Source organism: Rutidosis leptorrhynchoides, chromosome 9, assembly GCF_046630445.1.
Source record: "Rutidosis leptorrhynchoides isolate AG116_Rl617_1_P2 chromosome 9, CSIRO_AGI_Rlap_v1, whole genome shotgun sequence".
Classification (NCBI taxonomy): domain Eukaryota; kingdom Viridiplantae; phylum Streptophyta; class Magnoliopsida; order Asterales; family Asteraceae; genus Rutidosis; species Rutidosis leptorrhynchoides.
In genome coordinates this window covers 29,085,385-29,157,473 of record NC_092341.1, presented here as the reverse complement: position 1 = coordinate 29,157,473, position 72,089 = coordinate 29,085,385, and the positions used below count along the sequence as shown (strand labels likewise).

The window sequence follows — 72,089 nt, the reverse complement described above, 5'->3', positions numbered from 1 at the left end:
TGTGTTGTGAATATAGCGTTCATATTATGGCTCATTCCATTGTTTTGTTCATTGTCAAATTTTAGTTCCCTATTAGAGATAACGTTAGAAAAGAAACCCGTCACCAATCAAAATTGTTGTTGAAGGAGGAGTGTAAAAATTAATGAATCAAACCCACATATTCTTCCAATTAACGATTAGAGTTGAAGAACTTGGCACTTGCCAAGATTATTATTATCACAGTGACACAAGAGAGAGTCTCTCAAGCAGAGATCAATTACAATTGAAAGAGAAAATAATAGATTAAAAAATGAATGATGATGATCATAATTATTACACACGATAGGTAGCACCCATGATAAATAAACAACCATAAAGAGAAAAAGAGAAATCATGCTGTATGCATCTTTGTATCTTTCCAGCTGTAGGCTGCAAATCAGCCAAAAAAGGGAATAATGCAACGGATAAGAGGGGATGAGCTGTACAGCACACAGGAGGCCCAATAACAAAAGAAACGGTCCAATGCTCTTGAACCAACAACAGGCCCACGAGCAAGATCACAAGCCCAACAGCAACCAACATGGACCAACCTACAAACAACCTGATCACACAATAAGAGAAAGAAGGGAAGAACATCAGGCTAACGATTGAATAATTTTAACATCCCCTCAATCTTAGCCTGAAATAAATCAATGAGCCCAAGCTTATCACAAAGATAAGAGTGTTGACCAATGCCCAACCCTTTAGTGAAAATATCAGCAATTTGTTCTTCAGACTTAATGTTAACAATTTTAATAACCCCAGAGTTACACTTATCTCTCACAATGTGCAAGTCAATTTCAAAGTGTTTTGTTATTTCATGAAATACAGGGTTGGCTGCTATTTGAATAGCAGACCTATTGTCACAATGAAGGTCAACAGGTAAAATGTTTTTTATTTTAAGATCATTTAAAATTTTCAAAATCCACATGAGTTCACATGTAACAGAGGCCATAGCCCTGTATTCAGATTCTGTGGAGGATCTGGATACAGTGGCTTGTTTCTTGCTTTTCCAAGAAACCAAAGAGCCATGTAAAAAAATGGAGTAACCAGTAATAGATTTTCTAGTGCTTAAACACTTACCCCAATCAGCATCAACATAGGCAGAGAGAGAAGTCTTGCCAGATTTTGAGATGACAATACCTTTACCTGGAGAGCCTTTTAAGTATCTTAGAAGCCTCATAGCAATCTTTAGATGAGATTGTAAGGGTTTGTGCATGAACTGACTAAGACACTAGACAGTAAAAGAGATATCTGGCCTTGTCATGGTGAGATATATTAATTTCCCAATCAGTTGTTGATATTTAGTAACATCAGTGAGTTCTTTGTCATGGACAGATGGGTCAGGATTAATAACAAGGTTTGATTCAAGAGGAGCACCAACAGGTTTACTACCAAGCCAAACTCATCAAGAAGTTCAACACAGTATTTTCTTTGAGACAAACATATACCAGTTTCAGTTTTTAAAACTTCAATTCCAAGAAAATACTTTAATTCACCTAGATCCTTAATATGAAATTTAGTTTTTAAAATTTTTTTAAACTTACAAACCTCATTATCATCATTTCCAGTAACAATCATATCATCAACATAGACCAAAACAGCCAAGAAGACAAATCCAGACTCCTTAACATATAAAGAGTAGTCGCTCATACTTTGTACGAAGCCATGTTCTTTTAGGGTCATGGACAATTTTTCATTCCATTTTCTAGGAGCTTGTTTTAATCCATAGAGGGATTTAACAAGTTTACACACCCTAGTTTCTTTTTCAGAAAAATAGCCTTGGGGTAATTCCATATAAACATCTTCAACAAGATCACCATACAAGAAAGTATTGTTAACATCAAGTTGATACAATTTCCAGTTATTTTGAACAGCTAAAGTTAACAAGCATCTAACAGTAACCATTTTAACAACAGGAGAAAAAGTCTCATCATAATCTAGACCTTCCCTTTGACTATACCCTTTAGCAACTAGTCTAGCTTTATACCTGTCAATTTCACCTGTGGACCTATATTTAATTTTATATATCCATTTGCATCCAATAGTTTTTCTTCCAACAGGTAAATCAGTAAGCACCCAAGTATTATTTTCAAGAAGAACAGTCATTTCATCGTTCATAGCATTGACCCAATTGAGATCTTTAATGGCCTGATCATATGTGGTAGGTTCAATGCTTTTGTTTAAATTAGACACAAAACAATAGTTATCTTTACTAAGTGCAGAGTAATTGACAACTTTTTCTAACCCATATTTGACTTTACCCTCAACAACATAATCACTAAATTTCCTAGGAAACACAGTTTGTCTATTCGACCTTCTAAGGACAGCAGGCTCATCATTAGAATAGTCAGAATTGTTTTCTTTTAAACTAGAAGTACCTTCAGGGAGGTCATTGATACGACCATTATCCTCATGGGAGTTACTGTGACTACCTCCACTTCCTGTATAATCACAAGAAGTGTCTGCCATCACAGTTGGCTCTTCAGGATGAACTCTCCCTTCATCATAGGGATTTTCAGAAACATTGGTATCGTTTTGAACAGAAAACAAATCAAAGAAACTAAGTTGATCAGTTTGACCAACAACAGAGTCATACTTACAATTTTTTGTTTTTGAGTTTTTAAAAGGAAAGATATTTTCAAAAAACTTGACATCTCTAGAAAATAAAATATTTTTGTTTTCAAGACTCCATAACTTATAACCCTTTTTGTTAGTAGAAAAACCAATTAGAACACACTTCTCAGACCTTGGTTTAAATTTATCAGTTTCATCTAAAATTTTTGAAAATACAAGACAACCAAAGTTTCTGATGTGGGAGAGAGATGGTTCATAACCATAAATCTTTTGGAAAGGGGACAAGCCTGCTAGAACCTTGGATGGAATCCTGTTGATCAGATAAGTGGCAGTTAGAATACATTCAGACCAGAGATACAAGGGAATTCCCCCTGAAACATAAGAGACCTGGCCACATTTAAAAGGTGTCTATGTTTCCTTTCAACAAGGCCATTTTGTTGAGGTGTGTGGGCTATGGTGGTTTGATGTAAAATACCCTTTTCATTTATAAATTTTTTCATTTGATTATTTACAAACTCAGTTCCATTATCAGTTCTAATCATTTTAACCCTTTTTTCAAACTGATTAAGCAATAAGTTCACATAATTGTAGAAGTTATCAAACACTTCGTCTTTTGTCTTTAACAAATAAACCCACACATCCCTTGTATGATCATCTACAATGGTCAGGAAGTATTTATATCCTTCTCTACTAGCCACCCTATAAGGACCCCACAAATCCATATGAATAAGTTCACCTAGTTCTTTAGTGACATGATCACTTAAAGGAAAGGGGTCTCTAACATGTTTAGCTTTTAAGCAAGTTTCACAAGGTATATCTTCAACAATTTTATCAAGATTTAGTTTATGTTTAAGAACGTTAAGGACAGGACTAGAGGGGTGTCCTAGCCTGTTATGCCATAACAGGACAGATTCAAAATTACAAGTATACACAGAGTTGCACATTAGAGGTTCACCTTTATAACAGTCAAAGATATACAGACCACCATTCACACTACCAGTCCCCAGGGTAGTTCTTGTTTTCAAATACTGAATGTAACAGTTAAACGCATCAAAACCAACAAACATTTTATTTTCTTTGACCATCTTATTAACAGACATTAGACTCACACAATATCCAGGGATAATTAACACATCAGTTAGAACAATGTCCTTATTTAGTCTTAGGTTTCCAATTTCTTTAACCCTAGCTTTAGTACCATTAGGATGTGAGACTTGTAGGTTTAATTCAGACACATCAACAACATTATCAAGACCTTGTTCAGAGACAGTCATATGTTGACTAGCACCAGAGTCTATAATCCAACCTTGACACTTATTTTCACTAGAATTGAAGTTAAAAAATCTTTGAAAGTTATTATTAAAAAACACATTATTATTCATTATGTTACCTGACATATTAGGGACAGATTCAGAGGTTTGAGGGCCCTTGTCATTAAGCATGCTTAAAAGCTTCATCATTTGTTCATTACTCAAGGACATAGGAACAGAATTAGAAGAGTTAGTAGAACCAATATTGTGATGACCCGGAGATTTTCGACCAAATTTAAACTTAATCTTTATATAGTTTTGACACAATAAGCAAAGTCTGTAATGTTGAAGTCTCAAAAACTTTTGAACTGTATTCATATATTCATTACCCTTTAATTATTTCCGACGATTCACGAACAACTGTTTGTAAATAAATATGAATATATAAATGTATGTATATATATATAATTTGAAATTTATAAAATATAATTTAAACATTTAAAATTAAATATGTGAATTAAGATATAAAATAATTAAGTTATAATTAAAATGAATATATATAAATATTCAAGATATGTAATTTTAGAATATATTATATAGTTAGTAAATATAACATAAATAAAATATAAATATAATAAATGTAGGTACAAGTTTAATTTTAACTGTTATATTAATACTATTATTACTACTTATATTATTATTATTATTATTAACGTCAATGTTAATATTAAATATATATATATATATATATATATATATATATATATATATATATATATATATATATATATATATATATATATATATATATGTATTATTACTACTTATATTATTATTATTATTAATGTCAATGTTAATATTAAAATATATATATATATATATATATATATATATATATATATATATATATATATATATATATATATATATATATATATATGGATATGAAATTGGACACATATAACTTGTTATATCTTAATTATTATTTGTTTTATTATTAGATATTAGTATCATCTTTATAATTAAAAATCATCATTAGTATTATCAATAATAATATTATTGTTATCAGTTTTATATTATTATTATAGTTATCATTAATATTAGTATTATTATTAATATTAGTATTACTATTAATATAATTATTATTATTATTAGTATTTTATAGGTAACAGCATTATCTGATTGTTAACCTATTTTATTTATATATATTAATTGTGCTATCAGATTATTAAAACAGATAATAGGAATGGAATCTGTTAAAGTCTCCATCATTTTTTTTTATCTTTTTCTTCCTGGTTCGTTTTCTTTTGACTTTAGTTACCTGTCGACACCAACTTTCCATTCCAGACAAACCCGTGAATAATTCGTGTCTACTTCAATGATTCAATTCACACAATGAATAAACTACTGCAATCTGAGAAAATAACACAGAAAAGATAGGAAGATAGTCAATACCCCTGTTCTTGAGCTTGAAAATTAAAAAGCTCAAATTCAAAGTATATTTCAAAAACTAATAACATAGGTTTGTTAGGAATCGTTTAAACAAACTAACTGCAAAGTCTGAGCCTTTTATTCCTTCGTTTGATCTCGAATTTGGAAGTCAAAGTTCTAAAGAAAAAAAGTCAAACGATGTTCTACAATCAAATTCAAGTTGTAAGTATTGTTTCTGTTAAAATTAAGGATTCATAAAGTTTTTATGAATCAACTGAAACATAATTCGTATATTAATTATTGTCCAAAACGTTCTATAATTTGAAATCAATAATTTTTTTTTTAAGCTTACGAACAGCAGCAATATTACTTTTATATTTTTTTTTTCAAACACATAAATAATAATTATGATTCTATTGAAGAAACTAAATCCATGTTTGTTACAACTGAGTTGGTTTTGATTTCTGGATCAATTCGATTTTTGGATTTCACGAGGAAGGAGATGAAACAGATTGGATAGATATTGCTGATATATAAAAATGAGTGGGAGGTTTAAATCAGAGAATACGCAGATGGCTGAGTGGTGTAGTGTAATTCGGTTAATCGAGTGGTCTTGGGTTCGATTCTTGGCATGGACAGTCTTTTTTTTTAAAAGCTTAATGATAATGCTAAAAACGAACATATATTTCATAGCATTATTCCTCAAGAAAGACAAGCTTTTAGTTGCAATTGTTCTATTTACAAGTGATATTCGTTTAAATAATAAAAGGTGAAGACAAAAGACAGATTCGACGAATTGAAGACGCAAACGACCAAAAAGCTCAAAAGTACAAAAGACAATCAAAAAGGTTCCAATTATTGATAAGAAACGTCTCGAAATTACAAGAGTACAAGATTCAAAACGCAAAGTACAAAATATAAAATTGTACGCAAGGACGTTCGAAAATCTGGAACCGGGACCAGAGTCAACTCTTAACGCTCGACGCAACGGACTAAAAATTACAAGTCTACTATGCACAAGAATATAATATAATATATAAATAATTATATTAATTATTTATATTTTATATTTATATATAAAATCCGTCGGCAAGAAAGACTCCAAAAGATGTGAGCTGTAATTGCAATCTCCGCGACTCGCGGGGTTTGAAGGCAAAATTCACCGCGAGTCGCGGAGCCCCAAATTTCAACTCTGCCTATAAAGCAAACCGAATTCTGATCAAAATTTCATATCTTTTTCTTCCTCATTCATACGTAAAATTTATATTTATATTTATAATTTATATTTTAATTTTAATTATAATTCTAATAATAAGGGTATGTTAGCGAATGTTGTAAGGGTGTAAGTCGAAATTCTGTCCGTGTAACGCTACGCTATTTTTAATCATTGTAAGTTATGCTCAACCTTTTTACATTAATGTCTCGTAGCTAAGTTATTATTATGCTTATTTAAAACGAAGTAATCATGATGTTGGGCTAATTACTAAAATTGGGTAATTGGGCTTTGTACCATAATTGGGGTTTGGACAAAAGAACGACACTTGTGGAAATTAGACTATGGGTTATTAATGGGCTTTATATTTGTTTAACTAAATGATAGTTTGTTAATGTTAATATAAAGATTTACAATTGGGCGTCCCTATAAATTACCATATACACTCAATCGGACACGATGGGCGGGGTATTTATATGTACGAATAATCGTTCATTTAACCGGACACGGAAATGGATTAATAGCCACTAGAATAATTAAAACAGGGGTGAAATTACATTCAAGGGTAATTGGTGTAATTGTTAACAAAGTAGTAAAACCTTGGTTTACACGCAGTCGATAACCTGGTGTATTCATTAAACAAAGTATTAAAACCTTGTTACAATTCGAATCCCCAATTAGTTGGAATATTTAACTTCGGGTATAAGAATAATTTGATGAGGACACTCGCACTTTATATTTATGACTGATGGACTGTTATGGACAAAAACCAGACGGACATATTAAATAATCCAGGATAAAGGACAATTAACCCATGGGCATAAAACTAAAATCAACACGTCAAACATCATGATTACGGAAGTTTAAATAAGCATAATTCTTTTATTTCATATTTAATTTCCTTTATTTTATATTTAATTGCACTTCTAATTATCGCACTTTTATTTATTGTTATTTAATCGCACTTTTAATTATCGTACTTTTTAATTATCGTAAGTTTATTTTATCGCACTTTTATTATTCGCAATTTCATTATCGTTATTTACTTTACGCTTTAATTTAAGTCTTGTATTTATTTTATATTTTACATTAGGTTTTAACTGCGACTAAAGTCTTAAAATCGACAAACCGGTCATTAAACGGTAAAAACCCCCCTTTATAATAATAATATTACTTATATATATATTTGTATTTTTAATAAAAGTAAACTAATATAGCGTTGAGCTTTGTTTAAAGATTTCCCTGTGGAACGAACCGGACTTACTAAAAACTACACTACTGTACGATTAGGTACACTGCCTATAAGTGTTGTAGCAAGGTTTAAGTATATCCATTCTATAAATAAATAAATATCTTGTGTAAAATTGTATCGTATTTAATAGTTTTTCCTAGTAAAATATAAACTATTTTGTATACACCTCGCATAACATCAAGTATTTTTGGCGCCGCTGCCGGGGACTATCTTAAAAGCCGGAAGCGCAACGCTAATATAAAAAAAAAAAAAGATTTTTTGTTTACTTTTATTAAAATTCGTTTTGTAAAAATACGTTTTAATTATTCAAAAATATAAAAAGAAAAACAAAAATATAAGTATTTTTTAAGATTTTGTTAAATATTTAAGTTTTATAAGTTTCTTTATTTTTATTTTAATTTATAAAAATAGTAGTTTTATTAAATATCTTTTATTTATAGAAAAAAACAGAAAACAGAAAATAAAAAAAAAAATAAAGAAAAAACGCGTCGAATATTCAAACCTGTCAGCTGAATTCTGGAACCCCGCGACTCGCGGGGTTTGATGCTTTAATTACCGCGACTCGCGGAGACTTTCTGACACCACCGACAGAACCCTAAATCTGTATTAATTACGGAGTATTTATTAATTAATTATTATTAAACCCTAATTATGTATTATTATTATTATTAGTTTTATTTTTACTTTTACTTTTTATTTATATATTTTAGTTAAATTAGTTTTATTAAATTGTAAAATTAATAGTTTTATAAAATAAATAATATAAAAATAATATTTTTATAAAAATTGTACTTTTTACAACTTTTTATATATTTTTATATTTTGTCCCTTTTTAATCGTTGTAGCGTAATATTTGTATTTTTAGCTCATATTTAATTTTAAACTTAGTTTTTGCTATAGTTATTTTTACTCCTAGATTTTTAGGCTTTGCCGTAGAATTCCTTAAGTGCTTTTTCTTTAGACTAAGATTTAGGTGCTTTAGAATTTTGCGACGCCTTTTTAAGTTTTAGTTTCTTTTTAAGTTATTTCCATTTGGGATTTAGTTTTTCCTGTAAGCTTTAATATTTTTAGACCTTTTACTATGTATCAATTATCATTCCAATTAGTAATTTCAATATGCGATTATAATTTTAAGTTAGTTGTAGTAATAAGGTTAGGTTAGTTAAGTATTTTTAAGTTTTGATAAGTTTCTTTTATTTTTCCGTCACCTTTTATTTTTCAACCATTTTTCGTTTTTCGACCTTTTTCGACGAACTCTTTTTCTCTCTTATTTCTCGCTATTCTAGTTTTTAGGACTTAGAATTTTTTTTCTACTTCTTATCTAAATTTCTTAAAATTACGAAAATTTATTTTGAGTGGTTGAATTGATAGACATCAAAATTTTCTGGTTCGTAGTAATAGTTGGATTTGTACGTGGACCGGGTTATTGGAGCCAAACAGTCCTCAATTATATTGAGACCAAACGAATCCTGCCCCTCTGCTGCATCTTTTGGCTATTCGAAACGTGGGCAAAATCAGAAAAGTCTATTGATTGGATAACTTATTATAATTTTTCTTTTCTTTTAAAAAACTAATAGGATATTCAGTGAATGCACCGAGCAAGACGTTCATCACCTTTTGTACGTTCACCACCTGTAACTAGATCAAGACATTTAGCAAATATAACCGCCGTTGATTTTTCTTTAGAATCGTCATCCAGTCGACCAAGTACTTCAGTTCAAATTTCCGATAATCCATTTTTTGAACCCAACATCACAATTGAGAATCCAGAGAATATTCAGGAACGGTTCGTAGATCCTGAACCATTAAACTTTCCTCCGGAGCCACCAATCATTCAAACAGAGATTGTTGAGGAACGAACTATTAAATCAGAATCATCTAGTGATACCGATTCAACAAATTCAATTATGGAGAATCTGGAACCTTTAAGTATGGAAGACCGAATGAGAGCTAAACGCACTGGCCAAGGTCACGCAATTACTCATCCAGACATTAATGCGCCAGATTATGAAATCAAAGGACAAATTCTACACATGGTGACTAATCAATGCCAATTTAGTGGTGCGCCGAAGGAAGATCCAAATAAACATCTACGTACCTTTAATAGGATCTGCACACTATTCAAAATCCGAGAAGTGGAGGATGAACAGATATATCTCATGTTATTTCCCTGGACTTTAAAGGGAGAAGCCAAAGATTGGTTGGAATCGTTACCTGAAGGGGCGATTGATACATGGGATGTTTTAATTGACAAATTTCTTAAACAATTCTTTCCTGCATCTAAAGCCGTAAGACTTCAAGCAGAAATTGTTACGTTCACACAGAAACCAAATGAAACTCTATATGAGGCGTGGACAAGATATGGAAAGTTGTTAAGAGGATGTCCGCAACATGGTTTAGACACCTGTCAAATAGTACAAATATTCTACCAAGGATGCGACATCACTACAAGAAAAGACATAGATATAGCAGCTGGTGGTTCTATTATGAAGAAAACCGAAACTGATGCTTACAAAATTATTGATAACACTGCTTCCCACTCACATGAGTGGCACCAAGAAAAAGACATCATTAGATCATCTAAAGCAGCTAGAGCCGATTCTAGCCATGACTTAGATTCCATTTCCGCAAAGACAGATGCTGTAGAGAGACGAATGGAAAAGATGACTAAGGATATTCACTCAATACGAATTAGTTGTGAGCAGTGTGGAGGACCACATTTGACAAAAGATTGTCTCAGTATTGAATTAACAATGGAACAAAGAGAGAATATTTCATACATAAACCAAAGGCCTGAAAATAATTATCAGAATAATTATCAACCGCCAAGACCGATTTACAATCAAAACCAGAATTATAACCGAAATATTCCATACAACAACCAACAAGGTCCTAGCAATCAACAAGTATCCAATAATACTTACAATCAGCAAAGACCTAATTTTCAAAACAAACCACCACAACAAACCGATGATAAAAAGCCGAATTTAGAAGATATGATGACGAAGCTAGTTGAAACTCAAACGCAGTTTTTCACATCTCAAAAACAAACCAATGAACAAAATGCTCAAGCATTTAGAAATCAACAAGCTTCTATTCAAAATCTGGAACAAGAAGTGAGTAACCTAGCAAGGTTAATAGGTGAAAGAAAACCGGGAAGTCTACCTAGTGATACAAATGCTAACCCCCGGAATGAAACAGCTAAAGCCATTACCACAAGAAGTGGTACAACACTTAAACCACCTGAAATACCTGTAACTTCTGATGAAGCTATTCCTACTCCACAAGAACCACAACCTGATCAAGATAAGGAAAAAGAACCGGTAGTTGAAAAGGTTAATGAAAATAACACAGTTAAGGATAAACCTTATGTTAAACCATACCAACCACCACTTCCTTATCCGAGTAAAATGAAGAAAGAGAAACTTGAAGCCGAGCAATCCAAATTCTTGGATATGTTTAAACAGATAAATGTAAATCTCCCTTTCATTGATGTGATTTCAGGAATGCCAAGATATGCTAAATTCTTGAAAGATCTAATCTCAAATAGAAAGAAAATGGAAGAACTCTCGGCTGTTACTATGAATGCTAATTGTTCAGCAGTGCTGTTGAATAAGATACCAGAAAAACTATCTGATCCAGGAAGTTTCACAATTCCATGTTTTCTGGGTAGTCTTAGTTCAATAGAAGCATTGGCAGACTTAGGTGCTAGTATAAATCTAATGCCGTATTCACTATACGCTAAACTAGACCTTGGAGAATTGAAACCAACCAGAATAAGCATACAACTAGCCGATAGATCAATAAAATATCCTAGAGGGATAATGGAGAACATGCTAGTTAAAGTTGGTACTTTAGTATTTCCAGTAGATTTTGTTGTTTTGGACATGGAAGAAGATTCTCAAGTTCCTCTCATATTAGGAAGACCATTCTTAAACACGGCTAAAGCAATGATAGACGTGTTCGGTAAGAAACTGACCCTAAGTATAGAGGATGAGAGTGTTACCTTTTCAGTTGATAGAGCAATGCAACAACCACAATCTGCAGATGATACATGTTATTATATTCAAACTATAGATGCACATGCAGAATTATTAGAAGAATTTCCAGAATTACAAGGAACAGGAGAATGTTCTTTAGGAGAAGGTAATGAACCAATTGATGAAGCTGAAATGTTAGCTACACTTATAGCTAATGGATATGAACCAACAACAGAAGAAATTCAAATGCTAAAAGAAGAAGACAGATATCGATATAAATCATCGATAGAAGAACCTCCGAAATTAGAGTTAAAGTCACTTCCAAACCATTTGGAATACGCTTATTTACATGGTGAATCTGAATTACCTGTAATAATATCGTCTTCTCTTACTGAAAATGAGAAATCACAACTCATTTCTGTGTTGAAAGCTCATAAACCAGCCATTGCATGGAAGATTCATGATATTAAAGGAATAAGTCCTTCGTATTGCACACATAAAATCCTTATGGAAGAAGGTCATAAAACGTATGTGCAACGCCAACGAAGACTAAATCCTAATATGCAAGATGTAGTTAAGAAAGAGATTATTAAACTGCTAGATGCAGGTTTGATATATCCAATCTCTGATAGTCCATGGGTAAGCCCAGTTCAATGCGTACCTAAGAAGGGTGGCATGACTGTCATTACAAATGAGAAAAATGAGCTTATTCCTACTAGGACTGTAACAGGATGGCGTGTATGTATTGATTATAGAAAATTAAATGACGCCACCAGAAAAGATCACTTTCCCTTACCTTTCATAGATCAAATGTTGGAAAGATTAGCCGGAAATAGTTACTATTGTTTTCTAGATGGATTTTCCGGATATTTTCAAATTCCAATAGCACCCGAAGATCAAGAGAAAACCACATTCACGTGCCCTTATGGTACTTTTGCTTACAAACGCATGCCATTTGGACTTTGTAACGCCCCTGCAACCTTTCAAAGGTGTATGATGGCGATTTTTCACGATATGATAGAAGAATGCATGGAAGTTTTCATGGATGACTTTTCAGTCTTCGGTGATACATTTAAATCATGTCTAGTTAATCTGGAACGAATGCTAATTAGATGCGAAAAATCAAATCTAGTACTTAATTGGGAGAAATGCCATTTCATGGTTAAAGAAGGCATCGTTCTTGGACATAAAATTTCAAAAGAAGGAATTGAAGTGGATAGAGCTAAAGTAGATGTAATTGCTAAACTTCCACATCCCACCAATGTTAGAGGAGTTAGGAGTTTTCTAGGGCATGCCGGTTTTTACCGACGTTTCATAAAAGATTTTTCTAAAATTGCCACTCCTATGAATAAACTCCTAGAAAAGGATGCGCCATTCATCTTTTCAGATGAGTGTATCAAATCTTTTAATATTCTTAAAGAGAAACTCACTAATGCACCGATCATGATAACACCAAATTGGAATCTACCATTTGAACTAATGTGCGATGCAAGTGATTTTGCAATGGGAGCCGTTTTAGGACAAAGGATTGAAAAACGATTTCAACCTATATATTATGCTAGTAAGACATTACAAGGAGCACAAACAAACTATACAACTACTGAAAAAGAACTCCTTGCTATTGTCTTTGCTTTTGACAAATTTCGATCATATCTCGTTCTAGCAAAAACGGTGGTCTATACCGACCATTCTGCTCTTAGATACCTATTTTCAAAACAAGATGCTAAACCAAGATTAATCCGTTGGATCTTACTCTTACAAGAGTTTGATATTGAAATCCGAGATAAAAGAGGAGCAGAAAATCTCGCCGCTGATCATCTTTCTCGTCTTGAAAATCCCGAATTAGAAGTTCTGAATGAATCGGCCATACAAGACAACTTTCCTGATGAATATCTATTGAAGATAGATTATAAAGAAATCCCATGGTTTGCAGACTATGCAAACTACTTAGTTTGTGGATTCCTTGAAAAAGGATTATCGTACCAAAGACGAAAGAAATTCTTCAGTGATATAAAACACTATTTCTGGGAAGATCCACATCTGTTTAAAAGTTGTCCCGATGGAATAATACGCCGATGTGTATTTGGAGATGAAGCTAGTAAAATTTTAAACCATTGTCACACAGGACCAACAGGAGGGCATTATGGGCCTCAACTAACAGCAAGAAAAGTTTATGAAGCTGGATTCTATTGGCCTACAATTTACAAAGACGCACACCTTCTTTGCAAATCTTGTGATGCATGTCAAAGGGCCGGAAAAATAAGTCAACGTGATGAAATGCCACAAAATGTCATCCAAGTATGTGAAGTATTTGACATTTGGGGTATTGACTTTATGGGTCCATTTCCAAAATCTAATAATAATCTATATATACTCGTAGCCATTGATTATGTATCTAAATGGGCGGAAGCACAAGCTCTCCCAACTAACGATGCACGAGTTGTAGTCAACTTTTTAAAACGTCTTTTTGCAAGGTTTGGAACACCGAAAGCTTTAATAAGTGATCGGGGTACACATTTCTGTAATAATCAACTTGAGAAAGTTCTTAAAAGATATGGAGTAACTCATAAAATCTCCACCGCATATCATCCACAAACAAGTGGACAAGTTGAAAATACCAACCGAGCTTTAAAACGTATTCTAGAGAAAACCGTAGGATCAAATCCGAAGGAATGGTCCATTAAATTGGAGGATGCACTCTGGGCTTTTAGAACAGCCTACAAAACTCCAATTGGAACCACACCTTTTAGACTTGTTTATGGAAAAGCATGTCATCTTCCAGTAGAAATTGAACACAAAGCATTTTGGGCTTTGAAGACATGTAATCTTGATTTACATGAAGCCGGACGTCTACGATTAAGTCAACTAAACGAATTAGAAGAATTAAGACATGAAGCATACGAAAATTCGTTAATCTATAAAGAAAGAACGAAGAAATGGCATTATAAAAGAATCAGAAGTTCAAAAGAATTCAAAGAAGGAGACAGAGTTCTTCTTTTCAATTCACGATTCAAGCTATTTCCTGGAAAATTGAAATCAAGATGGTCTGGACCATTCATAGTCAAAAGAGTTTTCCCATACGGAACGATAGAATTAATAAATTCAAATGGGTTTGAATTTAAAGTTAATGGTCACAGAGTTAAACATTACATACATGGTCCGATGGAAGTCGACAACGAAGTTAATCACAATTTCGACACCACAGCTAACTAAGTGTGGGGAGAATCAAATCTTTAAAGGATAATATGTATTTCTGTTAGAGTTAGATTGTCTATTTTCGTGTAGTTCTCGAAAATGGAACCCGAATGGTCTTTCCCTAGCAGACCCTAAAGAACTAGTCTTCTCCCCCCATTCTGAATTTTTATTTTTTTTAGGTTTTTACAAAATGAAGACTGCCTGTGAACTAAACCATGGTCTAATGCTACACGCTTTGATCACTAAACGTAATAATAACATACTCCCGAGTGAAATAGTATCAGTAATCAGAGAAAGAATGGACGGAGTTAGAAAAGAATCCAGATGCGAAGATAATAAGTTACAATTTGGTAAAGGAAAATCAAAATCCGCAGCAAAAAGAAGAGCACGACACCTAGAAAGATGTCACAAATGCGGAAAATGGTCACATGGAGGTAAATGTTCAAATAATCAAACCTATTCAAATACCGAATTTGTTACTTTATGCAGAGACGGACCGTTCATATGTTTAGAAGAAAAGACACTGAATGCTCGAGGTTACGCCTATGTAGCCATGGAAAACCAATTAAACCGACTATCTTATGAATGGGATAGATCATATAACTAAGAAATCTATTTCACAGGTATGTCTGTACAGTTTTTATTTTTATTTTTATTTTTAACCTTTTGATAATAAACGCTAATTTGTTCGCTAAAAAGTATTAAATTGGTATTGAATAAAATTAGGTTTGGCGACCGAAATTATTGATATCATTCAAAAATTTATTACATCACTGCGAAATTTAACGTTTATTCTTAAGGTATAAATATCTTTAATCAATCAACCCAAAATATTTCAAAAATTCGTCATGAGTTAAATTAGGTCTTGGAACCGAAATTACTTTACCGAAAAGAGGGGCGCATATTTTTGATAATATTTGATTGATTAAAGTGGGATAAAAAGACAAAAAGATTTTTAATTTTATTTTTACCATGTTTTTAAAATTAATATATAAATCTTAAATTAATATTGTAAACTTTGTAAAAACAATATATTTAAAATTGTAAATATTTGAAAAATTAATATAAATTTGGTGTGAATTTTTAAAATATAAATTCTTAATTTTATGCATTTTAAATTCTAAGTTTGGTGTGAATTTTTAATATTAATTTTGAATTTTATATTTAAGTTGTGTGAATTTAAAAACAAAAATTTACTTTATCTCATTAAGTTAAGAATATGATTTTTAAAATTCGTCGTAAGTTGAAGACTAGGTCTTTGAACCGAAATTGCTTTACCCGAGGGAGGGACGAGAACTTTTATTATCATTATTTTTAATCTTATTGATTTAAAGTATGCCAAAAACATTAAAAAACCCAAAAATCTTAGCTTTTAAAACAATCGCTACAAAAAGACAAATTTTAAAATTTTGTCGAAGGACGGACTAGGACATCGATCCGAAACGACCTCATCCTAAATAATAAGGGAAACAAAATTTTAAAATTAATTACTTAATTGTTTTAATAAGTTAATGATTAAAAAAAAAAAATATATATATATATATATATATATATACCAAACTCCGCGAGTCGCGGAGTTTGAAGTGTATTTTGCCGCGACTCGCGGAGGGACCGAAAATCAGAAAAAAAAAATAAAAAGAGCTGAACGATCAGTTCACTCCCCCACCCAAAAACACTGCAAAAATACAGCTCGAAATAACCCCGAAAAACCACCCAAAAACACCCCAAAAATCCCAATTTTTAACCGTTAATCACCAAATTTTTTGCTAAAATCATGTTGAGAAGGATGCTATCTAAGAATTACTCAAGAAAAACGGTAAATTTCTACACCTAAACACCATTTAATCCGAAATTTGGTGTTCTTGAGCTATTTTTTCCCCAATTTGATTTTGATGCTTTTTAGTGTAATTAGGCTTAAATTGTTTATGTATTATGCTTGTATAACCTAAATTGATGCTGTTTAACATGATTAGAAGCCTTAAACTTCAAATTTTGAGTAATCTAGGGTTTGTGTTCTTGAGCAAATTTGGGGCTTTTTGATATAAACAGGTTATGGCCGATTTTTGTCATGAATTGTTGCTAAATTGAGTAGTGTAACATGTCTAGGTAGTTAAATGATTCAAACTTTGAGCCTAAACATGATTTTGAGAATTAAAGTGGACTTTTTCAAGTCTAAAATTCATGAACTTGATTTTTGAAAGATAATGCCATTTGAGACTTGTTTAATTGCTAGTAATGATTATTTTGACATGTTATTTGAGTTGAATGCTTATGAACTTGGCGAACATTTTCGTATATGCTTATTTGAAAAAGTGTAGATTTGATGAAAATATGAAAATGAGCTTAAGTTTGATATAAATTGATAATGTCATTGTAATTATTTTGATTGATGATTTTGCTGACACTAATGCATATTTGGATGCACAAAATTTGTGTTTGATGTGTTTTGCAGAATGAAAGGGGTGAATCTTCATCCCAAGCCCGCAATGCTCCTGCTGAGAATTTGGAACAACAGGAGGTGGATAACTACTACAAGCAGGATGTACCTCATCCAGTCATGACCTTTTCCGATATGCATTTGGAAGAGTTGCACCCGAACCTGAGATTTGACAGACTTTGGATAGATTATCCAAAATATCAACGGGGTTTGCATACTCTTCATTCTAAGGTTGTTGAGGTACCAAGGGTCATAGAATGGGGACCCTTAGAAGCTGTAGAATTGGCCGGGCCAATTAGGGAATTACTTGTACAGAGGTATGGTAATTCTTCTTTTAATGACTGGATATGTTTATTCACCATACGTAGACCTGTATATAAAGTATGGTGTGAAGAATTGTTATGTAGTATAGAGTTGAATGATCGGGTAGCTAGTTTAACCGATCGTTCTTTTATTAGATTTTTGTTAGGCGGTTCGATGCGCCACATGTCTTTACTGGACATGGCTCAGGTTTTACGTATATATACGCCTGAGGAGTTAGCGTCTGCCGATTGTAGAGGATTGATACTAAACGGTAGAAAGATAGATGAGAATTTTGATACACACGGTGTGTGGAGTCAAATGACAAGCCATCACCGTTTCAAAGGGGGAAATTACTCTTATTTGGATATAGATAGAGCCGAATTAAGAGTGATACATAGGTTTTTAGCTAATTCGATTACACAAAGGGGTAAGAACAAAGAAAAAGTAAATGAACAGAATTTGTTTTACCATATGTGTATTCGAGACCCACAAAGCGCTGTAAGTATACCATATTGTGTGGGTTATTATTTATCAGCTATGGTTCGGGGGATGCGACCACATAGCATAATAGGAGGTGGTATTTTTATTACTTTGATTGGTGAATATCTCGATGTGGATATAAGTCGGGGGGGATTATTACTAGAAGAGCCGGAACCCCGCGATACTATAGGTTTAAATGTATACCATGGTGCGAAAGTTTTGAAGAGGCGAAATAACGCCGCAGTACGATACCATGGTAGACATCCACAGGTGGAGAGAAACCAGCAGCAAGGTAATGTAGGAGGGGGGAATGAGATGCAAGAAATGCATAGGTTTATAGCTTCTCAGGAATACGAAAATGCTAGACAGAGAGCATTTGAAGATTGGCAAGTTCATCAGAACCAAATCATAGCTCATTGCCAACATATAGGTAGAAACTATATTCCTACACCGAAACCCATCTTCCCTCCTTGGTCTATAGAGATGCAGCCACCATATCCTACGTATGACCCTGCCGAAGCATTCTATAGCACTTATGGTTATGCCTGGAACCCCTATTGGTACCAATATCATCCTTAGTTTACTTATTATTTTTTATTATTTTGTAATTTGTAATTATTGATACGTTTAATACTTTTGTTAATATTGTAATCATTTTTATAATTATCTAACTTTTATTCTTAGATTTTAATAATTTTTGAATGTGGGGTAATATACCAAACTTCAAAAATATGTATATATGTTTGCAGTTTATCTTATGTACACAACAGGGTAAAACAACGCATTTTCAAAGACTGGCATTAAGTTCAGCAAAAGCAACTAATTTTGACGACAAGATGCAAAATATATGTGAAATAACAACAAGACGGAATGAACAAATGATGTGCACCATTTATCATTCAGCAAACAAACGCCAATATATTTGGAAACTTTGGTAAAATTTAATCATTTTCACACTAATCACCCTCAATAATTTAAATTGTTACTGATTTCTTGCAAATGAGGGCATTGCAAGATCTTAAGTGTGGGAAGGGGTTAAATTCTTTCGGATTTTAAAATTTTTATCTTAAACACTTGGTTACCATTAAAAATACTAGTAAAGCAGTAGTTGTATTAGAATCTAGTTGAAATGTCCCGTTCTTATTGATTAAAAACGTTCCATATTAATTGATTTCGTTGCGAGGTTTTGACCTCTATATGAGACATTTTTCAAAGACTGCATTCATTTTAAAACAAACCATAACCTTTATTTCATCAATAAAGGTTTAAAAAGCTTTACGTAGATTATCAAATAATGATAATCTAAAATATCCTGTTTACACACGACCATTACATAATGGTTTACAATACAAATATGTTACAACAAAATAAGTTTCTTGAATGCAGTTTTTACACAATATCATACAAGCATGGACTCCAAATCTCGTCCTTATTTAAGTATGCGACAGCGGAAGCTCTTAATAATCACCTGAGAATAAACATGATTAAAACGTCAACAAAAATGTTGGTGAGTTATAGGTTTAACCTATATATATCAAATCATAATAATAGACAACAAGATTTCATATTTCAATACACATCCCATACATAGAGATAAAAATCATTCATACGGTGAACACCTGGTAACCGACAATAACAAGATGCATATATAAGAATATCCCCATCATTCCGGGACACCCTTCGGATATGATATAAATTTCGAAGTACTAAAGCATCCGGTACTTTGGATGGGGTTTGTTAGGCCCAATAGATCTATCTTTAGGATTCGCGTCAATTAGGGTGTCTGTTCCCTAATTCTTAGATTACCAGACTTAATAAAAAGGGGCATATTCGATTTCGATAATTCAACCATAGAATGTAGTTTCACGTACTTGTGTCTATTTTGTAAATCATTTATAAAACCTGCATGTATTCTCATCCCAAAAATATTAGATTTTAAAAATGGGACTATAACTCACTTTCACAGATTTTTACTTTGTCGGGAAGTAAGACTTGGCCACTGGTTGATTCACGAACCTATAACAATATATACATATATATCAAAGTATTTTCAAAATATATTTATAACACTTTTAATATATTTTGATGTTTTAAGTTTATTAAGTCAGCTGTCCTCGTTAGTAACCTACAACTAGTTGTCCACAGTTAGATGTACAGAAATAAATCGATAAATATTATCTTGAATCAATCCACGACCCAGTGTATACGTATCTCAGTATTGATCACAACTCAAACTATATATATTTTGGAATCAACCTCAACCCTGTATAGCTAACTCCAACATTCACATATAGAGTGTCTATGGTTGTTCCGAAATATATACAGATGTGTCGACATGATAGGTCGAAACATTGTATACGTGTCTATGGTATCTCAAGATTACATAATATACAATACAAGTTGATTAAGTTATGGTTGGAATAGATTTGTTACCAATTTTCACGTAGCTAAAATGAGAAAAATTATCCAATCTTGTTTTACCCATAACTTCTTCATTTTAAATCCGTTTTGAGTAAATCAAATTGCTATGGTTTCATATTGAACTCTATTTTATGAATCTAAACAGAAAAAGTATAGGTTTATAGTCGGAAAAATAAGTTACAAGTCGTTTTTGTAAAGGTAGTCATTTCAGTCGAAAGAACGACATCTAGATGACCATTTTAGAAAACATACTTCCACTTTGAGTTTAACCATAATTTTTGGATATAGTTTCATGTTCATAATAAAAATCATTTTCTCAAAATAACAACTTTTAAATCAAAGTTTATCATAGTTTTTAATTAACTAACCCAAAACAGCCCGCGGTGTTACTACGACGGCGTAAATCCGGTTTTACGGTGTTTTTCGTGTTTCCAGGTTTTAAATCATTAAGTTAGCATATCATATAGATATATAACATGTGTTTAGTTGATTTTAAAATTCAAGTTAGAAGGATTAACTTTTATTTGCGAACAAGTTTAGAATTAACTAAACTATGTTCTAGTGATTACAAGTTTAAACCTTCGAATAAGATAGCTTTATATGTATGAATCGAATGATGTTATGAACATCATTACTACCTTAAGTTCCTTGGATAAACCTACTGGAAAAGAGAAAAATGGATCTAGCTTCAACGGATCCTTGGATGGCTCGAAGTTCTTGAAGCAGAATCATGACACGAAAACAAGTTCAAGTAAGATCATCACTTGAAATAAGATTGTTATAGTTATAGAAATTGAACCAAAGTTTGAATATGATTATTACCTTGTATTAGAATGATAACCTACTGTAAGAAACAAAGATTTCTTGAGGTTGGATGATCACCTTACAAGATTGGAAGTGAGCTAGCAAACTTGAAAGTATTCTTGACTTTATGTAACTAGAACTTGTAGAATTTATGAAGAACACTTAGAACTTGAAGATAGAACTTGAGAGAGATCAATTAGATGAAGAAAATTGAAGAATGAAAGTGTTTGTAGGTGTTTTTGGTCGTTGGTATATGGATTAGATATAAAGGATATGTAATTTTGTTTTCATGTAAATAAGTCATGAATGATTACTCATATTTTTGTAATTTTATGAGATATTTAATGCTAGTTGCCAAATGATGGTTCCCACATGTGTTAGGTGACTCACATGGGCTGCTAAGAGCTGATCATTGGAGTGTATATACCAATAGTACATACATCTAAAAGCTGTGTATTGTACGACGAATACGGGTGCATACGAGTAGAATTGTTGATGAAACTGAACGAGGATGTAATTGTAAGCATTTTTGTTAAGTAGAAGTATTTTGATAAGTTTATTGAAGTCTTTCAAAAGTGTATAAATACATATTAAAACACTACATGTATATACATTTTAACTGAGTCGTTAAGTCATCGTTAGTCGTTACATGTAAGTGTTGTTTTGAAACATTTAGGTTAACGATCTTGTTAAATGTTGTTAACCCAATGTTTATAATATCAAATGAGATTTTAAATTATTATATTATCATGATATTATCATGTATGAATATCTCTTAATATGATATATATACATTAAATGTCTTTACAACGATAATCGTTACATATATGTCTCGTTTAAAAATCATTAAGTTAGTAGTCTTGTTTTTACATATGTAGTTCATTGTTAATATACTTAATGATATGTTTACTTATCATAGTATCATGTTAACTATATATATATCCATATATATGTCATCATATAGTTTTTACAAGTTTTAACGTTCGTGAATCACCGGTCAACTTGGGTGGTCAATTGTCTATATGAAACATATTTCAATTAATCAAGTCTTAAAAAGTTTGATTGCTTAACATGTTGGAAACATTTAATCATGTAAATATCAATCTCAATTAATATATATAAACATGGAAAAGTTTGGGTCACTACAGTACCTACCCGTTAAATAAATTTCGTCCCGAAATTTTAAGCTGTTGAAGGTGTTGACGAATCTTCTGGAAATAGATGCGGGTATTTCTTCTTCATCTGATCTTCACGCTCCCAGGTGAACTCGGGTCCTCTACGAGCATTCCATCTAACCTTAACAATTGGTATCTTATTTTGCTTAAGTCTTTTAACCTCACGATCCATTATTTCGACGGGTTCTTCGATGAATTGGAGTTTTTCGTTGATTTGGATTTCATCTAACGGAATAGTGAGATCTTCTTTAGCAAAACATTTCTTCAAATTCGAGACGTGGAAAGTGTTATGTACAGCCGCGAGTTGTTGAGGTAACTCAAGTCGGTAAGCTACTGGTCCGACACGATCAATAATCTTGAATGGTCCAATATACCTTGGATTTAATTTCCCTCGTTTACCAAATCGAACAACGCCTTTCCAAGGTGCAACTTTAAGCATGATCATCTCTCCAATTTCAAATTCTATATCTTTTCTTTTAATGTCAGCGTAGCTCTTTTGTCGACTTTGGGCGGTTTTCAACCGTTGTTGAATTTGGATGATCTTCTCGGTAGTTTCTTGTATAATCTCCGGACCCGTAATCTGTCTATCCCCCACTTCACTCCAACAAATTGGAGACCTGCACTTTCTACCATAAAGTGCTTCAAACGGTGCCATCTCAATGCTTGAATGGTAGCTGTTGTTGTAGGAAAATTCTGCTAACGGTAGATGTCGATCCCAACTGTTTCCGAAATCAATAACACATGCTCGTAGCATGTCTTCAAGCGTTTGTATCGTCCTTTCGCTCTGCCCATCAGTTTGTGGATGATAGGCAGTACTCATGTCTAGACGAGTTCCTAATGCTTGCTGTAATGTCTGCCAGAATCTTGAAATAAATCTGCCATCCCTATCAGAGATAATAGAGATTGGTATTCCATGTCTGGAGACGACTTCCTTCAAATACAGTCGTGCTAACTTCTCCATCTTGTCATCTTCTCTTATTGGTAGGAAGTGTGCTGATTTGGTGAGACGATCAACTATTACCCAAATAGTATCAAAACCACTTGCAGTCCTTGGCAATTTAGTGATGAAATCCATGGTAATGTTTTCCCATTTCCATTCCGGGATTTCGGGTTGTTGAAGTAGACCTGATGGTTTCTGATGCTCAGCTTTGACCTTAGAACACGTCAAACATTCTCCTACGTATTTAGCAACATCGGCTTTCATACCCGGCCACCAAAAATGTTTCTTGAGATCCTTGTACATCTTCCCCGTTCCAGGATGTATTGAGTATCTGGTTTTATGAGCTTCTCTAAGTACCATTTCTCTCATATCTCTAAATTTTGGTACCCAAATCCTTTCAGCCCTATACCGGGTTCCGTCTTCCCGAATATTAAGATGCTTCTCCGATCCTTTGGGTATTTCATCCTTTAAATTTCCCTCTTTTAAAACTCCTTGTTGCGCCTCCTTTATTTGAGTAGTAAGGTTATTATGAATCATTATATTCATAGATTTTACTCGAATGGGTTCTCTGTCCTTTCTGCTCAAGGCATCAGCTACCACATTTGCCTTCCCCGGGTGGTAACGAATCTCAAAGTCGTAATCATTCAACAATTCAATCCACCTACGCTGCCTCATATTCAGTTGTTTCTGATTAAATATGTGTTGAAGACTTTTGTGGTCGGTATATATAATACTTTTGACCCCATATAAGTAGTGCCTCCAAGTCTTTAATGCAAAAACAACCGCGCCTAATTCCAAATCATGCGTCGTATAATTTTGTTCGTGAATCTTCAATTGTCTAGACGCATAAGCAATCACCTTCGTTCGTTGCATTAATACACAACCGAGACCTTGCTTTGATGCATCACAATAAATCACAAAATCATCATTCCCTTCAGGCAATGACAATATAGGTGCCGTAGTTAGCTTTTTCTTCAATAACTGAAACGCTTTCTCTTGTTCATCATTCCATTCAAATTTCTTCCCTTTATGCGTTAATGCAGTCAAGGGTTTTGCTATTCTGGAAAAGTCTTGGATGAACCTTCTGTAGTAACCAGCTAGTCCTAAAAACTGGCGTATGTGTTTCGAAGTTTTCGGGGTTTCCCACTTTTCAACAGTTTCTATCTTTGCCGGATCCACCTTAATACCTTTTTTGTTCACTATGTGACCGAGGAATTGAACTTCTTCCAACCAAAATGCACACTTTGAAAACTTAGCGTACAATTCTTCCTTCCTCAATACTTCTAACACCTTTCTCAAATGTTCACCGTGTTCTTGGTCATTCTTTGAGTAAATAAGTATGTCATCAATGAAAACAATGACAAACTTGTCAAGGTATGGTCCACACACTCGGTTCATAAGGTCCATGAACACAGCTGGTGCATTAGTTAAACCAAATGGCATGACCATAAACTCGTAATGACCGTAACGTGTTCTGAAAGCAGTCTTTGGAATATCATCTTCTTTCACCCGCATTTGATGATACCCGGAACGTAAGTCAATCTTTGAATAAACAGACGAGCCTTGTAGTTGATCAAATAAGTCGTCGATTCTCGGTAGTGGGTAGCGGTTCTTGATGGTAAGTTTGTTCAACTCTCGGTAGTCGATACACAACCTGAATGTACCATCTTTCTTCTTGACAAACAAAACAGGAGCTCCCCACGGTGATGTGCTTGGTCGAATGAAACCACGCTCTAAAAGTTCTTGTAATTGGCTTTGCAGTTCTTTCATCTCGCTGGGTGCGAGTCTGTAAGGAGCACGAGCTATTGGTGCAGCTCCTGGTACAAGATCTATTTGAAATTCAACGGATCGATGTGGGGGTAATCCCGGTAATTCTTTCGGAAATACATCGGGAAATTCTTTTGCAATGGGAACATCATTGATGCTCTTTTCTTCAGTTTGTACTTTCTCGACGTGTGCTAGAACAGCATAGCAACCTTTTCTTATTAGTTTTTGTGCCTTCAAATTACTAATAAGATGTAGCTTCGTGTTGCCCTTTTCTCCGTACACCATTAAGGGTTTTCCTTTTTCTCGTATAATGCGAATTGCATTTTTGTAACAAACGATCTCCGCTTTCACTTCTTTCAACCAGTCCATACCGATTATCACATCAAAACTCCCTAACTCTACTGGTATCAAATCAATCTTAAATGTTTCGCTAACCAGTTTAATTTCTCGATTCCGACATATATTATCTGCTGAAATTAATTTACCATTTGCTAATTCGAGTAAAAATTTACTATCCAAAGGCATCAATGGACAACTTAATTTAGCACAAAAATCTCTACTCATATAGCTTCTATCCGCACCCGAATCAAATAAAACGTAAGCAGATTTATTGTCAATAAGAAACGTACCCGTAACAAGCTCCGGGTCTTCCTGTGCCTCTACCGCATTAATATTGAAAACTCTTCCACGGCCTTGTCCATTCGTGTTCTCCTGGTTCGGGCAATTTCTAATAATGTGGCCTGGTTTTCCACATTTATAACAAACTACATTGGCATAACTTGCTCCGACACTACTTGCTCCGCCATTACTCGTTCCGACACCATTTGTTCCTTTCGTTCTATTAACCCCTGGTCCGTAGACCTCACACTTCGCCGCGCTATGACCATTTCTTTTACACTTGTTGCAAAATTTGGTGCAGAACCCCGAGTGATTCTTTTCACACCTTTGGCATAGCTGCTTCTGATTGTTGTTGTTGTTGCGGTTATTATTGTTGTTGGGATGATTGTTGTAGTTGCTGTTGTTGTTGTTGTTGTTGTTGTTGTTGTTGGGCCGTTTGTTGTAGTTGCGATTGATGTTGCGATTGTTGGGATAATTGTTGCGATTATTGTTGTAATTGCTGTTGTTGTTGTATTGGTGATTCTTATCACCGTTTTCCTCCCACTTTCTTTTGACTTGCTTCACATTGGCCTCTTCAGCAGTCTGTTCTTTAATTCTTTCTTCAATCTGGTTCACTAGTTTGTGAGCCATTCTACATGCCTGTTGTATGGAGGCGGGCTCGTGTGAACTTATATCTTCTTGGATTCTTTCTGGTAATCCTTTCACAAACGCGTCGATCTTCTCTTCCTCATCTTCGAATGCTCCCGGACACAATAGGCACAATTCTGTGAATCGTCTTTCGTACGTGGTAATATCAAATCCTTGGGTTCGTAACCCTCTAAGTTCTGTCTTGAGCTTATTGACCTCGGTTCTGGGACGGTACTTCTCGTTCATCAAGTGCTTGAATGCTGACCACGGTAGTGCGTACGCATCATCTTGTCCCACTTGCTCTAGATAGGTATTCCACCATGTTAACGCAGAACCTGTGAAGGTATGCGTAGCGTACTTCACTTTATCCTCTTCAGTACACTTACTTATGGCAAACACCGATTCAACCTTCTCGGTCCACCGTTTCAATCCGATTGGTCCTTCGGTTCCATCAAATTCCAAAGGTTTGCAGGCAGTGAATTCTTTGTAGGTGCATCCTACACGATTTCCTGTACTGCTAGATCCAAGGTTATTGTTGGTATGTAGCGCAGCCTGTACTGCGGCTATGTTTGAAGCTAGAAAAGTACGGAATTCCTCTTCATTCATATTCACGGTGTGTCGAGTAGTCGGTGCCATTTCCTTCAAAATAGTCAAATGGAACAAGTTAATCATACAGAATATTAAGAGTAGTTAATAGTATTTCGTAGCATAATATGAACTCATTTATAAAAGCTTTTTCTTCATATTAGCATTTTATAAGTTTAAATTCGGGTAGTACCTACCCGTTAAGTTCATACTTAGTAGCTAATATACAATTCAACTACTACAATTCTATATGAAAAACTGATTGTAATAATATTTTGCGTTCAAACTTTTATACAATATTTTACAAACTTACAATACCGCTTATTTTACATAAAGCATGAAATATAGCACACAATAACTTTGATACAAGATAGTTGTGAAGACAATTCTAGCTAGTACACAAGTCGTTCAGCAAAGGCAATAAAGACACGTAATTCATACGTCCAGAAACAAGTCATGCATTCTGGTTTTACTAGGACTACTTCCCATCCTTGGTCTTGTGCAACATAACCGTTATGGCCGTTGATAAGACAGCGTGTTGTAACGTCATCAAAGGGACGAGGGTTACGTAATGTCCAACAGTCCCGTAATAATCTAAAAACCTCATTTCTTACCCCAATTACCGACTCCGTCACTTGTGGAAACGTTTTGTTTAATAGTTGTAGCCCGATGTTCTTGTTCTCACTTTGGTGAGAAGCGAACATTACTAATCCGTAAGCATAACATGCTTCTTTATGTTGCATGTTAGCCGCTTTTTCTAAATCACGAAGTCCAATATTCGGATATATTGAGTCAAAATAATTTCTTAACCCGTTGCGTAAAATAGCATTTGGGTTCCCCGCAATATATGCGTCAAAGTAAACACATCGTAACTTATGGGTTTCCCAATGTGATATCCCCCATCTTTCAAACGAAAGTCTCTTATAAACCAAGACATTCTTGGAACGTTCTTCGAATGTCTTACAAACTGATCTCGCCTTAAATAGTTGTGCCGAAGAATTCTGGCCGACTCTAGACAAGATTTCATCAATCATGTCTCCGGGTAGGTCTCTTAAAATATTGGGTTGTCTATCCATTTTGTGTTTTTAAACTGTAAAATAGACAAGAGTTAGTTTCATAAAAAAAATACTTATTAATACAAGCAATTTTTACATATATCATAAAGCATAATAACACTATATTACATATATTACACCACACGAATACAACTATCTTATTCCGACTCGATCGTTTCTTCTTCTTCGGTTTTGGTTCGTTTTGCCAAGTTTCTAGGGATATATGATGTTCCCCTAATACGAGCCGTCGTTGTCCACATTGGTTTATAAAAACCTGGTGGTTTAGAGGTTCCCGGGTCATTGTTACAACTTAAGGACTTCGGGGGTTGACGATACATATAAAGTTCATCGGGGTTGGAATTAGATTTCTCTATTTTTATGCCCTTTCCCTTATTATTTTCTTTTGCCTTTTTAAATTCAGTTGGGGTAATTTCTATAACATCATCGGTATTCTCGTCGGAATCCGATTCATCGGAGAATTGGTAATCCTCCCAATATTTTGCTTCCTTGGCGGAAACAGCATTGACCATAATTAACTTTGGTCGGTTGGTTGAGGATTTTCTTTTACTTAACCGTTTTATTATTTCCCCCACCGGTTCTATTTCTTCATCCGGTTCTGATTCTTCTTCCGGTTCCGATTCTTCTTCCGGTTCCGACTCTTCTTCCGGTTCCTCTTCGGGAACTTGTGAATCAGTCCACAAATCATTCCAATTTACATTTGACTCTTCATTATTATTAGGTGAGTCAATGGGACTTGTTCTAGAGGTAGACATCTATCACATAATATCAAACACGTTAAGAGATTAATATATCACATAATATTCATATGTTAAAAATATATAGTTTCTAACAAAAATGTTAAGCAATCATTTTTAAAGAAAACACGGTCGAAGTCCAGACTCACTAATGCATCCTAACAAACTCGATAAGACACACTAATGCAAATTTTCTGGTTCTCTAAGACCAACGCTCGGATACCAACTGAAATGTCCCGTTCTTATTGATTAAAAACGTTCCATATTAATTGATTTCGTTGCGAGGTTTTGACCTCTATATGAGACATTTTTCAAAGACTGCATTCATTTTAAAACAAACCATAACCTTTATTTCATCAATAAAGGTTTAAAAAGCTTTACGTAGATTATCAAATAATGATAATCTAAAATATCCTGTTTACACACGACCATTACATAATGGTTTACAATACAAATATGTTACAACAAAATAAGTTTCTTGAATGCAGTTTTTACACAATATCATACAAGCATGGACTCCAAATCTCGTCCTTATTTAAGTATGCGACAGCGGAAGCTCTTAATAATCACCTGAGAATAAACATGATTAAAACGTCAACAAAAATGTTGGTGAGTTATAGGTTTAACCTATATATATCAAATCATAATAATAGACAACAAGATTTCATATTTCAATACACATCCCATACATAGAGATAAAAATCATTCATACGGTGAACACCTGGTAACCGACAATAACAAGATGCATATATAAGAATATCCCCATCATTCCGGGACACCCTTCGGATATGATATAAATTTCGAAGTACTAAAGCATCCGGTACTTTGGATGGGGTTTGTTAGGCCCAATAGATCTATCTTTAGGATTCGCGTCAATTAGGGTGTCTGTTCCCTAATTCTTAGATTACCAGACTTAATAAAAAGGGGCATATTCGATTTCGATAATTCAACCATAGAATGTAGTTTCACGTACTTGTGTCTATTTTGTAAATCATTTATAAAACCTGCATGTATTCTCATCCCAAAAATATTAGATTTTAAAAATGGGACTATAACTCACTTTCACAGATTTTTACTTCGTCGGGAAGTTAGACTTGGCCACTGGTTGATTCACGAACCTATAACAATATATACATATATATCAAAGTATTTTCAAAATATATTTATAACACTTTTAATATATTTTGATGTTTTAAGTTTATTAAGTCAGCTGTCCTCGTTAGTAACCTACAACTAGTTGTCCACAGTTAGATGTACAGAAATAAATCGATAAATATTATCTTGAATCAATCCACGACCCAGTGTATACGTATCTCAGTATTGATCACAACTCAAACTATATATATTTTGGAATCAACCTCAACCCTGTATAGCTAACTCCAACATTCACATATAGAGTGTCTATGGTTGTTCCGAAATATATACAGATGTGTCGACATGATAGGTCGAAACATTGTATACGTGTCTATGGTATCTCAAGATTACATAATATACAATACAAGTTGATTAAGTTATGGTTGGAATAGATTTGTTACCAATTTTCACGTAGCTAAAATGAGAAAAATTATCCAATCTTGTTTTACCCATAACTTCTTCATTTTAAATCCGTTTTGAGTAAATCAAATTGCTATGGTTTCATATTGAACTCTATTTTATGAATCTAAACAGAAAAAGTATAGGTTTATAGTCGGAAAAATAAGTTACAAGTCGTTTTTGTAAAGGTAGTCATTTCAGTCGAAAGAACGACATCTAGATGACCATTTTAGAAAACATACTTCCACTTTGAGTTTAACCATAATTTTTGGATATAGTTTCATGTTCATAATAAAAATCATTTTCTCAAAATAACAACTTTTAAATCAAAGTTTATCATAGTTTTTAATTAACTAACCCAAAACAGCCCGCGGTGTTACTACGACGGCGTAAATCCGGTTTTACGGTGTTTTTCGTGTTTCCAGGTTTTAAATCATTAAGTTAGCATATCATATAGATATATAACATGTGTTTAGTTGATTTTAAAATTCAAGTTAGAAGGATTAACTTTTATTTGCGAACAAGTTTAGAATTAACTAAACTATGTTCTAGTGATTACAAGTTTAAACCTTCGAATAAGATAGCTTTATATGTATGAATCGAATGATGTTATGAACATCATTACTACCTTAAGTTCCTTGGATAAACCTACTGGAAAAGAGAAAAATGGATCTAGCTTCAACGGATCCTTGGATGGCTCGAAGTTCTTGAAGCAGAATCATGACACGAAAACAAGTTCAAGTAAGATCATCACTTGAAATAAGATTGTTATAGTTATAGAAATTGAACCAAAGTTTGAATATGATTATTACCTTGTATTAGAATGATAACCTACTGTAAGAAACAAAGATTTCTTGAGGTTGGATGATCACCTTACAAGATTGGAAGTGAGCTAGCAAACTTGAAAGTATTCTTGACTTTATGTAACTAGAACTTGTAGAATTTATGAAGAACACTTAGAACTTGAAGATAGAACTTGAGAGAGATCAATTAGATGAAGAAAATTGAAGAATGAAAGTGTTTGTAGGTGTTTTTGGTCGTTGGTATATGGATTAGATATAAAGGATATGTAATTTTGTTTTCATGTAAATAAGTCATGAATGATTACTCATATTTTTGTAATTTTATGAGATATTTAATGCTAGTTGCCAAATGATGGTTCCCACATGTGTTAGGTGACTCACATGGGCTGCTAAGAGCTGATCATTGGAGTGTATATACCAATAGTACATACATCTAAAAGCTGTGTATTGTACGACGAATACGGGTGCATACGAGTAGAATTGTTGATGAAACTGAACGAGGATGTAATTGTAAGCATTTTTGTTAAGTAGAAGTATTTTGATAAGTTTATTGAAGTCTTTCAAAAGTGTATAAATACATATTAAAACACTACATGTATATACATTTTAACTGAGTCGTTAAGTCATCGTTAGTCGTTACATGTAAGTGTTGTTTTGAAACATTTAGGTTAACGATCTTGTTAAATGTTGTTAACCCAATGTTTATAATATCAAATGAGATTTTAAATTATTATATTATCATGATATTATCATGTATGAATATCTCTTAATATGATATATATACATTAAATGTCTTTACAACGATAATCGTTACATATATGTCTCGTTTAAAAATCATTAAGTTAGTAGTCTTGTTTTTACATATGTAGTTCATTGTTAATATACTTAATGATATGTTTACTTATCATAGTATCATGTTAACTATATATATATCCATATATATGTCATCATATAGTTTTTACAAGTTTTAACGTTCGTGAATCACCGGTCAACTTGGGTGGTCAATTGTCTATATGAAACATATTTCAATTAATCAAGTCTTAAAAAGTTTGATTGCTTAACATGTTGGAAACATTTAATCATGTAAATATCAATCTCAATTAATATATATAAACATGGAAAAGTTTGGGTCACTACACTAGTGCTCTCTGATAAAAAAGAACAGCCCTAGTCTTATATACTGACTACCCAATTCTAGTAAAATTTTTCAAAATTTTCAATTAAATGAATTCAAATTATGTTTATACATATTTATGAACGATAAAACTAGGTTTTAACACCGAAATTATTGTTACCTCGGAAAGGACATAAATTGAGAAACAAACTAAAATGTTAAAATTCATTTAAAATGAAATAGAGGACGATAAAAAGGAAAATAAAAGCCAAGTGTGGGAAAATTTACCAAGTTATTTTAAACATATGCCACATATATCTGTAACAAATAACTGAAAATACTTTTGCTTTGAACTAAACTAAACTGTTTTACCCAATGAAAGAAAAGAAGAGATGGATCTACACGATGAATCAATTCCATCATTAAAAGGAAGTAAAGTCTTCCGAAAAAGAAACGCGCTTCTTGATTTAGGTCATGAAGTTGTCGTTCAGACCAGCTGTAGGTTGACGAAAAATCTAGAAAAGTCATCACTAAAATCAGCAGGAAATCCACGGACCTCAGCATTAAACAGGGTCGCCATGTGGTCAGATTTATCCTAACCATGAGAAGGATTTATCTCGTACAATGGGGGGCACCGTGCAAATTAGCTGGATAAGACTAATGAATCAGATCCCCAGAAAGGATAATCTCCTTAAAGATTAAAAATCAGCTTTTAAGACTGATATTACTCAATCCTAGAGATTGACCTTAAAGATTGAGAATTACAAACTCATGGAATTCGATGATATCTAAACTCGAGCTTAAACGAGAAAATATTTTGATCAAAATTACAAACCGATTTGTTTTCTGAAAACCCTATTTTCAATGCGTTCATTACCATTGAACGTAAAATCCTAGGAATTCACCTGGAATTCATTAGGTCACCTGAACTAAATCGGGTGTCAACCGTAAGAACGGTGGTTGCATAGTGGTCAAAGACAGGACCTTGTGCCAGACCGAAAAATTATAAGGGTGAGCTTTACTATTGCTCCTACCAAGGATAGTAATTGCGTCCGACACGTTATAGACCATAATTAAAAGCATGTCACGGGACATTGCCTTAACAGTTGCTTGTTCAACGCTTTCCTTTACAACCGGACGGTAGTTTACCGAAAGGTAATATACGGGACAAGTAAACTGGACGTGTTGCTTTCCAAATACAAGGTTAGCAAGTGGGTGACACAAAACCGCAAGTTTTGAGCTAAAATTTTCAAATCTGAAACCCACCAAACCCACAAAAATATTTTGCAAACACCGGTAAAGGGTTATTCCGGAAAACTTATCTAGGGTAAAAACTAGATTTCAAAAGATCAAATGTTTTCATAAAGATCCAATTTCCTTAATGGATCTAAATTTTTATAGTCATGTGGGACTGTAAACCATATCGTTACTACCATTGTTTATACCGCCGTATAGAAATCACTGATGTACAAAGTGTGAAGAATAAAGAAGTGATTCTAGTATTTCAAGACGATATTGCTTGAGGACAAGCAACGCTCAAGTGTGGGAATATTTGATAATGCTAAAAACGAACATATATTTCATAGCATTATTCCTCAAGAAAGACAAGCTTTTAGTTGCAATTGTTCTATTTACAAGTGATATTCGTTTAAATAATAAAAGGTGAAGACAAAAGACAGATTCGACGAATTGAAGACGCAAACGACCAAAAAGCTCAAAAGTACAAAAGACAATCAAAAAGGTTCCAATTATTGATAAGAAACGTCTCGAAATTACAAGAGTACAAGATTCAAAACGCAAAGTACAAAATATAAAATTGTACGCAAGGACGTTCGAAAATCCGGAACCGGGACCAGAGTCAACTCTTAACGCTCGACGCAACGGACTAAAAATTACAAGTCTACTATGCACAAGAATATAATATAATATATAAATAATTATATTAATTATTTATATTTTATATTTATATATAAAATCCGTCGGCAAGAAAGACTCCAAAAGATGTGAGCTGTAATTGCAATCTCCGCGACTCGCGGGGTTTGAAGGCAAAATTCACCGCGAGTCGCGGAGCCCCAAATTTCAACTCTGCCTATAAAGCAAACCGAATTCTGATCAAAATTTCATATCTTTTTCTTCCTCATTCATACGTAAAATTTATATTTATATTTATAATTTATATTTTAATTTTAATTATAATTCTAATAATAAGGGTATGTTAGCGAATGTTGTAAGGGTGTAAGTCGAAATTCTGTCCGTGTAACGCTACGCTATTTTTAATCATTGTAAGTTATGTTCAACCTTTTTACATTAATGTCTCGTAGCTAAGTTATTATTATGCTTATTTAAAACGAAGTAATCATGATGTTGAGCTAATTACTAAAATTGGGTAATTGGGCTTTGTACCATAATTGGGGTTTGGACAAAAGAACGACACTTGTGGAAATTAGACTATGGGCTATTAATGGGCTTTATATTTGTTTAACTAAATGATAGTTTGTTAATGTTAATATAAAGATTTACAATTGGGCGTCCCTATAAATTACCATATACACTCAATCGGACACGATGGGCGGGGTATTTATATGTACGAATAATCGTTCATTTAACCGGACACGGGAATGGATTAATAGCCACTAGAATAATTAAAACAGGGGTGAAATTACATTCAAGGGTAATTGGTGTAATTGTTAACAAAGTAGTAAAACCTTGGTTTACACGCAGTCGATAACCTGGTGTATTCATTAAACAAAGTATTAAAACCTTGTTACAATTCGAATCCCCAATTAGTTGGAATATTTAACTTCGGGTATAAGAATAATTTGATGAGGACACTCGCACTTTATATTTATGACTGATGGACTGTTATGGACAAAAACCAGACGGACATATTAAATAATCCAGGACAAAGGACAATTAACCCATGGGCATAAAACTAAAATCAACACGTCAAACATCATGATTACGGAAGTTTAAATAAGCATAATTCTTTTATTTCATATTTAATTTCCTTTATTTTATATTTAATTGCACTTCTAATTATCGCACTTTTATTTATTGTTATTTAATCGCACTTTTAATTATCGTACTTTTTAATTATCGTAAGTTTATTTTATCGCACTTTTATTATTCGCAATTTCATTATCGTTATTTACTTTACGCTTTAATTTAAGTCTTGTATTTTTTTATATTTTACATTAGGTTTTAACTGCGACTAAAGTCTTAAAATCGACAAACCGGTCATTAAACGGTAAAAACCCCCCTTTATAATAATATTATTACTTATATATATATTTGTATTTTTAATAAAAGTAAACTAATATAGCGTTGAGCTTTGTTTAAAGATTTCCCTGTGGAACGAACCGGACTTACTAAAAACTACACTACTGTACGATTAGGTACACTGCCTATAAGTGTTGTAGCAAGGTTTAAGTATATCCATTCTATAAATAAATAAATATCTTGTGTAAAATTGTATCGTATTTAATAGTTTTTCCTAGTAAAATATAAACTATTTTGTATACACCTCGCATAACATCACTTAATTAAAGAGGTAGCCTATTTTTCTTTCATTTATTATTATTATTATTATTATTATTATTATTATTATTATTATTATTATTATTATTATTATTGTTATTGTTCTATTATTATTAGTACTAATAATATTATTATTGTTATTATTATGATTAATGTTATTATTATTAGAAATATAGTTATTAGTATTATGATCATTATTATTATTTTTACTAATAATAGAACATATTTAGTATTATGATTATTGATATGATCCCTAAGTATTAATATTAAGTATTATTAGTTTTAATATTACTATTATAATGAAATATAATATATCTCTCATTAATATTAGTAGTATCATCACAATTGTAATTATTATTATTATCATTATTACTATAAATATGATAGGTATTACTGATGTTATTATTATTAATGATTGTTATTGTTATTAGTACAAATACTATACTTATTATTATTATTATTATTATTATTATTATTATTATTATTATCACTAATAGTTGTATTATTATTATATTCTTTATGATTAGGATTACTAATATGAAAATAGTACAAGTTATCATTATTTTAGTATTAGTATCACTAATACTAACTATTAGTATAATTAGCATTATTATTAAACAAAAGTATCGTTGTTAACAATATCATTAGTATTATTAATATTATCATTTTAATAAAGTTATTATTAATATTAGTAGTAAATCTGTAATATCAAAACTATCATTTTTTAGACAAATAAATGTTTTGTACATAAAACATATTATTTACATATATATTAATATTCTATATATAAATCATATTAACATTATATATATAAAAACTTACATACAACAAATTATATATTTTCAATATAATGCTAAATATATATAGATATCAAAATAACTATATTAATCACTTTAATTACATATACAACATAAATATATACAACATATAATTTAAGATATAAAATAAAGTATATTTTTAAAAAAAAATGAAATCTAGTATAAATCTATTATAACTACAAAAGTTGTTTAAATAATATATATTAATAAATGAAATTTTGAGATTTCAATTACATGTTTTAATATATATAATTGATATAGGTTCGTGAATTCGAGGCCAACCCTGCATTGTTCAGTTGTTCAATATCGTCATATGTATTTTTACTACAAAATACAATAGGGTGAGTTTCATTTGCCCTTTTTCTCTCTTTACATTTTTGGGCTGAGAATACATGCAAATGCTTTATTAACTGTTTTACCATATTTACATGTGTGAGTTTCATTTACCTTTTTACCCTTTATATTTTTGGGCTGAGAATACATGCGCAACTTTTATAACTGTTTTACGAAATAGACACAAGTAATCGAAATTACGTTCTATGGTTGAATGATCGAAACTGAATATGCCCCTTTTTATTAAGTCTGGTAATCTAAGAATTAGGGAACAGACACCCTAATTGACGCGAACTCTAAAGATAGATCTATCGGGCCCAACAAGCCCCATCCAAAGTACCGGATGCTTTAGTATTTCGAAATTTATATCATGTCCGAAGGAGGATCCCGGAATGATGGGGATATTCTTATATGCATATTGTGAATGTCGGTTACCAGGTGTTCATTCCATATGAATGATATTTTTGTCTCTATGCATGGGACGTATGATTATGAGAAATGGAAGTATGAAATCTTGTGGTCTATTAAAATTATGAAATGATTCTTTATGATAAACTAATGAACTCACCAACCTTTTGGTTGACACTTTAAAGCATGTTTATTCTCAGGTATAAAAGAAATCTTCCGCTGTGCATTTGCTCATATTAGAGATATTACTTGGAGTCATTCATGACATATTTCAAAAGATGTTGCATTCGAGTCGTTGAGTTCATCAAGATTATTATTAAGTCAATTATATTTGGATATATTATGAAATGCTTTACATGCCTTTCAACTGTCGATGTAACGAAAGTTTGTCAATGTTTGTAAAATTTATCATATAGAGGTCAATTACCTCGCGATGTAATCAACTGTTGTGAATCGTTCGTAATCGATATGGACTTCGTCTGGATGGATTAGGACGGGTATCTACAGTTGGTATCAGAGCGGTGGTCTTAGCGAACCATGTCTGCATTTGTGTGTCTAACTGATAAGTCGTTAGGCTGCATTATTGAGTCTGGACTTCGACCGTGTCTGCATATCAAAAGTTTTGCTTATCATTTTGTGTCAAAAATTATCTGCTTATCATTCTTAGAGAATCACTTGTTTATCATTCTTAGTCTAGACACGTTTTACTGCATTGACTGCATGAATAGTGTATAGACAAAATTCATATCTTAGCGTATCTGCTACTTCATATCTTAGCGTATCTGTTACTGTAACTTTGCCTGATAACTTCCGTAGATTCCTCCGTAACTTATGGGATTTTAGTAGTATATATGCATATGTAAATTATGTATTGCAGGGTACTAATCTACATCCTATAATATATTTCTTATCAAAAATCCTTCATCTAATCGTACGAGATGAATTCTGCAACCAGTTCGCGTCCCTCTGATTCCGATAGCTATTCCGATAGTTATTCCGACAGCTATTCCGACATAGATGTTCACCTAAGCTCCGAAAACAGCGTCATCGACATGAATCAACCGATCAGCTATTATCAATTCATCTGATGGGTTCGTAGTCGACTTAATTAATAGAAACGCACAGAAGGCAATCCCTTCCACCAACCGAATTCACCTCTTGACAATGAACCTGAAGCGTTTACCAGCGAACCTGTTCGAGACACCATTTTCAGTCTCATTCCAGGGTAACTCGACAAGATTATATTCTATCCACAATTCTGAACCTTATTCAACCGCTCGTTCCGATCGACAATCATTCTGAAGTAATAAGTCAACGAACTTCGCGTTCGAATAATCAATTCGGAGAATATGGTGCAAAATGTACCAGCTTCAGCAACATCACTGACACCAACAGTACAATTAATAACAGCACTAGTACCATCAACAATCCATGCCTCAACATCTCATTATGTACCTCGAGTATAATCATCGTTCTACGTATCGTTCTACATCGATTATCTTCGTTCTTCATGACGATTAAGTAATCTCTAAATGTTTTAGAGATTATGTATTCTAGTTCTAATGCTAAACCAAATGAGTTTAATATCATATTAACTCATTAAATCAATGATTATATCTGAAGAAAATATATATGTATATATATCTTCATAAAGATTGTAATTAAAAATTCTTTTGTACAAACTTTTAATGATGAAAATATTTTAACGGGTAGGTAATACCCGAGGAATATTTTGATTTCACATTAATAAGTTACACTGTACATTCTTCGAATCTAATTCAACAGTCGTTTACTATCCTACTTACGTCCACCGATATACAAATCCGTTCACCACGGAATAATCGTATTCATACAATTTCATATTTGGATTTTTATTTATCAAGAAAAATCAAGTGGCATAATGAAGGAAACATTTGACAAAATAAAATTTGTTAGAAACAAACAAATTAACTATAAAATTTTTTATTAAGAATCCACGCTAACTGTTCCTAACTAATTGTTCCCAGCTAACTGATTACACTTTATTAATCGCAATTTAATTATCGCAATTTACATTCTCCCAACTTTATTTATCCTCATTTAATTTATGTTATTTACTTTACGCACTTTATTTATCGTCATTAAATTTCTGTTATTTATTTTACGCATTTTAAATATCGGGACACGTATACAAGGTTTTGACATATCATATCGACCCATCTATATATATATATATATATATATAGTTTGAGTTGTGATCGAGTCTGAGACGTATATGGGTCACGACACGTATTAATTAATTCGAATATTATATATTAAACTATATATGAATTATTAGACTGTCAACTGTGGACTATCGACTGTGGACTAATAAAGTTGGACAATTAAAAAATGAATTAAAATATTGATTATAACATATGAAACTAAACAATTCTTCAAGTTGCCACTTGATTTCATCTTAAACCTCATTTGTATCTTGATGATTACAATCTACGTTCAAACCTTTCATAATTCTTGAAAACACCTCAAACGAGAGGATAAACCAACCGCACTTCATCTATGGGAAGGAAAGATTGATGCATATAGTTATGCACCTAAAAACTCTCAGAAACTGAGTAAACATTTAATGTGCAACTGTGCTAATTCCTTTAATGTTAATATTACCGAAAGTAAGTTTTCAAATCTCTTTCCAAATTAGCCAACTTTGTCACAACTCCAGCAAGTCAACTTCGACTTTTCGTTCGAAACAACCTTATTATAACCTTAATATATATGCGTGCTCTTTTATTGTTACCGGGAAACCTTTTATATTCCATCATATTACCAGCAGACGTACCAGCAACCTCGTTACTCCTTGGTTTAAATCTCCCCGACAAATCACTATATTTATCTATTGAAGTCTCATCATGTACACATCCGCATCTTGTAACGAGAACTAACATATCAATTACCGGGAATCAGCAATCAGTACTTTGAAAACTCACAGCATATCTACATCAACAGTTATATGTATAACATTCATCTCTTAGAATTATGATCTTTCATCTGAAATCCTGAAAAGCACTCAGTCTACAAATCAATACTCTGAATGTTAAAAAAGCTGAATGAAGCAGCAGAAACCGTAGACAACTGTAAACGACCTTAATCATCGGAAGTTGATAATAAAGAATAGTATGTTGAAAAAGCTCAGAAAAGTTGGAACTGGAAAACAGATTGAGCTAACCATGAAGGAGACTCTTAACAAATCACAAGGACTAAACTTATACATAAAGAATCCTGATAATTCTGTATCTGATGAAATCTTTAGCGAACGCCTTACTTCTGAATCTAAACCCTTACGGATAAATCTTCTCTATCATCCTTCGATATTAGAAATTCTAAGATATTATCGTATCTTTCATTATATATATCCTCAATATTTCTGAAGATATCTTCATAAATATCCTCGTCCGATATTAATTATCTCTTCGTGCTATCAGTGTTACATCGTATAGAAACTATTAGTTTCTATATTCTGTAAACGTTCGAGCTTAAAATATGAATGTTATTGAAGTAATGTTGGGAACTGATGCATGAGTTAGTATAATAAAATGACACTTGATCAACGTGATTATATTACAGTAAGTCATGCTGAGTTTTTAATGGAACGTGATGATTCACAGATCATAACGTCACCATGTGCCATGTTACATAACTCTTTCATTCTGCTTAATTTCTGAACATATCAAGAAAATATATTCTTGATAGTTCTATTATCAGCGATTCTGATAATTTGACAAAACAAATTGTGCTATAACGTTCTTTCTTGTTTAGAACATTAAGTTCATTCGAAATTCCATACCTAGGAATTTTGGACCATTATTCGCTTGATTTAAAGTCGGGAAGAGAAAACAAGAGCATGAAGCTCCGATATATATATGGGAAAATATAAAGCCCAACAACAACACCGAAATTACAAATGGTGGATATCAGTGCGTATAGCAATATAAAGACACGAGAGGATTATAAATACAACAATCCCTAGAGCGTAGTAGAAATAAACAGATTCTTCCGGTGGGAGTTGAAAAAAAAAAAAGAGAACGATCATTGCGATAGTCAGAATAAGAACAAGGATTAGAACCGGATTAAGCATTATGATAATCTTTTGGATATATGAATTGAGAAAGAAGGTATAGAAGTGGTGAAAACTAATGGAACGGAAAAGGTAAATTTATAGTGAAAATATCAGACAAAGCAATCGAGGCAGATGATCGCATTTAATTAAAGAGATCTTAATTTTCTTATTCACCGAAGAATCAAACCTTATAGATTTCGAAGATTTTCTTTTAAATTCCGGAATTCAACCCTGACTCTGCCAAAAGTTAAGACGAATCTTCACTTTTCCTATTTCAATCTTTTGCGATAGCTTCACTCATCGCTTCAAGTAGCTGAATCGTTTAATCTATATTACTCGATAATGATAAAACTCTATTTAAAGCCCATATTCGCCAGGAAAACATTTTTATTGTTAGCCATGACGACCTCACTCAAATTTCGGGACGAAATTTCTTTAACGGGTAGGTACTGTGATGACCCGGAGATTTTCGACCAAATTTAAACTTAATCTTTATATGGTTTTGACACAATAAGCAAAGTCTGTAATGTTGAAGTCTCAAAAACTTTTGAACTGTATTCATATATTCATTACCCTTTAATTATTTCCGACGATTCACGAACAACTGTTTGTAAATAAATATGTATATATAAATGTATGTATATATATATAATTTGAAATTTATAAAATATAATTTAAACATTTAAAATTAAATATGTGAATTAAGATATAAAATAATTAAGTTATAATTAAAATGAATATATATAAATATTCAAGATATGTAATTTTAGAATATATTATATAGTTAGTAAATATAACATAAATAAAATATAAATATAATAAATGTAGGTACAAGTTTAATTTTAACTGTTATATTAATACTATTATTACTACTTATATTATTATTATTATTAATGTCAATGTTAATATTAAAATCTATAATATTAATATTATTTCTAATAAATATATATATATATATATATATATATATATATATATATATATATATATATATATATATATATATATATATATATATATATATGGATATGAAATTGGACACATATAACTTGTTATATCTTAATTATTATTTGTTTTATTATTAGATATTAGTATCATCTTTATAATTAAAAATCATCATTAGTATTATCAATAATAATATTATTGTTATCAGTTTTATATTATTATTATAGTTATCATTAATATTAGTATTATTATTAATATTAGTATTACTATTAATATAATTATTAGTATTATTAGTATTTTATAGGTAACAGCATTATCTGATTGTTAACCTATTTTATTTATATATATTAATTGTGCTATCAGATTATTAAAACATATAATAGGAATGGAATCTGTTAAAGTCTCCATCATTTTTTTTTATCTTTTTCTTCCTGGTTCGTTTTCTTTTGACTTCAGTTACCTGTCGACACCAACTTTCCATTCCAGACAAACCCGTGAATAATTCGTGTCTACTTCAATGATTCAATTCACACAATGAATAAACTACTGCAATCTGAGAAAATAACACAGAAAAGATAGGAAGATAGTCAATACCCCTGTTCTTGAGCTTGAAAATTAAAAAGCTCAAATTCAAAGTATATTTCAAAAACTAATAACATAGGTTTGTTAGGAATCGTTTACACAAACTAACTGCAAAGTCTGAGCCTTTAATTCCTTCGTTTGATCTCGAATTTGGAAGTCAAAGTTCTAAAGAAAAAAAGTCAAACGATGTTTTACAATCAAATTCAAGTTGTAAGTATTGTTTCTGTTAAAATTAAGGATTCATAAAGTTTTTATGAATCAATTGAAACATAATTCGTATATTAATTATTGTCCAAAAAATTCTATAATTTGAAATCAATAATTTTTTTTTTAAGCTTACGAACAGCAGCAGTATTACTTTTATATTTTTTTTTTCAAACACATAAATAATAATTATGATTCTATTGAAGAAACTAAATCCATGTTTGTTACAACTGAGTTGGTTTTGATTTCTGGATCAATTCGATTTTTGGATTTCACGAGGAAGGAGATGAAACAGATTGGATAGATATTGCTGATATATAAAAATGAGTGGGAGGTTTAAATCAGAGAATACGCAGATGGCTGAGTGGTGTAGTGTAATTCGGTTAATCGAGTGGTCTTGGGTTCGATTCTTGGCATGGACAGTCTTTTTTTTTAAAAGCTTAATTAAAGAGGTAGCCTATTTTTCTTTCATTTATTATTATTATTATTATTATTATTATTATTGTTATTGTTATTGTTATTGTTCTATTATTATTAGTACTAATAATATTATTATTGTTATTATTATGATTAATGTTATTATTATTAGAAATATAGTTATTAGTATTATGATCATTATTATTATTTTTACTAATAATAGAACATATTTAGTATTATGATTATTGATATGATCCCTAAGTATTAATATTAAGTATTATTAGTTTTAATATTACTATTATAATGAAATATAATATATCTCTCATTAATATTAGTAGTATCATCACAATTGTAATTATTATTATTATCATTGTTACTATAAATATGATAGGTATTACTGATGTTATTATTATTAATGATTGTTATTGTTATTAGTACAAATACTATACTTATTATTATTATTATTATTATTATTATTATTATTATTATTATTATTATTATTATTATCACTAATAGTTGTATTATTATTATATTCTTTATGATTAGGATTACTAATATGAAAATAGTACAAGTTATCATTATTTTAGTATTAGTATCACTAATACTAACTATTAGTATAATTAGCATTATTATTAAACAAAAGTATCGTTGTTAACAATATCATTAGTATTATTAATATTATCATTTTAATAAAGTTATTATTAATATTAGTAGTAAATCTGTAATATCAAAACTATCATTTTTTAGACAAATAAATGTTTTGTACATAAAACATATTATTTACATATATATTAATATTCTATATATAAATCATATTAACATTATATATATAAAAACTTACATACAACAAATTATATATTTTCAATATAATGCTAAATATATATAGATATCAAAATAACTATATTAATCACTTTAATTACATATACAACATAAATATATATAACATATAATTTAAGATATAAAATAAAGTATATTTTTTTTTAAAAATGAAATCTAGTATAAATCTATTATAACTACAAAAGTTGTTTAAATAATATATATTAATAAATGAAATTTTGAGATTTCAATTACATGTTTTAATATATATATAATTGATATAGGTTCGTGAATTCGAGGCCAACCCTGCATTGTTCAGTTGTTCAATATCGTCATATGTATTTTTACTACAAAATACAGTAGGGTGAGTTTCATTTGCCCTTTTTCTCTCTTTACATTTTTGGGCTGAGAATACATGCAAATGCTTTATTAACTGTTTTACCATATTTACATGCGTGAGTTTCATTTACCTTTTTACCCTTTATATTTTTGGGCTGAGAATACATGCGCAACTTTTATAACTGTTTTACGAAATAGACACAAGTAATCGAAATTACGTTCTATGGTTGAATGATCGAAACTGAATATGCCCCTTTTTATTAAGTCTGGTAATCTAAGAATTAGGGAACAGACACCCTAATTGACGCGAACTCTAAAGATAGATCTATCGGGCCCAACAAGCCCCATCCAAAGTACCGGATGCTTTAGTAGTTCGAAATTTATATCATGTCCGAAGGAGGATCCCGGAATGATGGGGATATTCTTATATGCATATTGTGAATGTCGGTTACCAGGTGTTCAATCTATATGAATGATATTTTTGTCTCTATGCATGGGACGTATGATTATGAGAAATGGAAGTATGAAATCTTGTGGTCTATTAAAATTATGAAATGATTCTTTATGATAAACTAATGAACTCACCAACCTTTTGGTTGATACTTTAAAGCATGTTTATTCTCAGGTACGAAAGAAATCTTCCGCTGTGCATTTGCTCATATTAGAGATATTACTTGGAGTCATTCATGACATATTTCAAAAGATGTTGCATTCGAGTCGTTAAGTTCATCAAGATTATTATTAAGTCAATTATATTTGGATATATTATGAAATGCTTTACATGCCTGTCAACTGTCGATGTAACGAAAGTTTGTCTTTTAAAAACGAATGCAATGTTTGTAAAATTTATCATATAGAGGTCAATTACCTCCCGATGTAATCAACTGTTGTGAATCGTTCGTAATCGATATGGACTTCGTCCGGATGGATTAGGACGGGTCTCTACAAATATTAGAAGAGGATGTAATTGAACCAGACAAAGAATCAGATGCAGCACAGCTAGACACATACGTATTTGATTTATTAGCATTTCCATTAAAAGGTTTCTTATAATTATTAGGATATCCAACAATTTCAAAGCACCTATCAATGGTGTGTCCAATTTTATTGCACTTAGTACACTTAAGATTAGGATTAGGACCTCTATTAAAACCACTTCCTCTTCCAGAACTACCAGTATTATTATTTCTGTTTAGCCAAGAATTATTATTAGTTTGAGCAACAAAAGCAGAGTTTTGAGACTTAGATGTTCCAACCCCAGAAACCCCCCTGTGTGATTCTTCTCTGGATAAAATAGCAAATGCAGACTTAACATCAGGTAAGGGGTCTCTAAGTAACAAATTACTTCTAGTAGACATGTAAACATCATCCAATCCCATAAGAAATTGCATCAATTTTAAGACTTTGTTATGTTGTTGAAGCTCAGGAGCAGCAGCACAAACACAAGCAGGTAATTTAACCATTTCATCATATTGTTTCCATAAAGTGTTAAGTTTATGATAATATTCAGATAAGCTACTACCACTTTGTTTCACAGAGCTAATTTTATGATGCAAATTGAAAATTATAGATCCATCAACTTTATCATATGTTTCTTTTAATTCAGTCCAAACAACAGAAGCAGTAGAAGAAAAAATCTGTCCAGAATATAAATCCTCAGAAATAGAATTTAACAACCAGGACAACACAATAGAATTACACCTATCCCATTGAGCAGCAAGAACATCATTATCGTTGTTTTTCAAATAAGTTCCATTTACAAACCCTACTTTGTTTTTAGTAGATAATGCTAATAACATAGCTCTGCTCCAGACATTATAATTTTCAGTTCCTTTCAGTTTAATGGATATTAAAGGTGTATTGGTTGTATCACTAGCATGCAGATAAAGAGGATCACCAAAGTCAATTTTGCTAATTAAAGTAATAGCATTTTCATCGCCCATTATAACAATTAATCAGATAAACGGATCAAGCAATTCAGATAGATAGCAGATAAAAATAAATAATAATAATAATAAAAAAAATTAGAAATAATAAAATACAGGCATATGTAGTAGACAAAAAAAAATATAGATGGACCGATAGAAGTAAAACACAGAATAAATAAGGCAGAAAAAAAAACGAAAAAAGAAAAAAAAAAAAAAAGGAAAGACTCCCCTTTGAAGAAGAACCACGAGTGAAGAAGGAAATTATGCAGCGGACTATGAGTCTTCTTCAACAAGGAGAAACACGTCTGATTAAGGCAGATGAATCACGAGCAGAAAAAAAAACCAAATCAGAACCAAAAAACCATAGCTTCAACCAAACGAACAGAACAAGGAAATCAAAGCCCCATCGGCTCTGGTACCATGTAAAAATTAATGAATCAAACCCACATATTCTTCCAATTAACGATTACAGTTGAAGAACTTGGCACTTGCCAAGATTATTATTATCACAGTGACACAAGAGAGAGTCTCTCAATCAGAGATCAATTACAATTGAAAGAGAAAATAATAGATTAAAAAATGAATGATGATGATCATAATTATTACACACGATAGGTAGCACCCATGATAAATAGACAACCATAAAGAGAAAAAGAGAAATCATGTTGTATGCATCTTTGTATCTTTCCAGCTGTAGGCTGCAAATCAGCCAAAAAAGGGAATAATGCAACGGATAAGAGGGGATGAGCTGTACAGCACACAGGAGACCCAATAACAAAAGAAACAGCCCAATGCTCTTGAACCAACAACAGGCCCACGAGCAAGATCACAAGCCCAACAGCAACCAACATGGACCAACCTACAAACAACCTGATCACACAATAAGAGAAAGAAGGGAAAAACATGAGGCTAACGATTGAATAATTTTAACAAGGAGTGATCACACCACGGTTTTCAAGATTTTTAAAGAAATTAGCTTTTGATGATTGATGAAGCTCGTCCGAAAGCATATACCAGCACACTTACCCACTCGATTAACAAAAGCCCCACTATAACTCGAAGACCTGCCACCTTGATTACCTTGGACATCGTCGAACAAATGTTGTCTCGCATCCCAAAATTGACATTGTCAACGTTATCATGCATAGACATCGAGCCCGATTTAACCCTCACTTACCCACTCGATCAACAAAAGTCCCACTATAACTCGAAGACCTGCCACCTTGATTACCTCGGACATCGTCGAACAAACGTTGTATCGCATCTCAAAATCGATATTTTTAACATCATCATACAAAGACATCGAGCTCAATTTAACCCTTGAAGCATTCTTCTTTCTTGGAACCATGGTGACCGTAGGACTTTCTAATACATCTTTAAATGTTATGTCCTCCCATAGATGACTATATTTTTCAATATTTACCAACAATTTGTTTTTTTTCTTTCTTCGATCTTTTTTTACAAAAAAAATTTCTTTCGTTCATTTTATGTATTTCAAAAACCAAATTGTTTGAAATAACTAAACATTTCTTAATCTTCTATCTTTTTTTTATGACCCACAAATCTCGACGATGCATCGTATCCACAAATCTCGAAAGCCACAATCACTCGAAAGAAAACTTAATCAGTTCCTTTATGAGAGCATGAATTATAATATATTCCGATTACAATACACGAAATGCGGGTCACAATATTTTTTTGACTACTAGGATGAAAATGGATTTCGAATCAAGAGTTTTAAAACTGATTTCAGTTAAATAATTGATGAAAAGGTCGAGATCCGTTAGGCCACCCAAAAACAGAAAAACACCAACAGCCACGAAGTAGCAGAAATCCGTCATTAGATGAACCCAACTGCACTAAACATCGAACCCTTCCCCAAATTAGGAACCAAATCTCCTAAAGGGAGATCGCCGCTCCGTCATAAACCAAAGACAATACCTGAAAGGAAAGAACCCAAGACCTACCGAGGACAACAAGTATATTCCGCCCTACGATCACAAACACACGGACCCCATGTCCATCTGCCTCATCACCATGAGGGTGGTAGAACTCCCACACCAGCCGATGAAGGCAAATTCAAGCACCACCGCGAACATCCAAATTCAAACGGATGCCATGGGAGGCGATGTCCACCACCAACGGGGCAACGGAACGATTAGTCGCCACAACTGCCACCAATTCTGATAGCTTTATCACCGATTGAAACACCATCACCAAATAACTACCGGAAGAAATTGTAATCACCACAATGGAGGAGAGCATCTAACCTAGGGATGGCAATGGTCACCCGATCCGATGGACATCCACCAGATCCACCCGCTTCGTGATGGATATGGATGAACTTAAATGGATATGGATAAACCTAAATGGATACAGATGAAATTTTTCATCCTATGGATATATCCATTTACACCCGAAATACATATACAAATACGTAAATATAGATATATGCTTACGTATTTACTATTACAAATTCATTTACCATTATATTTACATTATGCTTCACAACCTTATAATGAAAAAAACTATGATATATTATAGAAAAACATATATATTTAACAAATTGTGTTCTATATTCGACGAAGATTACACTTTCTTATGGATAAATCTTGATTATGTCATGTCATATTTATTTTTGTTATACTGCGTTTGTTTTTTGTTTTCATCGCATATTAGAAAATATTATAACATTATTTGAATATCCGATGGATATCCATTAACCCGCTTAATCCATTGGATATGGATATGGATGGATGACATAAAGCTAAATGGATATGGATATGGATATGGATGAACAAAAATTAAATGAATATAGATATGGATACGGCACCACCCGATCCATATTCGATCCATTGCCATCTCTAGTCCAACCACCTAAACCTTACCCACCTCCAGAACGACGCCTAGTACGGTTTAAGTTGTCGAGTACACAACAACCACCTAATAACACCAAATTCACCCGGATCAAAAAGAACAATGGGAAAGAAACTAAAGTAAACAAAACTCATCTGTGGAAAAGGCAATGCATTCACTCTATTTTTACTTGAGAAAAATTACTACTAATTTACTCTTACTTTTAAAATATGTACTACATAGGTAAAAAATATATACTCCCTCCATTCCAATTATATTGTCTAGTATTATTTTTTTGAGATGTCTCAAATTAATTGTCCGCTTTCATAAATGGAAAATAATAATGTGATAAAATTTTTTTGTGACCTTATTTTATAAATGTAAGATAAAAAGATAGGTAAAAAGTAAGCGGTAAAGCTGGAAAACAAACAAAAAAGTACATGCGCCGGTCACTTTTTTTTAAACTGTGTATTTTTTGTGTGGAGATAATAGATATGGGACGGAGGGAGTATGATTTTGATCGGGTAATAAATGAAGGGTTAGATGTGTCTACTTGAGAAACTTTGTAGGTTAAAAAGAGAAACCTTTGATAATTCTGTATTGGGGATGCTGATACAAACATTTCAATTGACGCTTGAAATTCTGATTTGAAATTCACCGCTTAAAGTGTTACTTTCCATTTGAAATTGTTAAGAATCGACGTTTCTTCGTCTTTCTTTCTGATTGGGTTTAATGAAAATCGGCCATCAAATATAGTTTTCTGGTACGTGTTTCCTATTTCCCCCCTTTTCTTATAATTTTACCTTCTAAATGAATATTTCATCCTATTGGTTATGTATCTTCAGTAAATTGATTTAATTGTGTTAGTATTGAAAGTTATGCTTATATTTACTCAATTATTATTATTATTATTATTATTCCCGACATAAATCGGAATTCGTGATTATAGACATAACGAAGTTTCGTCTTTCACTATGTATCCATGTTTACCTCAATTAGCAGTTATCTCATTTTAGGTCTAACGTGATTCATGTTGTTTGAGCAAGAAAAAAGTAAGCTTTAAGATAATAACTTTGGCGTTTTAGGGCATTTTGGAAGAGAGTGTTTTTCAACTTCTTTTTCATAACTGCTTGTTCACTTTAGCATAACGCAATCCCAAGCACCCCATAAGTAGTGAGTATAAAGATAGTATACTTCCATATACATTATTAGTTGTGCATATGATCCATTGTTTGTTGGGCGTAAACTCGGCGGATACCAAAGAGATTGGTGTTTGATAATTAAGGTGTTAATCTGTAATGACCTCAGACTCATAACCAGAAAACGACAACATTTTTTTTCTTTCTAAAATGATGCGGCGCATCCGGTGTCCTTTTCTTGCAAGAATAGTCCTTTTTCTAGCATTCTTTAAGTTAACTAATACCAAATCCTAGTAAAATAATACTTGCAAAAGATGGGATGTTACATAATCTCAATGATTTTCTTAAAGTCTGTTTTTTTTTTTTTTTCGTTTTTTTTTTAAAACACGACATATACTAAACGCATAGCGAGCTGTGTGTTGCACCTTATTGAGTTAAAAGTTTACACGGATTGAGGATGTTAGATCTAAATAATGATAGGACCACTACCAATAAGACAACGAGTGTTGTAGTGTATAAAGAAGTTGTTGCTAAAACGTGATATTTAGATTAGGTTAGATTTCCTTTGTTTTTGTGTTGTTGACTTGTCGGGATATAATGATTCAGTTGTTCCCGGGGTGAAAATATGTAGGGGCAGGGGCATGCCATTAGATTTGTAATTTTTAGTGCAAAAATTTTGGATTCTTCGATTTTGCCCAAGTGAACTTTTTTTCCGTACAAAATTCTATATTTTGCCCCCCAAAGTCTCCATATTTTGTCCAAAAATCTTCAAATTTTGCCCAAAAAAAGTTGCTACGTTTTTAATTTTTTTCCGCCCCGGGTGAAAAGAAGTTCTGCTTGCGCCACTATTTGTTCCACCAATGGTTCTACCATTCACACTGTTTCCTTCAAGTTCAAGTTGGAACATTTCAATGAGCTTTAACATTTAATAAAATTGTTTGTTATCCTTATATATTTATAGGTTTGCTGTTGTTCTGATTGTCTATAGTTTCTTTTTGCTAGTGATTTAGTTGAAGTACATCTATGTAAGTTGTTTTGAGTTTGGTAGCCCTTTACTAATTCTTTTGTTTTTTTCTTTTGCTATACTTTGAAGGGTCATTTGTTGCACAGTGAGAGTAACTAATTATTGGTATAATGAGTAGCAACTGGTCATCTTGTCCTTTTTGCTTCCAACAAGTTCTTTCAGTAGACCTCCAAAGGTATTATTGGCTTCTCAATTGCGAAAAACACTAATTAAGGTTTTAATTGTTGCCGTTTAATTATAATTTAATGAATGCAGACATGCGAATGATCATTTTGAGGATGAACCCGCACAACATATTCCGGTATAACATCTTTGGCCACCACTATTCCCTATATTTCATTTATCATGGTTGCTTTCCTCCTTTCTCTGTTTTTTTTCTTGTAAAATTTGTCTGTACTGTACAACATGATAAACTATGTCTGGTTGTGTATGGATTAAAAATCGTTGTGTACCAATCACTAATATGTATGCAGATTTTGGTCCAATATCTTTTCAAACGTTTTACGACTTTTAATTAGAATTTGTCTGTATTCGCAAAAGTGTACGCGTGAATCAGGGGTGCAATCTTTCTTCCTGTGGCAGGTTATGCAATCAGAAATGTACCAAACTACTATTGACGATAAATTCCGTTGTTTAGTCCGTTCACAAGTGAAAGATCCGAGGTTTAAGGTGAAGTCCGAATTGATCAACTTGTTAAACAACTGTCTTGAGGGCGATATCGGTATTTCAATATTATCAGGTTACGTTGATCATTTTGCGAGTTTAGCGTTCGAAGACGTTGGGTGGGGTTGCGGTTGGCGTAACATCCAAATGCTTACGTCACATCTGCTTTATCAAACTCAAGAAGAAAGAAACGTTCTGTTCGGTGGATGTCGGTTTGTTCCCGACATCCCGTCACTCCAAAAATGGCTCGAAATTGCTTGGGATAAAGGTTTCGATACACCAGGATCGAATCATTTTGATCATAAAATATATAAAAAACGTGCTTGGATTGGTACAACCGAGTGTGCTGCACTTTTTCGTTCGTTTGGTCTTCGTGCCCGCATTGTGGATTTTGTTTCTGCTTCAACTAGTGATGGAAAAAGGCGAGTTACTGGACCTATGGATAGATATATGAAAAGATCGGATGCTGATGCGGGTCCCAGTAACGGCGAGAAGTGTACACAAACGTTTAATGGCCATCAGGTTCTCGTCAATTGGGTGTGGTCCTACTTTTGTGACAATAATAGGGTCGATAAATCAGGCCCCAAACAAGTTGTTGTCACTCAGAAATCGTAAGTTATTTGACTTTTATGTGGCAGTTATTAATTGTTACAAGTTTTTTATGCACGCTAACGACAGCCCTTAGGGCTCTTTAAAATTTAAATTAAATGATAGCTATTTGTATTTTAATTTTTTGATTTTCTTGTGATCAGGCCTTTGTATTTCCAGCATGATGGACATTCAAGAACTATAGTTGGAATTCAACTGAAAAAACTTCCAAATGGAACGCAACAACATAACTTACTGATATTGGATCCTGCTCATGTGAGTTGCTAATTTCTTTTTGCACGTAATACGCCGTACTTTTCAGAATAAACTCAATTAATAGGATACGTTTTCTTCTATATAATTGATGCCAGACAACAGAAGTTTTAGAAAGTTGCCTGAGAAAGAAAGTTGGATGGCAACGGTATATAAAAAGAGGGGTTCACACGCTGAAAAAAACAGAGTACCAGGTTGGTTATTAGTAATACTTATGTATTGAAATTATGTTGAAGTAACACAACAAATAAGCTGATAATTTGGTGTTTGGTTTAGTTGTGCTTCATGGATCCTGGTATTGCTACTGGAGCAGAAATGGAGAAGCTTAAGACCTTGGATAGTATCCGTGTTGAATTTTAACATGTGGTGAATGTGATCTATTGAAGTTAACTCTATGGTCAAACTATTACTGGATGTGTCTAAAATGGTGGTGTTGTGTCATCTAATGGTTAAAGTTGAATACGAGTACATGTTTGATTATTTCTTAATTAATCATTTATGGATTTGCAATCTGGCTAAGAATTTGTGTTTTTTATTTAGTCTTTGAAGTAATAAATGCAATTTGATAAATCAACGATAGTTCATAGAATATGTTAAATTATGATAGAGATTAATTCAAATTATCATTTTAGATGATATATAATGTTATAAGTCTAGATCAAGGGTTGTAGTTATACAAATACATATGTAGCTCAATGAAAAACGTGTTTCAACATAATATAAACTTATTATGTCAAAATTGAACAAAAAAACATACTCCCATGTCCCTCTATTCTCGCTACAAGTGTCCACATTACTATCTCGAGATGTTTTATTTTAAGTGTTTGAGAGAAGATTTCTGATGGTGGAGAATGAAGTTAATAGGTTTTCTTAAAACTGTGTACAAAGAGTAAATAGAACTTGTGTAACGACCCGACTTTTTCGACTTGCTTTTATGCCTTGTATTTTTGCGAAACTGCGTAATTGTGCGTACTGTGTTACTTTATTACTCCGGAATCTTGGCACACGTGTTTTATATTCATATTCATATATACTTTAAAACGTGCCTTGGTGTGTGTGGAATGCTTAACTTGTCCACCGGATGCTCTATAACCGTTAGTGTTACTTGCCGTTACGAATAAACCGCGGACTGCGCGCACGTTTAACTTTTGTCGGAACCGGAACTTTTGGACTGCGAAATATTAATTATTATTTTATAATAATAATTACTTGGGCCTTTGGATGCTTAATTTTATTTATTTAATTGCTAAAGCCCAATAGTTAGTCTTGTTGGACTTTCTACCTTGTTGGGCTCAAGCCCACCCTACTCTAGCTAGTGACCCAATTAATTAGCCCAAGTATTATTACTAGTGGCCCATAATAATAAATAAATAATAAATTAATTAATTAATGAGTCATACTAGCATAATGGATAAGGTTTATCTAATTGTCATATGAGATTCTAGCAAAAGGACACACTTTAGACAACCACTAACCAAAGGCAACATGGTGTCTCCCCCTCCCCCCTCAAAAATTTCGGCCACCATGAGGCCTCATGGCCACCTCATCAATCCATGTGATGCTCATTTGCTTATAAATACTAGCATAATCCCATTCATTTAACACTTACTCTCATTTTAGTTTTTCACACACTTGTTCTTTCTTTCTTTCCATACTTGTAAGTTTTCTTTTTTCTTCCTCTTTTCTTCATCAATTTCGTGTACATCATCATCATTCTTATGGAGATCAAGTTCCTTGTAGCTTTGATCTTATTTATATCTTGTTGATTCAAGCATGAATCTTTCAAGAACATGGAAGATTCAAGCTTTTTAGCTTGAATCTTCATATCTTTTGTAGATCTATTTCTTTTATACTTTAATCTTTCTATTTTATGATAAAGATTCAAACTTTTGTTTGTAATCTTCATGCATCTTCAAGATCCAAGCTTTATGCTTCAAGATCTTCAAGAACAATCAAGATGCAAGCTTTCTAGCTTGAATCTTCATATCTTTTTGTTAGATCTAAGTTCTTTTTGCTTTGATCATGTTGTTTTGTGAAAAAGATTCAAACTTGTGTTTGTTATCTTCATATATCTTAAAGATCCAAGCTTTATGCTTCAAGATCTTCAAGAACACTTAAAGGTTCAAGCTTTCTAGCTTTGCAACCTTGTAACTTGTGTGAAATGGATCCAAGCTCTCTAGCTTAGGGTTTCATCACCTCTTTTGACTTAGATTGTGCTATTACTTGTTGAATTAATGTAATGTTTGTAACTTTAGTTGTTATTGTGAATTGAAATTGTGTTAAGACTAAGGATATGATGTAACCTTGGTTCATCATCCATCTAAGACTCATGAATGAGTTGTGTTCTTACTTGGTCTTTGAAATGTCCCGTTCTTATTGATTAAAAACGTTCCATATTAATTGATTTCGTTGCGAGGTTTTGACCTCTATATGAGACATTTTTCAAAGACTGCATTCATTTTTAAAACAAACCATAACCTTTATTTCATAAATAAAGGTTTAAAAAGCTTTACGTAGATTATCAAATAATGATAATCTAAAATATCCTGTTTACACACGACCATTACATAATGGTTTACAATACAAATATGTTACATCGAAATCATTTTCTTGAATGCAGTTTTTACACAGTATCATACAAACATGGACTCCAAATCTGGTCCTTATTTTAGTATGCAACAGCGGAAGCTCTTAGTATTCACCTGAGAATAAACATGCTTTAAACGTCAACAAAAATGTTGGTGAGTTATAGGTTTAACCTATATATATCAAATCGTAACAATAGACCACAAGATTTCATATTTCAATATACATCCCATACATAGAGATAACAATCATTCATATGGTGAACACCTGGTAACCGACATTAACAAGATGCATATATAAGAATATCCCCATCATTCCGGGACACCCTTCGGATATGATATAAATTTCGAAGTACTAAAGCATCCGGTACTTTGAATGGGGTTTGTTAGGCCCAATAGATCTATCTTTAGGATTCGCGTCAATTAGGGTGTCTGTTCCCTAATTCTTAGATTACCAGACTTAATAAAAAGGGGCATATTCGATTTCGATAATTCAACCATAGAATGTAGTTTCACGTACTTGTGTCTATTTTGTAAATCATTTATAAAACCTGCATGTATTCTCATCCCAAAAATATTAGATTTTAAAAGTGGGACTATAACTCACTTTCACAGATTTTTACTTCGTCGGGAAGTAAGACTTGGCCACTGGTTGATTCACGAACCTATAACAATATATACATATATATCAAAGTATGTTCAAAATATATTTATAACACTTTTAATATATTTTGATGTTTTAAGTTTATTAAGTCAGCTGTCCTCGTTAGTAACCTACAACTAGTTGTCCACAGTTAGATGTACAGAAATAAATCGATAAATATTATCTTGAATCAATCCACGACCCAGTGTATACGTATCTCAGTATTGATCACAACTCAAACTATATATATTTTGGAATCAACCTCAACCCTGTATAGCTAACTCCAACATTCACATATAGAGTGTCTATGGTTGTTCCGAAATATATATAGATGTGTCGACATGATAGGTCGAAACATTGTATGCGTGTCTATGGTATCTCAAGATTACATAATATACAATACAAGTTGATTAAGTTATGGTTGGAATAGATTTGTTACCAATTTTCACGTAGCTAAAATGAGAAAAATTATCCAATCTTGTTTTACCCATAACTTCTTCATTTTAAATCCGTTTTGAGTGAATCAAATTGCTATGGTTTCATATTGAACTCTATTTTATGAATCTAAATAGAAAAAGTATAGGTTTATAGTCGGAAAAATAAGTTACAAGTCGTTTTTGTAAAGTTAGTCATTTCAGTCGAAAGAACGACGTCTAGATGACCATTTTAGAAAACATACTTCCACTTTGAGTTTAACCATAATTTTTGGATATAGTTTCATGTTCATAATAAAAATCATTTTCTCAGAATAACAACTTTTAAATCAAAGTTTATCATAGTTTTTAATTAACTAACCCAAAACAGCCCGTGGTGTTACTACGACGGCGTAAATTCGGTTTTACGGTGTTTTTCGTGTTTCCAGGTTTTAAATCATTAAGTTAGCATATCATATAGATATAGAACATGTGTTTAGTTGATTTTAAAAGTCAAGTTAGAAGGATTAACTTTTATTTGCGAACAAGTTTAGAATTAACTAAACTATGTTCTAGTGATTACAAGTTTAAACCTTCGAATAAGATAGCTTTATATGTATGAATCGAATGATGTTATGAACATCATTACTACCTTAAGTTCCTTGGATAAACCTACTGGAAAAGAGAAAAGTGGATCTAGCTTCAATGGATCCTTGGATGGCTCGAAGTTCTTGAAGCAGAATCATGACACGAAAACAAGTTCAAGTAAGATCATCACTTGAAATAAGATTGTTATAGTTATAGAAATTGAACCAAAGTTTGAATATGATTATTACCTTGTATTAGAATGATAACCTACTGTAAGAAACAAAGATTTCTTGAGGTTGGATGATCACCTTACAAGATTGGAAGTGAGCTAGCAAACTTGAAAGTATTCTTGATTTTATGAAACTAGAACTTTTGGAATTTATGAAGAACACTTAGAACTTGAAGATAGAACTTGAGAGAGATCAATTAGATGAAGAAAATTGAAGAATGAAAGTTTTTGTAGGTGTTTTTGGTCGTTGGTGTATGGATTAGATATAAAGGATATGTAATTTTGTTTTCATGTAAATAAGTCATGAATGATTACTCATATTTTTGTAATTTTATGAGATATTTCATGCTAGTTGCCAAATGATGGTTCCCACATGTGTTAGGTGACTCACATGGGCTGCTAAGAGCTGATCATTGGAGTGTATATACCAATAGTACATACATCTAAAAGCTGTGTATTGTACGAGTACGAATACGGATGCATACGAGTAGAATTGTTGATGAAACTGAACGAGGATGTAATTGTAAGCATTTTTGTTAAGTAGAAGTATTTTGATAAGTGTATTGAAGTCTTTCAAAAGTGTATGAATACATATTAAAACACTACATGTATATACATTTTAACTGAGTCGTTAAGTCATCGTTAGCCGTTACATGTAAGTGTTGTTTTGAAACCTTTAGGTTAACGATCTTGTTAAATGTTGTTAACCCAATGTTTATAATATCAAATGAGATTTTAAATTATTATATTATCATGATATTATGATGTACGAATATCTCTTAATATGATATATATACATTAAATGTCGTTACAACGATAATCGTTACATATATGTCTCGTTTAAAAATCATTAAGTTAGTAGTCTTGTTTTTACATATGTAGTTCATTGTTAATATACTTAATGATATGTTTACTTATCATAGTATCATGTTAACTATATATATATCCATATATATGTCATCATATAGTTTTTACAAGTTTTAACGTTCGTGAATCACCGGTCAACTTGGGTGGTCAATTGTCTATATGAAACATATTTCAATTAATCAAGTCTTAATAAGTTTGATTGCTTAGTATGTTGGAAACATTTAATCATGTAAATATCAATCTCAATTAATATATATAAACATGGAAAAGTTCGGGTCACTACAGTACCTACCCGTTAAATAAATTTCGTCCCGAAATTTTAAGCTGTTGAAGGTGTTACCGAATCTTCTGGAAATAGATGCGGGTATTTATTTTTCATCTGATCTTCATGCTCCCAGGTGAACTCGGGTCCTCTACGAGCATTCCATCGAACCTTAACAATTGGTATCTTGTTTTGCTTAAGTCTTTTAACCTCACGATCCATTATTTCGACGGGTTCTTCGATGAATTGAAGTTTTTCGTTGATTTGGATTTCATCTAACGGAATAGTGAGATCTTCTTTAGCAAAACATTTCTTCAAATTCGAGACGTGGAAAGTGTTATGTACAGCCGCGAGTTGTTGAGGTAACTCAAGTCGGTAAGCTACTGGTCCGACACGATCAATAATCTTGAATGGTCCAATATACCTTGGATTTAATTTCCCTCGTTTACCAAATCGAACAACGCCTTTCCAAGGTGCAACTTTAAGCATGACCATCTCTCCAATTTCAAATTCTATATCTTTTCTTTTAATGTCAGCGTAGCTCTTTTGTCGACTTTGGGCGGTTTTCAACCGTTGTTGAATTTGGATGATCTTCTCGGTAGTTACTTGTATAATCTCCGGACCCGTAATCTGTCTATCCCCCACTTCACTCCAACAAATCGGAGACCTGCACTTTCTACCATAAAGTGCTTCAAACGGTGCCATCTCAATGCTTGAATGGTAGCTGTTGTTGTAGGAAAATTCTGCTAACGGTAGATGTCGATCCCAACTGTTTCCGAAATCAATAACACATGCTCGTAGCATGTCTTCAAGCGTTTGTATCGTCCTTTCACTCTGCCCATCAGTTTGTGGATGATAGGCAGTACTCATGTCTAGACGAGTTCCTAATGCTTGCTGTAATGTCTGCCAGAATCTTGAAATAAATCTGCCATCCCTATCAGAGATAATAGAGATTGGTATTCCATGTCTGGAGACGACTTCCTTCAAATACAGTCGTGCTAACTTCTCCATCTTGTCATCTTCTCTTATTGGCAGGAAGTGTGCTGATTTGGTGAGACGATCAACTATTACCCAAATAGTATCAAAACCACTTGCAGTCCTTGGCAATTTAGTGATGAAATCCATGGTAATGTTTTCCCATTTCCATTTCGGGATTTCGGGTTGTTGAAGTAGACCTGATGGTTTTTGATGCTCAGCTTTGACCTTAGAACACGTCAAACATTCTCCTACGTATTTAGCAACATCGGCTTTCATACCCGGCCACCAAAAATGTTTCTTGAGATCCTTGTACATCTTCCCCGTTCCAGGATGTATTGAGTATCTGGTTTTATGAGCTTCTCTAAGTACCATTTCTCTCATATCTCCAAATTTTGGTACCCAAATTCTTTCAGCCCTATACCGGGTTCCGTCTTCCCGAATATTAAGATGCTTCTCTAATCCTTTGGGTATTTCATCCTTTAAATTTCCCTCTTTCAAAACTCCTTGTTGCGCCTCCTTTATTTGAGTAGTAAGGTTAGTGTGAATCATTATATTCATAGATTTTACTCGAATGGGTTCTCTGTCCTTTCTGCTCAAGGCGTCGGCTACCACATTTGCCTTCCCCGGGTGGTAACGAATCTCAAAGTCGTAATCATTCAACAATTCAATCCACCTACGCTGCCTCATATTCAGTTGTTTCTGATTAAATATGTGTTGAAGACTTTTGTGGTCGGTATATATAATACTTTTGACCCCATATAAGTAGTGCCTCCAAGTCTTTAATGCAAAAACAACCGCGCCTAATTCCAAATCATGCATCGTATAATTTTGTTCGTGAATCTTCAATTGTCTAGACGCATAAGCAATCACCTTCGTTCATTGCATTAATACACAACCGAGACCTTGCTTTGATGCGTCACAATAAATCACAAAATCATCATTCCCTTCAGGCAATGACAATATAGGTGCCGTAGTTAGCTTTTTCTTCAATAACTGAAACGCTTTCTCTTGTTCATCATTCCATTCAAATTTCTTCCCTTTATGCGTTAATGCAGTCAAGGGTTTTGCTATTCTGGAAAAGTCTTGGATGAACCTTCTGTAGTAACCAGCTAGTCCTAAAAACTGGCGTATGTGTTTCGGAGTTTTCGGGGTTTCCCACTTTTCAACAGTTTCTATCTTTGCCGGATCCACCTTAATACCTTCTTTGTTCACTATGTGACCGAGGAATTGAACTTCTTCCAACCAAAATGCACACTTTGAAAACTTAGCGTACAATTCTTCCTTCCTCAATACTTCTAACACCTTTCTCAAATGTTCACCGTGTTCTTGGTCATTCTTTGAGTAAATAAGTATGTCATCAATGAAAACAATGACAAACTTGTCAAGGTATGGTCCACACACTCAGTTCATAAGGTCCATGAACACAGCTGGTGCATTAGTTAAACCAAACGGCATGACCATAAACTCGTAATGACCGTAACGTGTTCTGAAAGCAGTCTTTGGAATATCATCTTCTTTCATCCGCATTTGATGATACCCGGAACGTAAGTCAATCTTTGAATAAACAGACGAGCCTTGTAGTTGATCAAATAAGTCGTCGATTCTCGGTAGTGGGTAGCGGTTCTTGATGGTAAGTTTGTTCAACTCTCGGTAGTCGATACACAACCTGAATGTACCATCTTTCTTCTTGACAAACAAAACAGGAGCTCCCCACGGTGATGTGCTTGGTCGAATGAAACCACGCTCTAAAAGTTCTTGTAATTGGCTTTGCAGTTCTTTCATCTCGCTGGGTGCGAGTCTGTAAGGAGCACGAGCTATTGGTGCAGCTCCTGGTACAAGATCTATTTGAAATTCTACGGATCGATGTGGGGGTAATCCCGGTAATTCTTTCGGAAATACATCGGGAAATTCTTTTGCAACGGGAACATCATTGATGCTCTTTTCTTCAGTTTGTACTTTCTCGACGTGTGCTAGAACAGCATAGCAACCTTTTCTTATTAGTTTTTGTGCCTTCAAATTACTAATAAGATGTCGCTTCGTGTTGCCCTTTTCTCCGTACACCATTAAGGGTTTTCCTTTTTCTCGTATAATGCGAATTGCATTTTTGTAACAAACGATCTCTGCTTTCACTTCTTTCAACCAGTCCATACCGATTATCACATCAAAACTCCCTAACTCTACTGGTATCAAATCAATCTTAAATGTTTCGCTAACCAGTTTAATTTCTCGATTCCGACATATATTATCTACTGAAATTAATTTACCATTTGCTAATTCGAGTAAAAATTTACTATCCAAAGGCGTCAATGGACAACTTAATTTAGCACAAAAATCTCTACTCATATAGCTTCTATCCGCACCCGAATCAAATAAAACGTAAGCAGATTTATTGTCAATAAGAAACGTACCCGTAACAAGCTCCGGGTCTTCCTGTGCCTCTGCCGCATTAATATTGAAAACTCTTCCGCGGCCTTGTCCATTCGTGTTCTCCTGGTTCGGGCAATTTCTAATAATGTGGCCTGCTTTCCCACATTTATAACAAACTACATTGGCATAACTTGCTCCGACACTACTTGCTCCGCTATTACTCGTTCCGACACCATTTGTTCCTTTCGTTCTATTAACCCCTGGTCCGTAGACCTCACACTTCACCGCGCTATGACCATTTCTTTTACACTTGTTGAAAAATTTGGTGCAGAACCCCGAGTGATACTTTTCACACCTTTGGCATAGCTGCTTCTGATTGTTGTTGTTGTTGCGGTTATTATTGTTATTGGGATGATTGTTGTAGTTGCTGTTGTTGTTGTTGTTGTTGTTGTTGTTGGGCCGTTTGTTGTAGTTGCGATTGATGTTGCGATTGTTGGGATAATTGTTGCGATTATTGTTGTAATTGTTGTTGTTGTTGTATTGGTGATTCTTATCACCGTTTTCCTCCCACTTTCTTTTGACTTGCTTCACATTGGCCTCTTCAGTAGTCTGTTCTTTAATTCTTTCTTCAATCTGGTTCACTAGTTTGTGAGCCATTCTACATGCCTGTTGTATGGAGGCGGGCTCGTGTGAACTTATATCTTCTTGGATTCTTTCTGGTAATCCTTTCACAAACGCGTCGATCTTCTCTTCCTCATCTTCGAACGCTCCCGGACACAATAGGCACAATTCTGTGAATCGTCTTTCGTACGTGGTAATATCAAATCCTTGGGTTCGTAACCCTCTAAGTTCTGTCTTGAGCTTATTGACCTCGGTTCTGGGACGGTACTTTTCGTTCATCAAGTGCTTGAATGCTGACCACGGTAGTGCGTACGCATCGTCTTGTCCCACTTGCTCTAGATAGGTATTCCACCATGTTAACGCAGAACCTGTGAAAGTATGCGTAGCGTACTTCACTTTGTCCTCTTCAGTACACTTACTTATGGCAAACACCGATTCGACCTTCTCGGTCCACCGTTTCAATCCGATCGGTCCTTCGGTTCCATCAAATTCCAAAGGTTTGCAGGCAGTGAATTCTTTGTAGGTGCATCCTACACGATTTCATGTACTGCTAGATCCAAGGTTATTATTGGTATGTAGCGCAGCCTGTACTGCGGCTATGTTTGAAGCTAGAAAAGTACGGAATTTCTCTTCATTCATATTCACGGTGTGTCGAGTAGTCGGTGCCATTTCCTTCAAAATAGTCCAATGGAACAAGTTAATCATACAGAATATTAAGAGTAGTTAATAGTATTTCGTAGCATAATATGAACTCATTTATAAAAGCTTTTTCTTCATATTAGCGTTTTATAAGTTTAAATTCGGGTAGTACCTACCCGTTAAGTTCATACTTAGTAGCTAATATACAATTCAACTACTACAATTCTATATGAAAAACTGATTATAATAATATTTCGCGTTCAAACTTTTACAAAATATTTTACAAATTTACAATATCGCTTATTTTACATATAGCATGAAATATAGCACACAATAAATTTGATACAAGATGGTTGTGAAGATAATTCTGGCTAGTACACAAGTCGTTCAGCAAAGGCAATAAAGACACGTAATTCATACGTCCAGAAACAAGTCATGCATTCTGGTTTTACTAGGACTACTTCCCATCCTTGGTCTTGTGGAACATAACCGTTATGGCCGTTGATAAGACAGCGTGTTGTAACGTCGTCAAAGGGACGAGGGTTACGTAATGTCCAACAGTCCCGTAATAATCTAAAAACCTCATTTCTTACCCCAATTACCGACTCCGTCACTTGTGGGAACGTTTTGTTTAATAGTTGTAGCCCGATATTCTTGTTCTCACTTTGGTGAGAAGCGAACATTACTAATCCGTAAGCATAACATGCTTCTTTATGTTGCATGTTAGCCGCTTTTTCTAAATCACGAAGTCCAATATTCGGATATATTGAGTCAAAATAATTTCTTAACCCATTGCGTAAAATAGCATTTGGGTTCCCCGCAATATATGCGTCAAAGTAAACACATCGTAACTTATGGATTTCCCAATGTGATATCCCCCATCTTTCGAACGAAAGCCTTTTATAAACCAAAGCATTCTTGGAACGTTCTTCGAATGTCTTACAAACTGATCTCGCCTTAAATAGTTGTGCCGAAGAATTCTGACCGACTCTAGACAAGATTTCATCAATCATGTCTCCGGGTAGGTCTCTTAAAATATTGGGTTGTCTATCCATTTTGTGTTTTTATACTGTAAAATAGACAAGAGTTAGATTAATAAAAAAAATACTTATTAATACAAGCAATTTTTTTTTTACATATATCATAAAGCATAAGCACACTATATTACATATATTACACCACACGAATACAACTATCTTATTCCGAATCGCTCGTTTCTTCTTCTTCGGTTTTGGTTCGTTTTGCCAAGTTTCTAGGGATATATGATGTTCCCCTAATACGAGCCGTCATTTTCCACATTGGTTTAGAAAAACCTGGTGGTTTAGAGGTTCCCGGGTCATTGTTACAACTTAAGGACTTCGGGGGTTGACGATACATATAAAGTTCATCGGGGTTGGAATTAGATTTCTCTATTTTTATGCCCTTTCCCTTATTATTTTCTTTTGCCTTTTTAAATTCAGTTGGGGTAATTTCTATAACATCATCGGAATTCTCGTCGGAATCCGATTCATCGGAGAATTGGTAATCCTCCCAATATTTTGCTTCCTTGGCGGAAACACCATTGACCATAATTAACCTTGGTCGGTTGGTTGAGGATTTTCTTTTACTTAACCGTTTTATTATTTCCCCCACCGGTTCTATTTCTTCATCCGGTTCCGATTCTTCTTCCGGTTCCGATTCTTCTTCCGGTTCCGACTCTTCTTCCGGTTCCTCTTCGGGAACTTGTGAATCAGTCCATGAATAATTCCAATTTACATTTGACTCTTCATTATTATTAGGTGAGTCAATGGGACTTGTTCTAGAGGTAGACATCTATCACATAATATCAAACGCGTTAAGAGATTAATATATCACATAATATTCACATGTTAAAAATATATAGTTTCCAACAAAATTTGTTAAGCAATCATTTTTCAAGTAAACACGGTCGAAGTCCAGACTCACTAATGCATCCTAACAAACTCGATAAGACACACTAATGCAAAATTCTGGTTCTCTAAGACCAACGCTCGGATACCAACTAAAATGTCCCGTTCTTATTGATTAAAAACGTTCCATATTAATTGATTTCGTTGCGAGGTTTTGACCTCTATATGAGATGTTTTTCAAAGACTGCATTTATTTTTAAAACAAACCATAACCTTTATTTCATAAATAAAGGTTTAAAAAGCTTTACGTAGATTATCAAATAATGATAATCTAAAATATCCTGTTTACACACGACCATTACATAATGGTTTACAATACAAATATGTTACATCGAAATCATTTTCTTGAATGCAGTTTTTACACAGTATCATACAAACATGGACTCCAAATCTTGTCCTTATTTTAGTATGCAACAGCGGAAGCTCTTAGTATTCACCTGAGAATAAACATGCTTTAAACGTCAACAAAAATGTTGGTGAGTTATAGGTTTAACCTATATATATCAAATCGTAACAATAGACCACAAGATTTCATATTTCAATATACATCCCATACATAGAGATAAAAATCATTCATATGGTGAACACCTGGTAACCGACATTAACAAGATGCATATATAAGAATATCCCCATCATTCCGGGACACCCTTCGGATATGATATAAATTTCGAAGTACTAAAGCATCCGGTACTTTGGATGGGGTTTGTTAGGCCCAATAGATCTATCTTTAGGATTCGCGTCAATTAGGGTGTCTGTTCCCTAATTCTTAGATTACCAGACTTAATAAAAAGGGGCATATTCGATTTCGATAATTCAACCATAGAATGTAGTTTCACGTACTTGTGTCTATTTTGTAAATCATTTATAAAACCTGCATGTATTCTCATTCCAAAAATATTAGATTTTAAAAGTGGGACTATAACTCACTTTCACAGATTTTTACTTCGTCGGGAAGTAAGACTTGGCCACTGGTTGATTCACGAACCTATAACAATATATACATATATATCAAAGTATGTTCAAAATATATTTATAACACTTTTAATATATTTTGATGTTTTAAGTTTATTAAGTCAGCTGTCCTCGTTAGTAACCTACAACTAGTTGTCCACAGTTAGATGTACAGAAATAAATCGATAAATATTATCTTGAATCAATCCATGACCCAGTGTATACGTATCTCAGTATTGATCACAACTCAAACTATATATATTTTGGAATCAACCTCAACCCTGTATAGCTAACTCCAACATTCACATATAGAGTGTCTATGGTTGTTCCGAAATATATATAGATGTGTCGACATGATAGGTCGAAACATTGTATACGTGTCTATGGTATCTCAAGATTACATAATATACAATACAAGTTGATTAAGTTATGGTTGGAATAGATTTGTTACTAATTTTCAAGTAGCTAAAATGAGAAAAATTATCCAATCTTGTTTTACCCATAACAACTTCATTTTAAATCCGTTTTGAGTGAATAAAATTGCTATGGTTTCATATTGAACTCTATTTTATGAATCTAAACAGAAAAAGTATAGGTTTATAGTCATAAAAATAAGTTACAAGTCGTTTTTGTAAAGTTAGTCATTTCAGTCGAAAGAACGACGTCTAGATGACCATTTTAGAAAACATACTTCCACTTTGAGTTTAACCATAATTTTTGGATATAGTTTCATGTTCATAATAAAAATCATTTTCTCAGAATAACAACTTTTAAATCAAAGTTTATCATAGTTTTTAATTAACTAACCCAAAACAGCCCGTGGTGTTACTACGACGGCGTAAATCCGGTTTTACGGTGTTTTTCGTGTTTCCAGGTTTTAAATCATTAAGTTAGCATATCATATAGATATATAACATGTGTTTAGTTGATTTTAAAAGTCAAGTTAGAAGGATTAACTTTTATTTGCGAACAAGTTTAGAATTAACTAAACTATGTTCTAGTGATTACAAGTTTAAACCTTCGAATAAGATAGCTTTATATGTATGAATCGAATGATGTTATGAACATAATTACTACCTTAAGTTCCTTGGATAAACCTACTGGAAAAGTGAAAAGTGAATCTAGCTTCAATGGATCCTTGGATGGCTCGAAGTTCTTGATGCAGAATCATGACACGAAAACAAGTTCAAGTAAGATCATCACTTGAAATAAGATTGTTATAGTTATAGAAATTGAACCAAAGTTTGAATATGATTATTACCTTGTATTAGAATGATAACCTACTGTAAGAAACAAAGATTTCTTGAGGTTGGATGATCACCTTACAAGATTGGAAGTGAGCTAGCAAACTTGAAAGTATTCTTGATTTTATGAAACTAGAACTTTTGGAATTTATGAAGAACACTTAGAACTTGAAGATAGAACTTGAGAGAGATCAATTAGATGAAGAAAATTGAAGAATGAAAGTGTTTGTAGGTGTTTTTGGTCGTTGGTGTATGGATTAGATATAAAGGATATGTAATTTTGTTTTCATGTAAATAAGTCATGAATGATTACTCATATTTTTGTAATTTTATGAGATATTTCATGCTAGTTGCCAAATGATGGTTCCCACATGTGTTAGGTGACTCACATGGGCTGCTAAGAGCTGATCATTGGAGTGTATATACCAATAGTACATACATCTAAAAGCTGTGTATTGTACGAGTACGAATACGGATGCATACGAGTAGAATTGTTGATGAAACTGAACGAGGATGTAATTGTAAGAATTTTTGTTAAGTAGAAGTATTTTGATAAGTGTCTTGAAGTCTTTCAAAAGTGTATGAATACATATTAAAACACTACATGTATATACATTTTAACTGAGTCGTTAAGTCATCGTTAGCCGTTACATGTAAGTGTTGTTTTGAAACCTTTAGGTTAACGATCTTGTTAAATGTTGTTAACCCAATGTTTATAATATCAAATGAGATTTTAAATTATTATATTATCATGATATTATGATGTACGAATATCTCTTAATATGATATATATACATTAAATGTCGTTACAACGATAATCGTTACATATATGTCTCGTTTAAAAATCATTAAGTTAGTAGTCTTGTTTTTACATATGTAGTTCATTGTTAATATACTTAATGATATGTTTACTTATCATAGTATCATGTTAACTATATATATATATATATATCCATATATATGTCATCATATAGTTTTTACAAGTTTTAACGTTCGTGAATCACCGGTCAACTTGGGTGGTCAATTGTCTATATGAAACATATTTCAATTAATCAAGTCTTAACAAGTTTGATTGCTTAGCATGTTGGAAACATTTAATCATGTAAATATCAATCTCAATTAATATATATAAACATGGAAAAGTTCGGGTCACTACAGTCTTAACATATTGTGTATTGATGGTGAATCTTGGTCAAAAGTGATGCTAAACCATCAACGAGTTGTACACTTGAAGCTACAAGCATCAAGGATGAGAACCGTGATGAGCATCAAGCACCAAGAACCCCACCGGAGCACTTGTCCACTGATTTTCGTATCTGATCAGACCACCTGGGCTACTGGAAAGTTTATTTTCAGTTAATTCGGTTCGAGTAGATGATTTTCCGTTTAGGCCTCATCTTAATCCGAGTTACGGTTTAAGATTTATGGCCCTCCGATAGTCACTACACCCTATTAACGTTGTGCTGAAATTTCTGACCTACTCGCACTTAAACCGTCACCACGGTCAAACGAAGATGAGTTAGGTTCTGAAAATTGGTCAGCTGTTAGGGGACTCATATACAGAGCCATAGCCACTGACCATGCGTCTTTTCAATTTACGTAGAGGTCGTAGCAGCTGACCGAAGTCAGCCTATTGTTTCGATCTCTATTCTCGTCAAACTTACTTAGCTTTTATGATGAATGATGATGATGATGACACTTAAACTTATTTTATGCACTATTGGAATATATAAAGACAACCTACTGACCTAGTAACCTTTGATTTAGGTTGACGACCTTTCGGACCGACTTACTACTTGCGTACTTTCATTACCGACTTTACCGCTTTTATCACCGTGAGTTATAGCATCCCTTTTTACTACTTTTACTATTTTTGGGACTGAGAATACATGCGCTTTTTACGTTTTACATGCTAGGCACGAGTACTTAAACTTTATATGTGTGTGGGTTATACAACGGCATAAACATTCCCTTTAGCACGGTAACGTTTAGTCATTGGTTTTTGAACCGGTGAACGCGAATCTTAGATATGGATCCATAGGGTTTGACATCCCTACTCGGGCTAGTCGCGCTAGCATTTAACGGGTGTTTAATACTTCGTGAACATACGCACTCGCCAAGTGTACTTTCAGGGGGTTATAAACGTTAAGTCTAGTTACCGGGTGCCCACAGTTATACATATACTTTATCATACTGATTTGAATTACTGATTTGAAACGCTTGTTTGAAGTACTGAAATCTCGTGGCCTATATTACATTACTGATTACAAACAAACTATAGCTCACCAACATTCGTGTTGACTTTTTAAGCGTGTATTTTTCAGGTGCTTAGACGTTGTTGCTTTCGCTGTTAGACTTGCTGTCTTGGTGTTATAAACTTGCTGTTACAGACTTGCTGTGTTAGACTTCCACTGCATTACTTAGAGATGTCTCAAGCATGGAACTTTTACTTTGCATTCGCAACTTATGTTTTTTTCAAAACAATAGCTTTGTAATGACCTTAGTATCATGTACTCCTGTTAATGTTCCTATTCATCTTTTGTAAAACACTATCTTTTCATGAATGCAAATCGGTTTTCCAACAGCATATAGTGTTTGACCATGTAATGATCCTGTTGTTGATGATCCGTACACGATGGTTTTGTACGGGGCGTCACATTTGGTATCAGAGCATTGGTTGTAGGGAATTAGGTTGCATTAGTGAGTCTAGACCGGACCAAGTAGGATTCACTAATAGGACTAATCTACAACTTGCTTGTTTACTTGTTTCTGCGGGACCTGCTGCATGCTACTGTGTTATAATACTGCATGTTACTGCTTATTACTACTGCATGCTACTTGTCACGACCCTACTTTTTCCGTTATCTTTTTTTTTTTTTTATCTAACTTTCGTTAACTGGAATCTTGCCATGTCATTTCTATATGATTTATTATATTCTAAATAATTTAAATAATATTTCAATATTATTTATTGGATGGAAATGTGTAAATATGTGTTAGTACGTTCCTACGTATAACGTTTTTATTCGAAGAATCTTCGCGGTTAAGTTTCTAAACCAACGAGCCCCATCCGGGTTACGGATGCTTTAGTACTTCGGGTAATTTAATCGTATAACGGTATTTTTTTTTCTTCTCGATTTGCAAGTCGTAGTTAATTTCAACACATCTATAAGTTAGATATCCTTCTTGAACAAGTAGGGAATTTTGTTTTAAAAATCACTTGAAACATAAAGTGTTTAAACTAAATTTCTTGATCGTTAAAGTATAAGTATCCTATAAATATAATACTCCATTCATCACAAACTAAAGTTACCAAAACCGTATGATGTTATTTTAAGCCAATAAGTTAGATTGCTATTACCTAACTCAACTAATAATTATACCTAACTCAATTAATAATTATAGGATAAGAACACTGATATCTATATTTATTAATATTATAAATTAGTCAATAATACTGGTTTGGATCTATATGCACAATTTCAAAGTTGGGATGTAGGCAATAATTGTTATATTAACCCAATTAAAAACTAAATACATGAGTAATATATTATATGTGCTCATGGAACCTAATCCACCATATCTTCAAATATGAATTTAAATTCATTCATCAAAATTGATACACAAACACGAGCGTAGAACTACAGAAACAAATTATATATAACTTCACGAGTCAGACACTTAGAGGTTTGAAAGCATATTCGGGTTATTCACAATACGTCCTATACATCTATCTTTCTCATTTCTCGATTTGAGGTAATCATGAAACCCCATTTTTTTCTACTTAATTATTATGTTATTATGCATGTATATATAGTTATAGTGCTTGAAATTAATTGTGATGATGTTTGGATAATTAAAATATGTTAAAAACTTGATTTTTGATAATTATATAATTGGATCAGATCTGTATTTATTAATTTCGAGAACCGTGCCATAAAATTTTGATGAAGTGGTATTTCTCATCGTGTTCATCTCGACGATTAGTGCGATTTTCGTTTAGGATTCGTGTTAAACGGACGTATAGAACTTAAGATATGAATTTTTGAAGTTTATAAAAATTAAAAATATATAATGATAATTATAGCTGATGTGACCTTGAAAACGTGAGGTTTCTGGGCTGTTAGATCATGACCATCATGTCGGGATTGTGCTTGCGAATCAAAAATATATAAAGAACGTTAAAATCTGATGAATGGTTTGTAAGATACGATTAAAACAAGTTTTGGAATAAAAATATTAATACATACGAATTCAACCAGGTCTGTTCGGGTTGCCTCGGTATGCGTGCGACCTGAAATCAAATTTCTGGGTTCAAGAATGCGTGCGTATCGAAAAATTAATAAGTTTGGACTCTTGATTCATGTCGTTTGCAATTTTTATGAATTAGTTATGATTTTTCAAAGTTTATAAAAATAAATTTTCTTATTAGAATGTTGATGAAAAAAATGAACTTTTGTCGAAATCGTGTCGATCAC

General features: G+C 32.9%; 3 protein-coding genes across 4 annotated transcripts in view; 2 read left to right on the top strand and 1 right to left on the bottom strand.

Moving 5' to 3' along the window:
* The window catches only part of LOC139866192 (chaperone protein dnaJ 8, chloroplastic-like), a 1,232-nt gene extending 1,221 nt beyond the window's left edge, over positions 1-11 (top strand). The window contains exon 3 of the mRNA XM_071854346.1: positions 1-11. This exon is cut by the window's left edge and continues 438 nt beyond it. The gene's annotated coding sequence lies outside the window, so the exon portion shown is untranslated.
* Positions 12-45,754: 45,743 nt separating this feature from the next.
* On the bottom strand, positions 45,755-46,768 carry LOC139867876 (uncharacterized). The gene has a single exon (XM_071856226.1). The coding sequence runs from the start codon at positions 46,766-46,768 to the stop codon at positions 45,755-45,757; it is 1,014 nt and encodes a 337-aa protein (XP_071712327.1).
* Positions 46,769-50,225: 3,457 nt separating this feature from the next.
* Positions 50,226-53,805, top strand: LOC139867503 (uncharacterized). 2 transcript variants are annotated; one of them, XM_071855869.1, is made up of 7 exons: positions 50,226-50,372; positions 51,842-51,947; positions 52,028-52,073; positions 52,355-53,046; positions 53,188-53,299; positions 53,395-53,490; positions 53,573-53,805. In XM_071855869.1, exons 2-7 carry the CDS (start codon positions 51,883-51,885, stop codon positions 53,654-53,656), a joined length of 1,095 nt encoding a protein of 364 aa, XP_071711970.1. In that variant the 5' UTR covers positions 50,226-50,372; positions 51,842-51,882; the 3' UTR covers positions 53,657-53,805. The 2 variants fall into 2 exon arrangements, with proteins under 2 accessions (XP_071711970.1, XP_071711971.1); XM_071855870.1 differs by lacking the exon at positions 50,226-50,372 and adding an exon at positions 51,190-51,301.
* The last annotated feature ends 18,284 nt before the right edge of the window (positions 53,806-72,089 follow it).

Coding starts and splice junctions, on each gene's coding strand:
- LOC139867876 (XM_071856226.1), bottom strand. CDS start 46,768: ATGGGCGATGAAAATGCTATTACTTTAATTAGCAAAATTGACTTTGGT.
- LOC139867503 (XM_071855869.1), top strand. CDS start 51,883: ATGAGTAGCAACTGGTCATCTTGTCCTTTTTGCTTCCAACAAGTTCTT. Junction 51,948..52,027: donor CTTTCAGTAGACCTCCAAAG/GTATTATTGGCT, acceptor TAATGAATGCAG/ACATGCGAATGATCATTTTG. Junction 53,047..53,187: donor GTTGTTGTCACTCAGAAATC/GTAAGTTATTTG, acceptor TCTTGTGATCAG/GCCTTTGTATTTCCAGCATG.